Source organism: Bactrocera tryoni, chromosome 5, assembly GCF_016617805.1.
Source record: "Bactrocera tryoni isolate S06 chromosome 5, CSIRO_BtryS06_freeze2, whole genome shotgun sequence".
Taxonomy (NCBI): Eukaryota; Metazoa; Arthropoda; class Insecta; order Diptera; family Tephritidae; genus Bactrocera; species Bactrocera tryoni.
The window spans coordinates 68,140,720-68,201,667 of NC_052503.1; the positions used below are offsets into that span (position 1 = coordinate 68,140,720).

Here is a 60,948-nt window from a genome sequence, read left to right on the forward strand (position 1 = left end):
TTGACTGGTTACAAACGGATCTAACACCAGAAAAAATGAAGTTCACTGTAGTTTGAAGTCTGAAACGACTTAGTTAAGATGAGAGATAAGACGTAAATTCTTCTTTTTTTCGTTCCATTGACTGATTTATTCGCCGTTGTCAATGCGGAAAGGGCCATAAATCCTCCACAGAACCTTTCTCTCAAAAACTCGTAACGCCGACTCATCAGATGTTGTCATCACTCATGCCTCTACACCACATAACAGGACGTAGGTGATGAGTTACTTGTATAATTTGGCCTTTGTTCGTCGAAAGAGGAGTTTACTTCTCAATTGCCTACTCAGTCCAAAGACAAGATTGAGTCTGAATTGGATTAGTGGGCTGACATTGTTATTGGTGTTAGTGCTGCGCTTTTAAGATAGACAAAATTATCTACGATTTCGAAGTTATGACTGTCCACAGTGACATGGGGAGTAGAGATCGGAGTGGATCGTGGCTGCCCGCTGATTGGGGTCTTGGACGTCTTGCTGTTCGCACCATATATCGTGTCTTGTTCGTGGCCTGTGCCCCTTATGGATCCGTTCTATGGTGGGAAGCAACCACGGCAGTCTTGGGGTGCCAAAAACTCTTCTCATTACAGCATTGTAAGATGCTGACATATTTGTCTGTATGCCGAACCGTCTCAACGAATGATATGCAGGTTTTGTTAGGTGCACCCCCTTTTGATCTGATTGTCATACAGCGTGCTATTGCTTTCAGGTTAAGAAGGGCTTGAGTGTGTCATTGTTGCAGAATGACTGGGTCAGGTGCAGGTCGCAAGACCATTGAGACAATAGTCTTCTGAACTTATAAGCACATTCGAGACGTTGGGTTTGATGGTAACCCAGACTTCAGGTTTTGTCTGAGTCTGGGTTTTCTACATGGGCCTCTGAATGCATGTTTTAGTAGGCGGGGGTAGAAAGCTGGGTGCATGTAATTGCAGAATAGCCGATGTACCCGGGCATTATGGATCTGGGTGGTAAGTTGGTGTCGTTTGCGCGTGAATTGTTTAGGCGGTGAAGGCTTTTAATTGAGAATTAGGGTTAGACACTTGTGTGACTGCTGTGTGCGTGTAATTTGGACTGGTCCAGTCCAAAGGTCACCAGTCCAGAGCAGTATAGAAGCTCAACTCGTAATAGTTTCGGAGGTCTGACCGGAAACTTAATTCTAATACCGCGGGGAGCAGGAGGCCTTGGAGTTCGCTCCAACCTACTCATGCTAACTGACTTCTTAGAGAGTATCGTGGTGGTTGTGGTTAAAACCCTAATGCAGAAAGAGACTTTGTCAGTTGAATATGTTGTGTTGCAACCTCGAAGCCTCGAAGCCTAACAGTTAGTTAGTATGTCCATTCCACACTGCCAATTGGTACTGATAATTCGCTGTGCTTTTAAACTAAATTTAAAATTGGCCAAAGAAGTGGTGTGCGTCAATCCTCTTTTCATCGGTCATTTTCACGATTTGGCGCGTGGTGAAGATCTTGTCAGTGGTTGCTTTTCCAGGACCGAAGCCACATTGATAAGGTTCAATCAGTTTGTTGACGGCGGGCTTTAATCGTTCGCATAGAACCTTATATGCAATGTTAATGAGGCTTATCCCGCGGTAATTGGCGTAGATTGTGGGTTCTTCATTTTCGTGGATTAGGCAGAGCACACTTAAATTCCAATCGTCGGGCATGCTTTCGTCAGATCATATTCTGCAAAGAAGCTGATGCATGCTTCTCATCCTTATTTCGCCGCCGTGTTTGCCGGGCCGGCAATCCATCGGCCCGCGTCGCTTTGTTGTGCTTCAGTGGAGTAATTGTTATTCGAACTTCTTCATAGTCGGGCAATGGAACGTCTGTTCCATCGTCATCGATTGTGGAATCGGGTTCACCATCTCCTGATGTTATGGTTTAACTGCCATGCAGCAGGCTGGAAAAGTATTCTCTCCATAGTATGCTCTGGACATCAGTCTCTAGTTCACCTCTAGTGGTTCTACCAGAGATTCCGCTACCATTACTGGTGCTTAATTTATGTACTGTAAGGTAAATCAATCAGGTGAAATATTCGTAATTATGTTGCATGGAAAGTAGGATCGAAGGAAATCCGATTTCGCTCCTTTTCACACTGTAAGATAAGAACATCACGCATTGAATTTGATTGAATAGTTTCCACCTAAAAGTGGACGGTGCCACCCTCATTGTCCTATTTTTAAACCAATCCCAAGCGAGCTTTTCTGTTTCATCTGTAGTGTAAAATAGTTTAATATCGCTGATAGGTGTTATAAACAACCGTTAGGTGAACAAACTATCGTAATGTGTGACAACATTTTTCGAGAGTATAAAAAGCAACAACAGACATACATATATGCACATTATATATAACAACATTTATGGCGAACAAAAAATTTGTGCTAAAAAACCTTCTGTCTAAATCAAAAGGCAATGACCTACAAATCTATGAAAATACAGTTCAAACCAGTTCTGCCAATTAAAACGCAATGAAGGCTATTACAATTACAATTTTCACTATGTATATGTGTTATGTATACTTGTATATATAAAGATATGTATATAATACAAAATTAATTTTTGCGCTAAATTCTAAAATGAGCGGCATATTTTAATTATTACTTTTATTTTTTTTTTAAAATTTTTTCTAATTTTTATTTTTACTTTTTAATTTTTTTTATTTTATATTTAATTTTGTTCATATTTTTTTACAAAAAAATTTATATATTTTTTATTTTTTTATCCAATCGATTTAAAACTCGTTATGATTACTAAGTAAATCACAATCACCGCAATTCAAAGCCACGGTCAAGGTTGTCGCTTATGCCCAATAACACAGAGACCCAAAAAAGTACAAATACCTACATTCAAATGGATTTTATATATGTATAAATATGTATCTCAGCACAGGTATTGATAAACATGTAAAAGCAGCTAAGCAATTATATTTATTTAAGCAGCTGATTTGAATATTAATCGTTTGCTTAGAAGTACTTGTTTTAAGCAGAAATCCAACGCGTTGAACTGAACAATTACGCAGTGATTTTGTGATTGTCAAGAAAGGGTGAGAAGTTCAGCGAGATGTTCGAAATGTTTTTAAGATATTTAATCTGTAATTTATGTAAAATGAAACTCACATGAATGAGAAGGTCATAAATGCAACACGGTAGCTATCAGCCAAAAAATTATAAAGCAAAAATTTCAGCTTTAAAAAAATATACAATATTAGAGTGAGTTTGAAAATGGGCAATTATTGGACCTTACATGACTCCTCTCTGATTTGCCACCATCAACACACTTATAAAGATTTGGAGATTTATCGTCTAATATCGCTCTGACACTGAATAGCCTCCAATGCGCGTAGTGTCTTCAATTGACTCAAAACGGTTTCCTCGGAGCGTTCGTTTCAGTTTGCTGAAAAGCCAGAAGTCACACGGAGCTAAATCATGTGAATACGGCGGTTGCGGCAGAATATTGGATGAAAATTTGGCGAAAAACTCACGAAGAATCAATGAAGTATGCGACGGTGCATTATCGTGGTGCAAAAACCAAGAGTTGTCGGCTCATAATTCCGGCCTCTTTTTGCGAATAGCATCACGCAAACGACCCATAGCACTCAAATGATATTCCTTAGGAAGGAATTTGGAGTGCACTACAGCTCTATAATCGAAGAAAACTGTTGACATAACCATGATTTTTGGATTGATTGATCACCTTGATCGATATTCGGCCAACTGATCGTATGTTTCCGGGTCGTAAACATAGATCAAGGACTCCACGCCAGTAATAACACGATTCATAACACCCACGTAGTCGGGAAGCATGGTTTTACATAGGTTAACGCGACGTTGTTTTTCAAAAAAATTAGCGATTTTGTAGCCAATCGTGCTTTACTTTTCTTAGGCCCAAATGATCTTTCAAAATGGTTTTCACTCATCCTGCTGATATTTCAATCATCCCGATACGAGCTCTGACTGTTAATCCTCGATTTTTAAGTCCCAGTTCATTTGAGCTGTTGATCATTAGTTGGTGTTGGTTTCATCGCTAATGCATTCCCGACCCTCTTTAAATAGTTTATACCAACCAAAAAGACTCTGAACGTTTCGGCACCAGAATTTGATTCCGCACACAAAATTTGATGGAAATTCTTTGTTGAATAATTTAACTCATCGTAAAAATCGCCGAATGCACTGTATGTACTTCAAACATTAAGCACAAATGTCACTGACAGTCATACCAACCTAGACAAAAAAATATTTCCACGAATGGGTTTTCGCACGAAATATAAATTAAAAAGTCTTTTGCCTATAGTATCAGTTGAAAATATTCGGAGATTCTAGCGTTATCTTGCGCTATGGCCAAATGCCTGAAGATATCTTGTAAAATAAAAAGTTTTCCAACAAGAACTTAATTTGTATCAGTCAGTTTGACCGGTATACTGTATGCTATAGGGGTCCAAACTGCACAATTTCTTCGAATGTGGTACTATTAGCTTGATACCTTAGACAATACCATACTAGGACTTAATTTTGTTCGATCAGTTTGTATGGCAACTGTATCCTACAGTAGTCTGATATCGGCGATTCTGATAAATTAGTAGGTTCTTGAAGAGAAAAAGAAGTGTCAGATCAATATCTCAAAAACCGAAGGACTATATATATATATACAGCCAAGGTATATTATTTCATGAATCTAACCATGTTTCGTTCGGAAGATAAAATATTAAACTAACTTTTGCTTTCGTACCCAAACATGCACCCATCTACTTGGAGCGAAACCACCTAATAGAAAGAGCAAGAGGCCTTCGTACAATATGTTGACGACATACGTCATTTCGGTGGAGTAAAACTTCAGAAGAGTAATGAACGCCATTCAATGTGGACCTATTAATGACACCTTCATTGACTTGATTATTAGGGAATGACATCTTTGCAATCGGAACACATCACAATCGCAGTCCACAAGTTCGAGTTAACACCTGTTTTCCTATGTTTCTTGAACCTTTCGTCAAATAATGACAATGACAGTAAATATTGCTATCTCCCCCAAATGGTATCTATATTCGCAACAGCAATAACAACAGCAGCAGAGTCTGACATCGGCTTGCTACCGTTCGAAACAAGACATCTGAAACTTTGGTTGGACTGAGGGGTCAAAATTTCTGACTAACAACTGTGTCTTATCATTTTTACCAGAACCCAAAACATGATCGCTTTCAACATCAGATTCAGCATAAGCAAATGTAGATCGCTTTTAGTTTATGTAGCACACACTTCTAAGATGTAATACATTTTATTGAAAGGCAAAGAAAGCTCAGTTTTGAGCAGCTTTATAAACAAAGGACCACTAAACTCCCTAAATAAATTTCGAAACGGAAACAAGTGACTAACCTTATACCGTTACTCAAATGTGGAGCGCAAAAAGTGTGGGAATCGATGACTAGAGTGAATAAGCTTAAGAATGATAGTGCGAGCGATTATCACATATAGAGCGGTGGCTTGGGCCTTGAAAGCATCGCAGACTTCGGTAGGACTTCAACCATCGAAGCTGCAACGACTCGCCTGCATCTGTTTGTCGGGTGCCATGCGGCACTTGAAGTCATTCTGGAACTCACACCGCTGCACCTAGTAATCAGTCAGTTAGCTAAATACACATTACTCCAAATGACAGCAGAAGGATTAGGCAGAGGTAAGATGATATCTTACCAGCGGCTCTTCTTCAAAGAGATAACATTACCAAAAGTGTAAACTTAATTAAGAAGTTCCGCTTTCAAGCTACTGCTTACAATCAAGTGGTACACCGAAAACGTCGGAGGGAATTGGTGCAGCAGTCGAAGGACCTCGCACCAAATTTTCTCTCCTATTTTAAGTTTTCCGAGCACATTCCAAGCAGAGGTCTTTACCATAAGTCGGTGCGTAGAAATGAAACTCCAAAGCAACTGTCGCAATGAACGCATTGTTATACTTAGCGAAAGTCAAGCGGCACTTAAAGCGACCTCTGCGTACGAGATTAAATCGCTTTTGTTACAGGAATGTATAGAACGGCTGTCTATCAGATCGCAACCAAGTGCACCTTATCGGGATGCTCGGTCAGAAAGGTATGTATAGCCGGAAATGAACTGTCAACTGAGTTCACCTGCAGCATCCACCAACATGATAGGGCCAGAACCTTTCATTGCGGTTGGTCCACATACCATAAAAGAACTGCTCCGCAAGGATGAAAAAGTGGCATGCGCCCTGCCAAGCTGCTATGGGTGGTTACAATCTTAAAAGGTTTAAATATGTAATCAACGTCCCAAGGGACAAACTCAAGCTACTTGTCGCTTTCTACATTGGCCATTGTAAGCTCAGAAGCACTTATATAACATGAGCTTAGCTTCTTGTGCAAATTGCCGGTTCTGCGACACGAAGCCTGAAATTTATGAATGCACGGCAGTCTGTAGGCGCAGGAGAAAGGCCCTTGAATTCGTGTTTTGAAATAAGAATCACATCGCCTCAATAGCACCTAGAAGTATATTGGAATTTATCAATATGCTGGAGCTAGGTGAGTCGTTTGTGACTTAAGAGAGAGCACAATAGACCTTAGGTCCTCAATCCTCTTTTATTTGTCTAATATAGTGACCTAACTATACTCTGCGCAATCTGGAAAAAGCGTTATTAGATATCGCGATCAATGAAGTAATGGAATCTTAGAACTAGGAAGCTCTGAGTTACTTGGAAACCTCTATGAGTCTTTTAGTACTAAATGAGATATTAGAAATATATAGAAAATGTATGTAATATCAAAGAAACTGCATGAAAGGGCACGAAATCGCTTATGGTTAAAACGCCGGGATGCTGAAGACCTCCGTGAAGCTGCTTGGGATGAAAGATACCAATATTTAAGGATCATTGCGCGTTGACTATGATGAATATTGCTTAGCAATGAACGATATAACTTCCAAATGACAGTGTAAAAATGAGAAATTGCTGATGGATCCCCTTTTGCTGGATCTCCTTAACTTGAGTGAGGATCTGCTTACCTTGACTGTACGCATCGGTGCCGACTTGCAAAACAACGAAACTACTGCAGCGCCATTTATTCTACAAATTTCTAATATTTCAGCGCTATCTAAGAGTTGTTTGCTTTATTAATTTATGAAAAATTTTATCAATTTGCATAAAACATTTATAGCTCTAGGCCTAAAGAGCAGCAATGCGAAAAGTTCAAAAAACTCCAAAACGAGTTTTCGAATTTTGTTTATATTTCATTTTTTGTTTTTTAACGCTGCGATTTTTAAATACAAGCAAATTGCTGATTTGCCTTTGTTTGGCGTTGTCTGCTTTTCTTTTTTGCTATTTCGACAATTTAATTTTTAATTTTTTTTCTTATTAGCACTTTTTTTTGTCTCGCAGCTTTCAAAAACTCGTTTCTCAATTTGTTTATTGATTCTGCTGTAAAATTTTTGATTAAAGCCATTCGCACTGTGCAAACGGCGGATCGATAGAACAAAGTGGGAATCGAATTAAAAAAAATTAAAAAAAAAAAAAATTAAAAAAAAAAATTAAAAAAATAATTAAAAAAACGTTAATAAAAAAATTAAACGCAAAATAAAAATGAAAAGAAAAAATTAACACAAATTTATATTTATATTGGCAAAGTCACAAGAGCGTGTAGAACAAGTTTTACACAATGTCTGCTGAATCCAGTCTGGTGGGATCTAAATCCGCCAGAATCGCTGACGCCATACAGTTGCTCACACATATGTATGTATGTAAATGCACACACACACACAGAACTTCTACATTTGACTATCTACTTGTGTATTAGATATTGTTGTTGTTGTTTGTTTGTGATTACTGCATTTAGCAAACTGCTATCGTTCGTTGTTGTTATTGTTATTTAAGAAAGGAGTCAATGACAAGGTAAAAAATTCAATCCGAATACGAATTAGAGATTTAGATGTCACGAACTAATTGGATTGAAATGCGTTCAAATGGAATAAAATAAAATCAAATAAAATAAATGAATAAAATTTGATATTCTGATGAAATTAGATGAAATGTATGCATTTAGAATTTCAAATGCAAAAGTGATTACAATGACCTTGAAAAGGGGGGGTTTTGCTGTTTGAATACCTTTTGGTTATATTTTGGTTATGTGAGTGCAATATAGCTGCATAAGGACTAAGTAGGTAGAATAGTAGATAATTTCGCCCGTCTTGGATGCAGCATTAATACCAACAACAACGTCAGCTTCGAAATCCAAGGCAGCATAACTCTTGCCAACAGGTACTACTTCGGACTGAGGCCAAATTCGACAAGTCACTCATCATTCCCGTTGTTGATGAAAAATCCGTCTGTTCTGGTTACGTAATCCATCATCATCCCCGTCCTGCTACATATATGTTGACGAGGCATAAACGATTTCAACAGCTGATGAGTCGGCGTTACGAGTTTTCGAGAGAAAGGTTCTGCGGAAGATTTAAGATCCATTACGCATTGGCAACGGCGAATACCGCAGTTGATGGAACCATGAGCTGTTGGAGTTATACGACGACATTGACATAGTTCAGCGAATTAAGAGGCAGCGGCTACGCAGGCTAGGTCATGTCGTCCGTGTGGTCGAAAACACTCCAGCTCTGTTAGTATTCGACGCAGTACCCGCCGGCAGAAGCAGGGACGAGGAAGGTCTTCCACTGTGTTGCAAAGAGCAAATGGAGAAGGACCTGCGTACACTTGGAATCTCCAATATATGCGGCGTAAGCGGTGTCTACGACAATAAAGAAAAAGAAGAAGAAGAAGGACTAAGTAGACCTTGACTTTCAGCCTTTATAATAAAGTAACCGAAACATGCCAAACTTGCATCGGACTAAGGATTATCAGGTCGACAGTATTCCTGAACTATTTGGGGACAGTTAGTAGTTAATTTCAAATTCCCACTGATACAAAATACTAGAATTTGTATTAGTAATGTATATATAGAGTCTACCGTCAAAACGACGTGATATTGAATTGAAATAAAATACCTAAATGTCGGCCAAATAGCCGCTACAGCTCGATTTGCATATCTCCACACGTTTAGGTGAATTTTTGAGGACCCTGTGCTGAACTTCAGCTGAAACATTGGCTATATTGCGCTGACTGTTGCCTTTCGAACTCATCAAGTGTTGCTATTTGATTGGCGTAAACGTTTTATTTTACATATTTCCACGGAAAATAATCTAGAGGCGTTAAATCGCATGATCTTGGCGGCACACCATCTTGTTGGAAAGAGAGATCGGCCGGGAAAAATGTGGTCAACATCGTGTTATAATGCTCATCATTAATGGTAACATCATTTACAGCCTGTTTGAATTTGAGTGATCAGTAGACGGAGTAACAAGTGTCGCAGTAGTGTGTTGCAGGATGGGGCCACGTAACTTGTGGTCCACTCCCTGTGTGTTTTAAGGCCTGAGCAGGTCTTAAGATGGATCCATTCTTTGCACATATTACACCTAACCGAAGTGGAGTTTGAAAGAAGAAGGGCAAATGCAGCAGAAAAATTCCTGCTTAATGACAGCACGGGTCTGGGGGGTCTTAAACTAAAATTCACCGATTCAAACGGGGTTAGATAGCCGAAAGAACAGTCCGTGGTCGGATTCAGTCGGGTCAGTTCTGGTAACGTAAAACCGGCTGTCAATTTTAACTAATTGACGTGTCAAAATCACGTCATTGGTAGGTGCTGTATAAATACATATAAGTTTTCGATAAAAAAAAACCCAGTGTTAAAAAAAGTCAATCGGTTTACACATCCGATGAACTTTGGTCTGTAACAAACAATGAATTGTAAATATTTAATGTTGTAAGAACAAAGATATTTCATTTAAAATTTAATGTCATTATTATTTTACTATCAATTCTCTAATTATTTCACTAAGTACATTTTCTAAAACAAATACTTCTTGCATCACTTAATTTACTTATAAACTATATAGTGTATTCGCTCACAACCAATCTCTAATAAGCACATCCGCCAGCAGCACTGCCTTATATATCTCGCCCCGATCATCGGCATTCGAAATGCCAAGCTGCTGCAAATCACCTTCGCTCAACGTACAAAATACTACATAATCCACTTCTTCCATTTGAAATATCGATCTGTATTTAATCATACCTACACGCCGCAATAAGTAACCCACCCGTGGACTTAGTGGTTTCGGCACAGCATACACTTCAAACGGTTTTGCATAGCGCCGTTGCAACTCCTTCAAACCTAATGGCCGGCAATGACGTCGAGCAGCTAAATTTTTAACTGTCGAATTATTTTTAGCGCAACAACCACCATTCGCTGCAGCAAGATTGTGCTGCGTTGGCACCTCGAGACGTGTCGGGAAAGCACCAAGGCCGTTGGATGTATGCGGTGAACGCAAACGGCGAAAGCCAACCAATGGTGAACCACGGCGTTGTGGCGATTTGCTATAGTGTTGTTGCAATTGTGGTGGCGCAAGTCGACCATTAATAACTGTTGGTGTTCTGGCTGGTGATTTTGCTGCAGCTCGTAGTAGTGATTTTGGCGTTAATATATTTTGTACGGTATTTAAGCGACGAAGCAATGGTGTAAGCGTGGTGTTATCGTCAGGATCAGCAACACCATCAAAATCAAAACTACAATCCCTTATAGTGATCGGTGTGAAGGGAATAATAGGTGAGGCGGGGTCTAGTTATATAAATTGTTGACAAAGTTGCTTTAATAATGCATGAGACCTTTTTAATTTAAATAATACCTTCAAGATCCATTTATCAGTGTTATTAACAAATATGTATATAAATATAACAGATGTATGAAAAAAATTTAGGATTGATATGCAATGCTGAAAATAAACTTATTCCAGTAGAAGGCATTTACCGTTAATTGGGTTACCACGAATAGCAAGGAGATCAATTGTTTAGAAGAAGGAGAAACTCTATATTAAATTTTATTTCCCCTTTTTATTTGAATTTTAAATAATTTTTGCGAAAACGCATAACGAATTTGCACTATAAAATACTAACCAGAGATATTCCTGCACTGACTATTGTATTGTTGACATTTATTTTCTTTTGCATTTCCGGTACACTGCAAGTTTATAAATATGTAGAAAAAAGTTATTCTCAATCACAAAATATTGTAGTAGCGGCAACATATCATATTTTTAATTTAATTGGAATTTTTCTGTTTCCAAAACAATCAGACATAAAAAATTATACTGGAAAATTTAATTAATTTTATAACAGCGTTCTTTCCAGATAACTATTGCAAGGCAAAACTCTATTAGTAACAACCCTGTGCTTAACAACGAAACTGCCATCAAAACAAAAATAGCAAACACTTCTCCTACATTTCTCCTTATCTATGTTAAGTAAACATCTGACATTTAGCTACGAACAGTAAACCCAAAGTAAAATTCGCCAAAAGGGGAAGGCTGAAAGTGTGGAACCGCAATGACAGCTGTTCAGCAAGCAGTTGACAGCTGCAGCCACTTACAACAAGAAAAAGTGGTTGCCAATGAATATATGTAAGTTTTATACGTCGTTATGATATATTTACTTACAGCTCTTTTTAGCTAATATTGCAGCGCCATAATTTCACTTTGCACAATATAAAAAATTATGCTCCCTATAACATTACGAATTTCAATAAATTGACATCACTTTATATATGTGTGCTGCTGAAAAACTTTTTTTGTGGTCTAAAATATTATGGCAACACTCGTTTTTCTATGTGCTGCGCGTTCACTTTTCATAGTAGATATTTCCAATTTGTTTCATTCAATAAAAATGTAAAAATATGTTATAAAGGCGATTTCTTTGAGTTAAAAAGGTAAGCATTTGGGAACTAAATGTTTGCCGCTTACTAATTTAGTGCATATGCAACAAAAATGTGTTACGTGTATGTATAATACGAAAAAATTATTGGCAGCTGTAATTTGAGCGGCTCCGTAGCAGTCTGAAAAATTGTGTGTGTAAAAGAATAAGGTGCCGAAAGCAAACGCATTACATTTACAATGTGTAGACAACAGTTTTACTGTGTTGAAGTTATAAAATATATTGAAAATTCTTAATAGAAAATATTAGTTAATGGTATATTTGAAGCATTTCATACACAATTCGTTTCGCCATAAATAAACGTTTCGATGAAAGTACAATAAAAAGAAATGTCTGAAGGAGGAGAATGATTCTCCGGTTTGCAACGATTGCCATTTCGCACAATTTATTTAACTTTGTCTATGCTCCATATTCTTCGGTATCAAAGAGAGGTACCAGATGTTCAGATTACTTATAGCGTAGAATTGTCCAAAGAGAAAGTCAAATTAAAAATGGTATGTTTACACATCACTCTAAATCTTCAATTATGAAATTGAATACATGAAAGCAACTGCTCACTATTGCTCATTCCTTCAGTACAGAATTTTCAGTTCAGAATAGTCCAAGTTCATTGATAATTGAGTGTTTTGCACCTTTTAGTAATTACTCTGCAAAGCTTAACATATCATTGCATTTATTTCGAGATGTTTAAAAAATCAAAAAGAAACTAGAGTATATCAGTTGAAAAATTATTACTTGTATCACGTATTTTGAAGATTTAATTAATATATCGATAACGGACCTAAAATCCTATTCTATTTCCTAACTTTTCCGCTCATCTGGTAGCATTCTGTTTCGCACACGACACCGAACGACTGCTACGAATTTATCCAATCATAGAAGACGGTACGGTATAATTTTTAATTATTTGCTTAAAAAATATGTTATATATCCTCAAAAACGTAATGAAATTATAATATAAAATGTGTTACGTATAATGAATGAAAAATGTGACAAAAAAAACAAAATTTTGATGAAGTAGTGAAAATAAGGTCGCCTTGCAGAAGTGTACGAGAAAAAATGTTCAGACGAAAAAAGAGCTGCGAAATACTACCGTAAGCTGATGAGAGCCGTATGCGGCAAGTGTGTGAGCAGGAGGGCAAAAACGAGAAATGGAGAAATCGTCTGGATGGAAAAGAAAAACAAAAAAGGCAAATCAACAAATATATAAAAGAAGAATTCAATTAAAAAAAAAACAATAACCACAACGAATGCCACAACAAAGTGAAATAAAAATGATGGTTGAGCTAAATTCATGCTATGAAATAGACAAATTGTGTAAAACATGTAAAAGTTGAATGTGTTCTAAGAATATAATACCACTCTGTGTACATAATACAATTAATCATTCCGATAAGTCCTGAAATTAAACTCTTACCATTGCATGGTTTTTGAGTTAGAAGATACATATAATTAGAAGTTAAATAAGCTTAAGCACAAAGTGATAAGTGTGATAAATTATTCGTGTAGTTTAATATGAATAAGAAAAACGTGAAATTTTTTTGGTTGAAAGAGTGTGTCAAATGAACCACGGCATGGACACCAGCTGAGTGGGCGCAAATTAGTGCGTATTTCACCATTAAACGTCGAGTCTTTGCCCACCGCTATATTGAAAATTAACACGGCCATCACTGCGCCGGCCTGAGTAAAGTTGTTGCTATGAAGCAGCAAAAATACATTTTACCGTCAAAAATGTGCCTTGAAGTTTTCAATGACTATGAGTAAACATGTTGCATAAAAAAGGACAAATGGTGATGCTAGGAAGAAATAAAATATTTTACGCTTTTTAAAAATTATAGCAGTCCTCCCTGAAATTATTTACTGAAATTGCATTTTTGTTTCTTTTCTTTGCAGTTTAAATATAAGCATTTCAAGATGTCGTAATTAATTAAGAAATGGATGCAGCACCAGTAATTAATTAATCCGACAACAATTAGTTTAACAACTTTGTAAAATAGATTTGTATAATAATCAACGCATCAGTTACACCCATATTAATCTTAATATCCAACATTGCACAATAAGAATTACACTACCAAAAACAAACCACAAAACAAAACAAAAAAAATCTAATTATAATTACTATAAAAAGTACGATAAGCAAAATAAGAAAAGATGACCGAAAAAGAAATGCAAGCACACGATATGGTGAGGCGGCGCAACTGGTCGCGTGCCGTTACGCTCTACGACCAAATCCTAGAGCAAATCACTGCAGCTGTTACCGCCACCGCTATTGTCTCCGCCAACAGTAACAACACGGCCAATTGTAATACAGCATTGGCGCGTTCGCAAAAAGATCGACAAATCGCTTGCCTTTTGGGCCGTTGCGAATGCATGCTGGAGCTGAGCCGCTATGAGCAGTGCCTCGCCGATGCGCGTAAAGTATTGGCGTTGCTAGCCGATCAGTCGGCGGATTGTTTGGCAAGTGTATCACGTGCGCGCCGTTGGCTCGTGCATGCGTTATGCAAGCTGAAAAAATATACCGTAAGTAAAAATTCAATTTGCGCAATAAATATGAACTTAAATAAATTTATATATTATTTATTCATTGGCATTAACAGGAAGCTGAGCAGCTGCTGCGTGAGTGGATTGGCGAACTGAATGGTCATCAAAGTTTTTTAGACATTTCCAAAACATTGGAACGCTACAAATCCATTATACAAATGATAAACGGACATAAGTCCACACAGAAGATCTCACAGTCACGGCTTGAAGACGAAATGTCCATATTGGACACCAAACTCGACCATTGGGCTACCAATAACCTGCCGTTGGACAAATACAGCAAATTGCTGAGCAACAAGGGACTGAAGAAAACACGTGAAGGCGTTAGCGAACGCGGTGGTGGTGACGGACGTGGTAATAGCAACAATAGCGCTTGCAATAATGTTGGCCCCGGGCAACATAATGGCTCTATTGGTAGCGGTGGTGGCAGCAGTAGTATAAGTAGTAGTAGCAGTAGTGGAAGTGGTAGTTCCACAACAATATTGCAAAAGACAACCGATTTGTTGGCCGCGATAAAGGTGACGGGCGGCAAGCATGGCATGTCAAGTGCTGTTGGTGCCATCGAAGACAATGACAATGCCACCTACTGTTCCTACTGTGCGATTAGTTTTGAGACGCGTAATGAGTTGCGACAACATTGCCAGACTGAAAGTCATCAAAATGTTATTATGTCGTATGAGGGTAATTTTTCATTTTTATTTTCAATCTAAAAAAATGTATTCTATTATTAAATTTGTACTTTTTTGGCAGGGCGCGACTGGAAGTGGCGTCCACCACCCCGCGGCTTCACTTTGGACTCATATACCTTGTGTGAGGCATACCAAGAATCACAGACATGCCACTATGGTAATCAATGCGTTGAGGCACACGGACAAGACGAGCTAAACGAGTGGAAGGAACGTTTCGAATATCGACGTATGCGCCTGCAAAAGGCCAGCGAAAAAGAGCTCTACGGCAAATCATACACCGAACAAATATTAGATCGTTGGATACAAGCGACAGCGCCCGAACGCATTATGTGCGAAAAAGTGGACGGCGTTGAGGTGCGTTGCGAGCAAGAGCTAGTGACGAGCATCAGTTCAAAGAGCTCTAAACGTGAGTGGATTTTCGTGCTGAAGTCGTCGCGTGTGTTACGTGCCGTTGCGCTCTTGCAAGATGCGCACCGCAATCATTATGCCATAACCGGCATTAAAGTGGACGGCAATGCGCCGATATACGATCTTAAATCCAATCAAGAATGGGTCTCAAACACTTACAAGGCGTCATCAATTGAGAAAGACACCACGAAGTCAACAAGTGAGTTCAACGATACAACGCTGTCATCGGCGCTTGCTAACTTGTCAACGGACGCACAAGCGCCAATTTTGGAGCATAAAGTGACGATCGAATTTCACACAGACATTTATGGCACATTTCGCCAAACAGTATGCTTTGATTTGGGCGCCGAACCATTGCTGGTGCAACAGCTTTGTGTCGATGTAGTGCCGGTTGGTGATGCTGAGCGCATTGAGGAGATCAAACGCGACATTATTAATAGTTCGGTGACGCGTTGGGATGTTTCCAATACGAATTTAGTAAAATTCGAGACCACCATTGGTACACACCTGAAGACTGAAGCCTATCTGAACGATCTGAAGCATGAGAAAGAGATGCTTGAACGCTATCCTTGCCCGCGTGCGCAAACCTTCACACTAACGCAATCGACAATTGTCGAGAAACGTCTGACGCAACATAATTACCGTTCGCGCATACACGAACTGCTGTATGTGGAGGAGATAGCACGTTACGAGCAAATCGCACGCTATAATGTGCGCACCAAATTGACTGTAACATCTAACTATATACTGACACCGGCTGGTATGGCCACCAGTACGGCGAAATTCTCGTTGACGGGCGAATTATTCGCCTTAATGCGTCTCGGCAAAGACATTTCCGAGGACACTTCAGCTGGACGTTTAATACTTTCAAATTGCTCTAGCGTTTACATCAGCGCACCGGAGGAGTTGCACGCCTTAAAGGAACGCAAACGTAATGTCTACGAGGCGACCATTGAGGATAAGGGTAAAAATGTAATCTATCTCAAATTATCTGCGAAATGTGTGGAAGGCATGAATTTGAAGGCTGATACCGAAATCGAAGTCGACATACAATTCCAATTGAATCGTTTGCCATATTGTGAATGGCATAATGCAGTTGATAAAATAACCGATTTCAAAATCATATTTCCTGCCACCGAAATCGAACCGAATATCCCGTGGACGCCGAAAAAACAATGGTCCGACGCGTGTGAACCGAAGCTAAATGCGAAACAACGCGAGGCGGTGAATGCTATCACCACATCGTTGGGCATTAAATTGCCGCCCATTTTGTTGATTGGTCCATTCGGGACGGGTAAAACATATACGCTGGCGCAAGCAATCAAACAACTCTTAACACAGCCTGAAGCGAAGATTTTAATTTGTACACATTCGAATTCAGCCGCCGATTTGTATATTAAAGAGTATCTACATCCGTGGATTGAGCAGGGTTTGGAGGAGGCAACGCCATTGCGTGTATACTACCACAAACGTTGGGTGGCCACGGTGAACAGCGTGGTGCAGAAGGTGAGTTTGATTGCCTCAAGGATGTACCAGTATACCTAAAAATTGGAAAAATATTAGGTCAGCCGATGTCAAGCTCGAAATATTCAATTTGCTATCCAAGTTAACTAGTTGTCCTATGTCTTTGCAAGAAGTGTGTGTAGAAGCTCACGCAAATGAGGAAATTTCTCTGAGTGTCATTCTCTGGAGTGTGGCTAGAAACGATTCTTTTACATATGGCTCAGGCAGCTCACGACTTCCGGTCTTAGACCAAGTATACTCTGGGTAGCCAAAGAACATCCGTTTGAAGGCGAGTTAAAGTGTGAGGCAAACCATCCTTTTGCCTAGGGTTGTAAGTTGGGTTTGAGACCCGCCACGTAAAAACGCCCCCAATGAAAAGCAAACATCAGCCTCGGACGAGAGACCCCAAATAGCGGCAAAAACATCCCTGAAGTAATGATACCAAGTTGACAGTCCTAAACCGTCTAAAAATCCGAGTCCGTTTCGGTTACGTAAAACCAACCGTCGTAACGTTGGAACGAGTTATCAATGGTCTATTTGTGAGGTTTTCTTTAATAAGCTTCTAAGTTAGATATTGTAGCAGTAGTCTTATTTATTCAGACTGGACCATTTTATATCAAAAAATATGTTTTGCATGTTAAAGTTCTCGGTTTAATATCAACAATCTCTTTGGATGCCCTCTCAAGCATACTCATCTGACATACCTTTCCCTAATGATCCGAAATAGCTTCTATCCGTTAGTACAATAACAATTAAACAATGAAACGGTTTTACAACAATAATGATTGGTAGAATTCAAGAAAGAACATTTCAACTTCTTGCATCAAAAAATAAATGAAGCTGAAGAAATAAAAAGTGTTCATGAAGCCTTCGAACTTGTTAGAGTTAAAATTTTTCTTCCTTAAATACAGAATCTTCCTTGAAAACAGAGATACAAAAGAGTCAGAGAAGTCGATTGAAAGTTTTAGTCTGTTTCACTTTAATGGACCCACCTTTTCCTGGATATAGAATCTTTAGGTTTTAACCAAGATTTAATCCGATTTTGTCAGTACATTCATAATTGTTTTATCCCATAAAATCGTTATCAATGATAAAGTAAAACTGCTTTTTGTGTAAATTTTGGGCTTGTCGGCAACTCCTGCTAGATTTTTCTACGCGTATAAAATCCAACCAGATTTATTTATTAAGATTTTGCATTTTCTTCCCTCCCCTTGCAGTACTGCATAACGGACGGCGCTGGAAATTTCCGTCGACCCACCGTCGAGGACATCAAAAAGCATCGAATTGTTGTGGTAACACTAAGTATATCGATGGAATTGGCCAATCTCGGCCTACCCAAAGGATACTTCACTCACATATTTCTTGACGAAGCCGCACAGGCTATGGAATGTGAGGCAATAATGCCGCTGGCGCTCGCTAATGACAGCACGCGCATTGTACTGGCCGGTGATCACATGCAAATGAGTCCCGAACTCTTCTCCGTCTTTGCAAAAGAACGCAAATTGCACATTTCGTTGCTCGAACGCTTGTACGATCATTATCCTTCGAATTTCCCGTGTAAAATATTACTTTGCGAAAACTATCGCGCACATGAGGCGATCATAAAATTCACATCAGAATTATTTTATGAGCAAAAATTAATTGCTTCCGGCAAGCAACCGCGTCACGAACGTTTCTATCCGCTCACATTTTTCACCACGCGTGGTGAAGATGTGCAGGATAAGAATTCAACAGCATTTTACAACAACGCCGAAGTGTACGAGGTGGTGGAACGAGTTTCCGAGTTGCGCCGTAAGTGGCCCGTTGCTTGGGGCAAGGTAAATGATGCCAGTATCGGCATAATGACACCCTATGCCGATCAAGTGTTTCGCATACGTTCGGAGTTGCGCAAGCGCCGCATGGGTGGGATCTCAGTGGAACGTGTGTTGAATGTGCAGGGCAAACAATTTCGCGCTGTCTTCCTCTCCACCGTACGCACGCGCGCCACATGCTTGCCACAAATGATAAACGCAATGATGGGACAGGGTGGCATGCTTCCAGGAATGGGTGGTATGGGCGCATTGCCCGCGGAGGATGCCGATTACGGTTTCTTGAGTAACTCCAAGCTGCTGAACACGGCGATTACACGCGCGCAAAGTTTGGTCGCCGTTGTTGGTGATCCAGTGGCGCTCTGTTCAATCGGTCGCTGTCGCAAGGTGTGGGAGCGCTTCATCGAAATATGTGACGAGAACAAATCCTTATTCGGCATAACATGGTCATATATGCGTTCGCAATTGGATGTCGTGGAGCTAAAACGTGGCTATGTGTTAAATCCATTGGCGCCCGAATTCATACCGCGCGCCATGCAACCGGAAGCGTATTTGCGCGATCAAACAGCCATGTACTTGATGAGCGCTGCAGGCGCCAATGTCGGTAATCATCACGGTGGGCCTCATCCCGGCGCTGGACCACATCATACCGGCGGACCATTGCCGCCACACGCAGCCGGCATGTTGGCCGCTGCTGCCGCAGTAGGAGGAGGCGGCGGACCAGGCGGTGCGCAAATGCAGCCACATCATGCTGCGATGGCGGCCGCTGCCAATCACCAACAACAAATGCAAATGCAAATGTACGCGCAGCATCCAGCTGCTGCAGCCGCTTACAACGCAGCCGCCGCAGCTGCGGCAATGATGAATCAGAATATGGTATCTGGCAAAGGCGGCGCCGGTGGGCATCACTTCCCTGGACCAACACATGGACCAAATCACATGAATATGCGCGCTTTGGGACCACATCAGCCGGGCGGACCGCAACAGCAGCCAGGACCACCACCGCCAGGACCGCTGGGGCAACAGTATAACATGCGTGGACCGCCGCCACCACCTTCCGCTGTACATTTGAATCAGCCGCCACCACCAGGCACTGGGGGCGCGCCATCACAATTCGCCGCGCAGTACATGCCATGGCAGCAAGCGCAGCAGCAAATGCGCGGTGGGCCACCAGGTGGTGGTGGTGCTGGTGGCAACTATCCACCACCAGGCGCACAGGGACCACAATCGCAGAATCCGAACGCCAGTCTTTGGGGTCCACCACCGCAGTCGAATCCTTGGAGCGCGCTGCCGAACAAGCAACAGCAAATGCCACCGCAACCGCCACCGAACAGTGTGAGCGGTGGCGGTGGCGTTAGGCAAATGGGTCCACCGCCACCAAACGCGCAACAACAGCAATCGGCGGTGGGTATGCGCGGCGGTAGTGTACCGCTGCAGCCACCGCCGCCAAATACGCAGCAGCTGCGCGCCAACTCGAATGATATGGGCTACTTAGCGAAAAAGGCTTACGGGCCACATGCCGCGCCAGGCGGACCACAACAACAACCGCCACTGCCGCATGGCACTTTTGGCGCGTACGTGGGCAATAATGCACCACCGCCACCGCCCAGTCAATTGCAATTGTTGAACCAACGCAATATGGGTGGTGGCATGCCGAACGGACCCATCAGTCCACTGGATCCCTATATGCAGCGTGCGCAGGGCGGCACTGGTCAGGCGGGAACGCCGCAATCAGCAAACAACTTCTTTGGCGGTGGCGGCGGTGTAAATAATATCTCAGCGCTGAGTAAGGATAGCAAGGACTTCCAGTTTCTCAATAATGTGCATATGCCGCCGCTGAATTTAGGTGGCAGCGGTGGAGGAGGCGCCAATGGTGGCGCGAATAATCTTTTCCAACCACCTGGCGCGTTGCAGCCGCCTGCACCAGGCAACAACAAACAGCAGTCACCGTCAGCGCAACGTTTTCCACAGCCGCAAGAGTATGCCGCACTACTGCCACCCAATATGAGCATCTACGACATGGCCTTCGAGCCGAAGGACTCGCAGTACAAGTGGTGTCTGAAGCTGCTCGAAACACATGGCCAAGAAGCGGTAAACAAATTCACCGAAGGTCTCGGACAAGTGCTTAATATGCTGAACCAACAACAACAGCACCAGCAACAACATGCCCAGCAGATGAACGCGCGTGGTCCGCAAATGCAACCGCCACCACCACCGCCGCATCTCAATATCAATCAGTTACTGCCGCGAGATCTGATGCAGCAATATATGCTGCCCGCTTTGATGGGAGGCGGCAACGCCGGTGTGGGACCACAACCACCAATGCAGCAGCAACAACAACAACAGCAGCAGCAGCGCAACAGTCTGATAGGCGGCGGCATGCATCACTCATACCCGATGAACCCCTTGGCTGCCTTGGGTAATCAACAAGGACCTCAGCAGCCGCCACCACCACCATCCCTATTGCCACCACCCACAGACGAGACGCCGCCATTAGATGGCATCAACTTTAACCAACAAATCGATTTAGCCTTCAATACTTTGTTGAATGGCAGCAATGCGCAGCCAATATTGCGCAATCTCTTCAGCAACACGGGCAATCGCGGCGCAAATAGCAACAGTTTAATGAATGGCGGCGATTTTCTGCTTGCGTCCAGTACATCGGCATCGTCTTTGGTCAGCACGAGTACTTCGGCGTCTGGTGGTTTGGGCGGTCATGAGTCAATGCCACCGCAACAGCAAATGAAGTTGTTCCCGGGCTTAGGTGGGGGTGGTGGCGCAGGCGGAGGCGCTGGTGATTTAGGTGGTGGAAATATTTTAGTTTCAGCCTTGCAACAGCCGCTATTGAATAACATGCAGAAAGGACCGATGTTTGCGCCAATGCAACATCAACAACAGCAGCCACAACATATGCTCGGTCAACCGCCGTCACAGCAGCAGCAGCCACCGGTTGGTGGTAGTTTCTTAGGAGGAAGTGAGTAACGCTAATTTAATTTTAATTTAGATAAAGGATTTTCGAAAACACTCTCGGAATTTATAATTTCGATAAAAATAAAAATTGAAATTTTTTATATAACTTCGAAATTCGAACTTGCATATATTAATTTCGTATGGTATGATTTAAAAAAAATTAACCCTCTCGAAATTCTTATTTTCGATATATTGTATAAATAAATATTTTATATATCACGAAATCCGAACTTGCATATATTAAATTTGCGTCTTATCTTTGATAAAAAAAAATTAACTTTTTTAGTTATAAATTAAGGTATACATTCGTTTATTACAATTCGATTTTATTTCGAATTTTCGAAGATTGTATAAATACATTTTTTGAAAGATTTTTGAAAATTTATGTTTTCTAAAAAAAAATTATTTCCAACATGACATCGATTTTATTTCGAATTTTCGAAGATTGTTTAAATACATGTTTTGAAAGATTTAGAAAATTTATGTTTTATGCTTTACAAAAAATATATTAATTTCGAAATTCATATTCTTTTGAAAATGCTTTATTTCGACATTGTTTACGAATGTTAGGTTTTTAGTAAATTGCTCTGAAATTCAATATTAATACATATATATGTATGTACATATGTATATGTAAATTCAATTCTAATTTTTTGATTATTTTATATTCGAATTTTATAATTTTTTATAGTATTTAAATATAATCAAAATTCTAGCTGAAACAAATTTTTTCAATTGCAATAATTAAAAATTTATTAATTTCGAAACACATTTTCGAGATATAATAATTTATTAAATTCCATAATTGAAAAATTATTAACTTCGAAACATCAAAATTTCGAAATTTTTACTTTGAAGTGAAATAAAAACCAAAATTGTTGTTTTGAATGATTCAAATACAATTTTACAAAGTTTTAAAATGTTTAATATGAATTTCGAAATTATTCGAATTTTCGAAGATCATTTTTTTTTTACATTTCATTGAAATGCAAATGTGGTTGAAATTTTACAAAGTTTTCAGAACATGTAAACTAAGTTTCGAACCTATTCGAATTTTCAAAATTATTTTTGTTTCTTTACATTTTATTGAAATGCAAGCGTATTTGAAATAACTAGAACATTTGTTATGAATTTCGAAGTTATTCGAATTTTCGAAGAGTATATATATACATATGTATGTATGTATTTTTGTGAAGGTCAAAGCGTTTGAATGATACAAAAACAATTTTCCAGAACATTTTATATGAATTTCGAAATTTCTCTATTCGCAATATGTATAATATAAGTTGCTAATATATTCCTCATTTTTTAGATTCCTTATTGAATAGCAAAGATTACTTGCTAGGCGGCGATGACAGCATACTCAGTGGCGGCTCGAGCGTACCACTCTACCGACGTCAAGCGATGGGAAACGGCAGTTTGAGCAACAGCATCAACTCCAGCGGTCAAAACCACAGCCACAACAGCGGTCACAATAACAGCTACAATAATTTGGGCGCACATACGGCGACAGGCGCCGGTGGCAGTAATAACAGCGGACATTTATTGCCACCACCCGACAACATACTCACAGGTGGCACCACTGACATACTAGCCGGACTGAATACGAGCGCAAGCAACCTGATTGAAGCGCTGTTCCAGACGAACGCGACAACAAGCTCGGCGCCCACCACCTCAATGCCGAATAATACAATAACAACAAGTACCGGTTTGGAGCAGCAACATCAACCACAACCGACGCAACAGCAAACTGCCGGCGGCAATAAAAACACCAGTTCGTTTCAGAAGATGTTTAACAGCTATGACATTTACGGCTCGTCTGCAGCGACAGCGAAGAAATACGAATTGGATTTGTTTATGCGCGACCATCCGCTGGGTGGCGGCGGTGGTGCTGGCGGTATGGGTAGTGTTGGCGCTGGTGCTGGCAATGTGGCTGGCGGTAATAGTGGCGCTAATGATGCACCGCTTACGAATAATCATCAGGCGCATTATCACAACAACAACGCTGATAGTCGCAACAACACCACTTATGCGGCAGTGCTTAGTCAAGGACAACATCATCAACAACAGCAGCAGCAACAACAACAACATCAGCAGCAGCAACACCACCAACAGCAGCAACAGCATCATCACCAACAACAACAGCAACATCACGCCATACAGCAACAGCAACAACATAACAATTTCCATCATCATCATCCAAGCGGTCATCACGTCGAACCGCCCACAAGCGCTGCACCAGGTAGCGGCCTTGGCGGCGCTGGTGCTGGCAGTGGTAATACTAGTAGTGGTGGTGGTGTTGAAGTGGAGAAGGACCTCTTTGCCGCCATACGTGAACTGGGTCAAGGCACAAATGGATTCTATAATTATTTCCAATAAGTTTTGCTGCAGTCAAAGTTTTACCTTTCTTTGGTATGTGTTGGCGGTGTGGTGAATTTCTCATTTTGAATTGTTTTGTGTGGCTTGTTGGTGTGAATGTTGTAAACGCCGTAAGCGTTATTCGTTGCACAGCATAGACGACGACGTAATGATGTAATAGTGTTGTGGGCGCATTGTGCTAAAAATATTCGCCGGCAGTCAGTGCGTACATTGGTGGGTTAAAAATAAACAATCGCCGTGCTCTAGTGCGTGGTGGTGACAATTACCAACAGTGCATGTGCAGTTATATTTAACGTTAATGAGGTATTGTGCTCATTTTGCTTTTGGTACACACAAAAACTGTCATCTTAGCTGAGATTCAGCAGCTAGCGTTGATTATATGTGCATGTGGAATTTAAAAAAAACAACAAATAGTGGTGAATTTTTAAGCAAAACAAAAGTGACTTTGGTGTTCTAATGTAAATATGCTTGGAGAATTTGGTTTAAAGAAATTGGCATATATTTAAAATTCGAAATGACTATTTAGGTTGTACCTAACCTCAATATTTTTGTTTTTTGCTGAAATATAATGCTATTCCTACCTTTCCTGTAATTGTAGAACAATATTTTAGACACATTTAGATTTTATTTTTGCCAAATTAGTACTTTATTGGCACTTAACCTCAAAAAATTTTGCTCAACGACAAATATAATGTTCTTAGCACCTTCCCCATAAATTTTCAACATTATTTATTACTCATAATGTAAATTTCAATTTTAATTTTGTCAAATTAGTATTTCACTATCGCCTAACCTCAATAACTTTTAGTTGGCTACAAATGTAAAGTTCTAGCCAACTTTTTAAAATCACAATATTTAATACACATTTCAAACTTAATTTTTGGTCAAATTAAGCATTTTACTGGCACCTAACCTCAAAATATTTCGGTGTATTGCATAGGTAAAATTCTATATGACTTCCCTATATACGCACAATAACCTTTTTTACGCATATTGCCAATTTCCACTTCCATTTTTGCCAAATTAGCATTTTACTGGCACCTAACCTCAAAAAAATGTCTGCTAACCCAAGCCAATTTGTTAGCATAAAAGTGTTTTTTCTGGTTATTGCAACTCGAATACCATTATAATTGGTCGAAATCGTTTTTTTTTTGTTGTTCTCAAATTTTGCTTAAAGAACTGTTTTGTCGTAGTTGCTTTTTGTTTTTGAAGATTTCAACTTCTCTTTATTTGCTTTAGGCCACTTGCAGCATATCAACCTGATTCATAACCTTTCTAAGCAAAAAAAAATCATTGCTTCACTTGCATTCATCTTTGTTTTTTTTACCTCACCCACTCAAGTGTCCGCCACCTCACCGGCTTCAAAGTCCTTGATTTTTGCACAAGCACTTGTCTTCCTCCTTTTCACACCAATTTTGCTGTAATCATTGTATATGTAATTTTTTTTATTATTATTATTAATTTTAAGTTTAGTTTGTCGCTTTTTAAAGAACGCGAGTATTAAGTTATTCCTTAATTTAATTGTAAAGAAAGCAAATATTAGCGTAGAAAGCGTGAAAATTGTTCGGAAGACACATTTCTGTAAATGTGTGCTTGTAAAAAAATTTTTTTTTTTAAACTTCGCTAAACGATTTTTTGAACGATTGAGTTTTCAAGCACATTTCGAGATTGACTGTACGCACAGACACATATGTACATAGCACTGTTAACTCCGTGGCGCACAGCGTCTGACAGGCCACCACTTGGCGCTACGCACTGACGCTTTCGGGATTTTACGAACACACGCCTCGTACGCGCCCAAATGATTTACATATAAATATATAAATAATAACGCCTAGTTTTTAGTTTAAAATATTACATATAAATATATACATTAAATATGTACATTATATACTTGAATGAATATTAATAATAATAACAACAAAGAAAATAATTAAAAAAAGTGAAAACATTGAAAAATCTAAATTTTAGTAAAAGCATGCAAATTGTTTCGGAGCTGAGCGCTGCGACTTGCAGCGAAGAAAGTTAGTCAGAGGCTCTGTAGCCTTTTGCGCCGCTCTTCTTCGCCACGCGCTCCAATGCATGTTGACTTTTATATATATAAACAGATATGTGTGTATATATACGTGCATATATATATATTGATGTATTTATAACTTTATAATTAATCTGATATATTCAGAGTATATATAATAGCGTATATATGTATATGTATTATATGTGCGATAATTAAGTAAATATTTACTTTAATTTAATGCGTTGCGTGCATGCAAACACTTGTGCTTACATACATCATATACGTATATATTTGTTGTAAGTACAGTAGGCGTTGTTGGCTGGTTAGCTGAAGGTAGTGCAAGGCTGATAAGGTTCACACATAAGGTTATTAGTGACTATAATTGATGGGTATATATTTTTTTTTAGAAAGGAGAGGAATTTGTAAAATATTAGAGCGTGTTTTCAACTCGAAAATTTTAAGTTTTTTTTTTGTTTTTTCTTAATAATAATAATTTTTTTTTTCGTAATAATAATAATTTTTTTTCATAATAATATTTTTTTTTATAGTAAAAATTGATTTGCTCAACTTTTTTGTAAAATGATGCGCCGAAAGAACAAAAACTTTTTATTTAAATGAAAAAATATTAAGAAAAATATTCGAAAAGTTATAATTAAATTAAAAAAACAATAGCAACAAAAAAGCATTTAAATAAAAAAGAATCATTCTTAAAAAAATATATGTATGTATGTACATACATACATATGTATGTATATGCAATTCTTAAATGAAATTCAATTAACTTTTATGAATTAAATAAATTTTTATAATTAATTTTTATGAATTAAATTAATTTTTATAATTAACTTTTATGATTTAAATTAATTTTTTGAAGAAAATTTACTTTTGAATTAAATATTTTTTTTTTACTAAATAAATTTATTGCATTGTATTAATTATTTCAATCAAAATGTATTTTTATTTTATTTTTAAACTAATTATTTAAATCAAAATAAATTTGTTTATTATTAAACACAATATGCAATTCTTCAATTAAATGAAATTTTTAAATTAATTAATTTTGAAAATTCAATCAACAATTTAAATTAATTAATTTTTTAATTAAATTAAATTCAATAATTTTCTAAATTAAATAATATTTTAATTATGTTAATTTTTTAATTATAATATGCAATTCTTCAATTAAATGAAATTTTGAAATTAATTAATTTTGAAAATTCAATAATTTAAATTAATTAATTTTTTAATTAAATTAAATTCTAAAAATTAAATGAGTATTTTTAATTATGTTAATTTTTTTATTATAATATGCAATTCTTAAATGAAATGAAATTTTTAAATTAAATTACATTGCTATTACAATAAATACCCAGTGTTTCAAAGAAATAACATTATTATACCATTATCATTAGCAAATTTCTTACTTGCTTTAAGTAAAATTAACCAAATTTTTATTGTTTAAAATATGAAAAAAGCGTTCTTTCTCTAAGCCGCTATTGTAATATAATATAATTTTTTATTTGAATATTGATAGAAAATTTGGTTATAAGTTATCATAATATATATAATATATCTTTATTTTTACAGTAATGTATATTTTTCTTAAATAGTTTTTTTTTCTTCAAATAAAAACACTTTCTTAATTAATATTTAACTTTTTTTCAAAATTAATAGTTTTTTTTAAATAAATAGTTCTTTTTCACATTTAACAACTTTAATCCAAAAGGTTTTTGTTTTTAGTTACAATAATGTTTTTTTTTTTCAAAACTAAATTTTTTTCCACAAATAGTTATTAATATTTTTCCCCCAAAAATAAGTAATCAGTAAATTAATATTTTTTTTTCCAAAATTCATATTTTGAATTGAATTTTTTCCCAAAAATTTATTGTTATTTTTTGCCAAAAATAAATTATTAATTTAATATTTTTTCCACATTATTTTTAAAGTATTTGAATACTTTTTTTAAATTATGCATTTTTTAATTAAATTATGTTTTTTAATAAATTATTTTTTATTAATTTTTTTTTTAATATTTTTTAATTATTCTTTCTTTAATAATTTTTTTTTAATTATTATTTTTTAAATTATTTTTTTGTAATTATTTTTTGCCAAAAATAAATTATTAATTTAATATTTTTTCCACATTATTTTTAAATTATTTGAATACTTTTTTTAAATTATGCATTTTTTAATTAAATTGTGTTTTTTAACTAATTATTTTTATTAATTCTTTTTTTAATATTTTTTTTAATTATTTTTTCTTTAATAATTTTTTAAATTATTATTTTTTTATTATTTTTTTTTTAATTATTTTTTTTTTATATTTTTTTAACTATTTTTTTAATTTTCTTTTGTTTTTTAAAATTAAATTTTTTTTTACAATATTCTTTTTAATTTTTTTTATTAATATCTTTTTGTTCAAAAATTTTCAAATTCAAATATTGATACGTTTACTTTCAAAATTAAAATCCCATTTTAAATTTTTCAATTCAGGTTTTTTTCTCAAAATTAATGTGTTTTTCAACAAAAATTAAATTACTTTTAATAATTAATATCTTTTGTTTCAAATGAATTTTTCAAAAAATGATACTTCTTCCAAAAATTGATACTTCCAAAAATTACTTTTCTTCAGAAATCAATAAAAAAATATTTTTTCAAAACTACTGCTTTATATTTTTTTTTATAATTTCCCATACTACAGTTAGTTTTCTGTTGACATCAATTATAATAATTTTTGCGCCTGTAAAATAATTTTTTCTTTCCAATATTTTAGTTTTACCATAGTTATTTATTTTTATTCTGTATTTAATTTTTTAATTTCAAGTTTAATATATTAATTTATGATCTCAAGCATATGCATATTTTTGGACTCATTTAAGTTAAATCTTATCCATCAACTAACCTCAAATGAACCTAATTTTCTAAAATAAAATTATAAAGCAACAAATAGTTTCATAACCTTAAAAATCGTGAACTTCCTTCCTTCAGCAACCGGTCAAGTGCTTGCCGCCCTAACGCTACGCATGCCTTATCTACAGCTCTACGCGTGTAATGAAAGGAAAACACTAATTTAGTAAAGAAATTGCAAAGATCGCCCGATTGTGAATAAAAACTGCAGAATATATATTTAATTTATAATTAATTTATTTTTTTTAACCAAAACATAATTTAGTATTTATTTTCAATTAACTTCTCAGCAATTTAAAAAAATATCTATGTATATGGCATAAAAATTAATTTCATAAAAAAATAATTTTATAAAAAATAGCAAAATCCAAAAAAAATCAAAAAAAAAATGTAAAAAGTGGTGAAATTTCTTAGTTGTAGCGCAAACAATTTCAAATATTGCATAACTGAAAACAAAAACAAAAAAAACTTTGCATAATATGTATGTATGTAGCAAATAATTTACAAATGCTAAGTGTGTAATATAAAAAACAATTAATATTTAAAGTAAAATAATTGATAAGCCTACAAATAGGAGCAACAAAAATATGAATATGTATGTACGCGTACAACCAACACTATTTCAAGTACATTAAAATTAATTAAACACAACAATTGAGAATATTTACGTTTTACGTGAAAAATATATGCAAATATATATATAAATAAATACATACATATATGTAAGTTTTTAACGTGTCGTCACTTGAATATATAAAGGTAGTTTTAATGAAAAAACAGAAAATTTCTGAAAACAAAAAAATGTAAAAGAAAACAAAAAATTAAAACACAGAAAAAAACTGCAAAAACTTATAAATTTAACACTTAAACACAAAAAAAAAAACAAAACAAAAACATAAAACTGCTGTAAAATTTATACATACATATATGATTAAAACTAGCTTAGCATAAATTTTCATAAACATTTTCAAGCAAGAAAAACAAAAACAAACAAAAAGTGAAGAAAAACATAATTGCGTAAAAAAATTGTATTGAATTATATTAAAAAAAAAAATAATTAAATTGCATTGCAAATTATTGTTTTATTTAAATTTGTAAAAGAAAAATGTGTTAGCTACTAACTAGTTACAACAAAAAAAATTAATAAATAATTACTGAAGACGAAAAGCAAGGTTTTTGTATGCTGCAGCGCATGGGCGAAAATTTATATATTTAAATATGAAATTACAACTACTTTTATTGCAAAAAAAACCAAAAAAAGCAAAAAAAACTATGTTCTATATAAATATAATTATAAATGTAATATTTAATTCGTAATTTTTTAATTTTAAATGTGCAGCGTAAATCGGCCGCACGCGCTGAACTCAACGTTTTAAGCGTGTAACACACAAGCACACACACACATACACACTAGACATACATGTGCACAGTTTAATTCTTATATAAATATTATATTTACGTATACACACACATGCATACACACACATACACTTACATATAATATATATTTGTAGCAACAACACCAACACATGCATTGATTATAATTAATTAAAAATATATGTATATTATATAATTAATTAAAATACACATACAAATACGATTTATTATTTTTTACATGTTTATTGCATATTATTACTATTATTCTTGCTATTTCTTACATTAATTCTTAATTCATTAATTAATTATAAATAAAAAGAACTCTTATTATTAAAAAGTAAAAATACAGCAACAATTTAAACCGTTTTTTAAAATTATTGTCATTTGCTTCAAGTAAAAACTAATTAAAAAACATAAATTATAAATAGTAAACGAAAAAATGCATAAAAATAAAAAACAAAAAATTTTAAAACAAAAAAAAATATGGCTAATGCAAAAAATGCGTTTGCGTAGGGCAGGAGCTTGGTAGTCTTGGTTTGCTGAAAGCATTTTGCAGTGTGCAGTTTTTAGGTGAAAAAAATTATAAAAAAGAAACAAACTGGTTTGAAAAAATCATTTTCTGGATTTTATGATTAATTGAGGATGACGGCTGAGTTTGATTATAAAAAAGTATTTAAAAAAAATTTTGATTTTAGAAAAAATATAATTTTGATTTTAAAATTCTAAACACAACATTTTCAATAAAAATGTGCGATGCAATATTTTTCAAACTTGTTTAAGCACACAAAAAGAAGAAGAATTCGAATATATTAGTTTTTAAACTTTATTGAAGAATTCGAGTACAATATTTTTTAAACTTTAATGTAGAATGCCCGATTCAATATTTTCAAACTTTTGTGCTTAAAAAAGAATTCGGACATATTATTTTTTAAACTTTAAGGAAAAATCCGAATATAATATTTTTCAAAATTTAATGAAGAATTCGAATATATTTTTTACGAAGAAAATCTTGGAACATTCACCTAATTTATTATTTGTTTTTAATTAATGACAGTAAATTATTGTTTTTCAATCACATTATTTTTTCAAAGTCCATAATAATTGATAGCAAGTAAATTCAATATTTTTTATGAACTATTTTTTTTTTAATTTTTTTTTATTCCTTATTTTTTTAATTAACGGCAGTAAATTATTACTTTTTTATTAAGAATTTTTTATTACTTATTTTTTTAATAATTATTTTTATTAGTTTTATTTTTTTCAATCATTTATTTTTTCAAAGTCGATAATAATTGATAGCAAATAAATTCAATATTTTTTATGAACTATTTTTTAATGTTTCATTTGTTTTTATTTTTTTTATTCCTTATTTTTTTAATTAACGGCAGTAAATTATTACTTTTTTATTAAGAATTTTTTTGTTACTTATTTTTTTAATACTTATTTTTAATTTATTAAATTTTTTATTATTTTTTTTTTATTAATTTTTTTTTATTAATTATTAATTTTTTATTAATTAATTTTTTTTTATTAATTTTTTTTATTAACTTTTTTTTCAAAACCCCTTTGCTACACCTAATTACAGTTAACAATCGAATTTTTTTAATAATAAAATATTACAAATATTTTACATAAAATATTCAAAAAAAAATATTAATTTTTGCAAAAACAATCAAATATTTCTGAAATAAACTAATTTTAAAAAAAAATTCAGATTATTTTATGTAAGGTAAATAAATTATTATTTTTTGTTTTAATAATAATTGATGGCGAATAAACTAACTTTATTTTACTAAAGAACATTTGAGCCACCTATTACAATTTTTAAACAATCGTATATTTTAAATCAGAAAATGTAACCAACATTTTACAAAATTTATTTTAAAAAAATTACAAAATTGAAAAATCTGAATTTCCAAAAAATTTCGGAAATAATTCTTTTGAAAAGAAATATAATTTTCAAAAACATATCTAATTTAAAGAAAAGTTCAAGTTTCTCAAAATAATTCAAATTTAGAAAAAAATTAAAATTAAAAAAAAATCAAGTTTAAAAAACGTAAAATTAAAAAAAAAAAAATTAAGTTAAAAAAAATTAAAATAAAAAAAAATAAGTTTAAAGGAAATTTAAGTTTTTCAAAAAGAAATCAAGTTTAAAAAAATCAAAGTTTTCCAAGAATAATACTAATAATTTTTTCTAAAAAAAAGCAAGTGTTTTCATTAAACAATATTCGATGTTATATGTTTTAGACATTTTTTGATTTTTTTTCCTGATAGAGTTTAGTAAAAAAAACAAATATTACTCTGCTGTCGAAATAATTATATTTTCTAACTCTAATTCAAACCAGAAGCAGTTTTCAAAAAAAAAAAAAATAAAAAATAAGGAAAGAAGTTATATAAATAATATATTTTATGGAATCTTAAAATGTGGTAATAAAAATTTAGCAAACGCTGCGCGTCTTTTTTGTGTAAGAACAACTCTCTCGGTCGTAAGAAAGGCTTTTGGCATGCGAATCTTTTAAAGAAAGAATGCTATAGAAAAAAAAAATTTTGAATAAAAATAAAAGCTAATGCAAATAAATAATAAAAAATAGAAAAAACAGTGTATATGCAAAAATGTTAGAGCAAGTAAAAATATGAATATATATAAAATGAAAATGTGTATTGTAAAACCATGAAAATAAGAATTAATTATAATATAAAGTATTTACTTAAAAGTAACAAAAACAAAAAAAGAATTAAGTATAGCTACAAAATACTATTTATATGGATTTCTGTAATTTTAGTAAAAAATATAATTATAAAAAAATTTAAGCAAAAGGTAAAAAAAAACAGCGAATACGCAAATAAAAAAGATCCCACAGGGACAACCAAACACAGCATTTTATATTTTGGCGTTGACTACTAGCAGACATATGCTTCAAGTAATGAAAAGGCAATTTTTTTTTTGTATATTCTCTTATTTTTATTAAACTTATCATTATAAAGGCGTAAGAAATCTCTTAAACTACGTTTGCGCATCATTGAGAGGACAAAACAATGCACATTGCCTCTAAACGCTCAAACAGGTACATTTAAGCCAGAGAAGTCCTCCTTCAGCTCGTCGTACAAATCTTTGTAGTCTTGATGTTCGCGCACCAACAACGCCACTGTGCCACGTTTTACACCCATAGCAGCACCTAAATCGGCGCGACTGGGTGTATAAGCGTAAGGAATGCCCTTCTCTTCGCAGACGGCGGGCAAATGGCACATAATATCAATGGGTGTTACGTCGCCAGCAAAAATGCAGATGCTAAAAGAAATACAAGTTAAAATATTTGAGTTACTGAATGTAAAAAAAAACAAAATTCTTAACATATTTTGAATCAGTCTTCGCATGTTTGCGCAAATATTGGTTTTGGCAATGACTTACCCGGTTTCACCTTTACGCAAACGTGTTTGTACATCTTTTAGGCCATTACGTAGGAAGGTTTTATGTTTCATCGCCTTTTTAATGAGTTTATAGCACTTTTTGGCCATTTTACGTGAGGCCATTGGCTGTGAAATACTGTTCACATATTTCAGTTTATCGTCATAACTATCCTCCTCTTTAACCGACACATTTGCTACGGAAACCACAGAGGCATCCTGATCAATCGGTTCACTCTTGACTTTTACCATTTTTATATTATTTAATTAAAATGTGTTAAAGAAATGCAGATAAATATATTAAATTCTGGTCGTAGCCGTAAACACGTGAAAATTGACAGTTTAATGTCAGTGCGATTTGACAAGTTGTTAGTTAGAATAAACGCCCGACGTGTTGAAAAATGAACGGCGCTAAATAATTGTGCGTCACAGGGTTGCACTAATTTTATCAATACAACACAATAACAAATGGTTATTTTGGAAATGCAAAAGTTTTGAACGCTCTTTAACCACAATGCGCATGCATGTGTAGTGTTTTCAAAAATTTATAAATAACAAAGGAAATAACGTCTTAATGCTTTGATTCTGCATATATTTTCCGTTTGCTTAAATTTCCTCAACAGTTTTTGGATGTAGTTGCGGCAACTCTTTTATCCCTTGTGTCAATAACCGTTCGGTCTGGTTACACTCTTGTCAAACGCAGGGCGCAGGCGAACATCAAAAGTAGAGTCACTCGCAGCCAGCCATAAGTGCAGAAAATATACAAAAGAATTTGAATTCAGATCGAAAATTCGCGAGAATCAACATTATACTATAAAAGTGAACCCGATTAAAACGTGGACTAAATATTAAACAATACGAATTGTTTAATAATAGTGTTTTACAAGTTTTCACGAAAGCAAGAAATTAACTACAGAACAAAATGAGTGCTGGTGGCATGGGAGAGAAAAGAAAATTGTCGTAAGTAGAGAAATTGGAAGTAAAAGCCATTGGCAGCGACCGTGGCCGCGGCAGCAAGTTAAGAACAATGTGTTGGGGAAAAAGTGATTCTTTTCATAAATAAGAATATGACGTTGGTGGGCGGCGACGGCAAAGCAGCTGCAATTTTTTTTTAAAGCTTGAACAACGTTAAAAGAGAATTGAAAATAAATACATGCATATGTTTCGAAGTAGCAGCTGCGTACCGCAGTTACAGCGGCGTCGACATAAAAGAAAAGGCGAAAAGAGAGCAGCGCGCTGCTGATGCGAACTTTCTTGGCATCGGCGTTGACGCCGACTTTAATTGATTTTCCATACGATTGTGCGGTTCTACATGGTGGCAGAAGTTGATTGCTGGCAAGCTGGCGCTGGGTTAACTGGGTGGTCGGGTGGGTGGGTTAACAGTTTGGTTGTTGATGATGGCGCAGATGCGTGTTGCAAATAAAAAATGAGAAAAACAAAGTGGATAAGGGAATTCCGAAGGATGCTTTTCAAAATATGAATTACAACAAAAAGCAAGGGTCATGTGAAGTTCTGTTTGTTTTAGGTAAAGAATATGTTCGTAAATTTAAAGCCAAAAATGTGTACTTAATAAGTAAGTAGCATGAGAAAAATTGTATGCGCCGTATGACACGACTGCTAACTGCAGTAGCAATGGGCAACCTTGGCATTTATAGAAATCGTCATAAATTGTGGCAATTGGGTGGTAGGAAGCAATTACCAAGTTGTGGTACTAAAAGTCTCTTGAAAAAACCTAGGCATTTACACACATAATTGCAGTTATCATATCCGCTTATGTTTCCAATTTTGTAGAAAAACTAACGAAATGTCGACATATGTTAAGTATTTGGCTATTTGTTATACATTTTTATAATCGCTATTTTGTACCTACATCCATAATTGTACTGCACATAGCAAACGAATTGTTAAAATTTGAAACAGATTTTGGCGTCTGGTTTCTTATCATATTCTATACCTAATCGTTTTGCCGTGGTTTAGTCATTTCTCAGCTATTTGTTTTATTACTTGTTGCTAATATTCGTGTCAAGACTATCACTGTTACAGTGGCTTGTTCGTTTGTGTAAAAATATAAAACAAAAATAAAAGCATTCACGAAAAGATTAGCGTCTAAACAATTGTTGTACTGTTTCGCCTTATCGCTGTTACAGTGTGCGCATCAAATTGCAGATAGTGTGGTGAAAAACGTCAAAAACATGCAGCAAAATTGTGTTTCTAGCAAACACTTGTCCGTCCAGCCTATATTTGTCTGTGTCATATCGCTATAATGGTTCTAAACAAGCGCAAATATGGATATGCTACATATTTACTTCATATATGGTTGAAAAACCCTTGTGCGCTGTGTGGTTCGAATGTAAATTCGTAATTATTTTATTTATTAGTGAAAGAATTCTTTGCATACACACCAACATATAGACAGCAAATGTGTGCTTTTTATGTCAGGTGGTTTGCCAATAACCTTGAACAGTACTTTGGTACTCAAAATCCGCACAGCCTTACGACCTTTGATAAAGTGCGATTAGTTAAAGGATGGCATGCATAAATCTACTTTTCAACATTTTAGTGTTTTGTTACTTGTAGCTGAATTGAAGTGCACTTTATCTTGTTCTGGTTGGTGCATATCATTAATTTTGTTGACGTAAGTTCAGTGTGTCCACCTGTTGGTTGCTAACTGATTGGGTTAAGTTTTTATGCAATTCTAACTCCTAAAATACAAGTAGCAAATACTGAAATGATTTGGACATATGTATTTACCCGCAGATATTTAAATATGTGATACAGTACCACATTAAGTTCCAAAAATTACTCGGTGCACCCCAATATATATACATACATATGTATATGTACTTTTATGTGTATGCTTATTTACCAAAAAATCCACATATCGTGCATTAGCAACGCGGCAACCTCTGCAACCATCGACCGCGCTCGTTTCAGTGTCAATGCTACACAACAAGGTCGTGGGCTAGAGGATTAGAGTACGGTAAAAAGGGCGGTACCAGTCATCAATGCCGTCACCAAGGGCTACACATATCATGCTTGGCACTCGGAGAAAAAAAAGAAAATTGCAATAGGCGCTGCTGCTGTCGTCGCTTTTGCTGCTACTGCAGCCGTTATTTCAACTCTTCCGCTGCCGCATTCCTTGAATACAACAGCGGGCAGCGCGAAGCGTCCAATCTGCGCAATGCAATAATTTTCTATGGCGTATATGCACATAATTTTAATATATTTATTGTAATAGGCAAGCACGCTGTTGTGGAACCCCCTCCCAGCTCAACGATAAGCAAATTTGCTTCGTATAGTTTGCTTTCTATTTAAGTACAATCTTTTTATTTCTATGCAAACACGTACAAAAAACATTGCATTTAAATGTGTATATATGTACATATATAAATGTATGTTTGTGCTGCGGTGAGTCATCGGGGGACTTCACGAAAGTCTATTTGGCAGCAAACAGACATTTGTGTTACATACACTATGGTGATATGTGCATTATAGTTAAAATTGATGTAAGAATGTATAATTTATTAATTAATATGTTAAATTGTGCAATTTATGTAAAAATTTTCGAAAACAAGAAAAAACGTGAACTTCAGTTGATCGTTCAGTTAGTAGGCTTTGTGGCAAAATGAATATACCCTACAACAAAGTTTAGTCCAATTTAATGATAACAAATAATCAAATTGTTTTTGGTATGTAAGTGAAGGTAAATGAAGTACCTATGTGCCTTTTTCCAAAATATCACTTTGACAGCTGCACTGCAATGCAATCAATTAAAATTACAAATGTTCCGCATTTTATAATCAAATGGCGCTGTGCATAAAGATAACGTACTCAAGCCTTTTCCACCTGGTGTATATTCGTTTTATATTAAATAAGTTGTTACTGCCGTGTGGCTAACTAACTGTGTACCTAAGAATTGAACTATTCTGTGTAAAAGCCGTCCATAAATATGTATGTGTATGTTTGTATGATTGCTTTGTGTGGTTTGACGCTATAATTAGCCAATATATCAAATATTTAGCACTGATAAGCGTTGCTAATTAAAGCTTTTGCTATAAATTAAAAGAAATTGCACGTTATCGGAACGATGACCTAAGTGTAGTTTCTGAAAATAAGGTATTTACGTACATAAAAGCTGTTTCCCTATAAAATAGTTGCACAAGATTATTTATAAATTGAAACAAATGCATTTGTTAGCATTTTTCTACACTTTTTAGATTTCTTGTGGCTATTGCGGTTAGCAAAGGCCGGTCTACCCCTTAACTAGCGTCTCAATATCAGCAATCACATCTGATGCTCATTCGCTGCTTACAATTTTCCATGTGATTTTTTTTCTGCCATGCATATTTTGCAATTCTTTATTTTACACTTTGTTTACATTGCATTGTATTTTGATCTATGTTTATATATAAATGTATAGATGCATATGCAGAAATGTGTATACATGTGCTCTTAGCTATGCTTGCCGTGTTTGAGGCATTGTGGGCCAACAAAGCCAGCGTTATGCTGAAAGTCAAGTGCATGTCGTGTACTAGGCTTTAGTTAGTTGTTTGTAGGTGTGTGTGTGTTGCTTCGTGTATGCAAATATTTGTTTTAATTGATTTTATGAATAAACTGTAACGTTGGCAAGTTATTGCCGCGCAGTGGTTAGGGCGTTTTATTGTCTTCAATAAAAAGTACCATAAAATCGTTAATTTATATTGCCGGGATTTCCGTTTCAAAGTCAGAAGATCTTGTTGACATGCAGTATGCTTGGAATTTACATGCGACATATGTTTTTTTCTTTCCTTTTTTTCAGATATATATTTACTTTGCAATTTTTTGTTTAAATGCAAATTTATTCAAATTCGCTTTCCATTTCCAGTACATCGGGCGATTCTCTATATCAAATATTGGGACTTCCTAAAACAGCTACGGCTGATGATATTAAGAAGACTTACAGAAAATTAGCACTTAAATACCATCCAGATAAAAATCCAAATAATACCGATGCCGCCGAAAAAGTAAGTTTTATATAGGATTTGTAGTTGAAAATAATTATCCCATAATGTTTATTTTTGGTTAATTATCTAGATGTAGATTTCGAAATTTTTTAAAATCACGTAAAATTCTTATTTTCCTAAATATATGTACATACATATGTATGTATATAGTATTTATATTTAGCTTAATATTATAACTGTTACATATCAGCAATATAATAACTTATCAGCAATTTTTTTAAGCTGTATTGGTTATATTATTGTATATTGCCAGTGTATTGCTATATTGTTGTTCAGGTTCACTATACTTAAATAAAAATTATTGCGCTGAATTGTTAGCAATTATCTTTTTATTGCGCTGAATAAAATTTAAGTTCCTCCGATAGTGTTACTGTTAATGATTTGTAAAATAAAAATACTAATTTCTAAAAATTATGCTCTTAATTGTTGAAATCGTATATAAATGATTAGCTGAATTGCTGCTAAAAATTCAAAATTTTATTTCAAATAGCAGTAAAGTTAGAGATGAAAAATAAAATTATTTTTCTTAGCTGAATTGGTTATTTTATTGTATATAACCAGTGTCCCGCTATACTTGTTGTTCACTACAAATACAAATTATTGCGCTGAATAAAATTTAAATTCCTCCAATAGTGTTACTGTTTATGATTTGTAAAACAAAAACAATAATTTCTTAAAAGTATGATCTTAATTGTTGGAATCGTTTATAAAAGATGAGCTGAATTGCTTTAAAAACGCTGAATTGCTGCTGAAAACTTTAAATTCTATTACAAATAGTTATAAAGTTAAAAAATGGAAACAAAATATTATTTTGTATGCTGAATTAAATTTATAAAAAAATATTAAATTTTGTTGTATTGGCTTAAAAACAGCAATTGTTATAATTTTTGGTATTAAATGGCAATAAGAATGCTGTTAGTGACTTTGTTAGCAATACATCAAAAATGAATTAAATGTAACAAAAACGAGTTGAAAAACATTAGTTCCGCTGCGCTGAATAAATGTCAAGTTATTAATTTGCATATAATAAAATAACCGCGTAAGCCAATAGAGAAAAATAAATTTACAAAGAATGCAATAGAAGCTACTTCTAATTAATTTCAAACTAATGCAATTAGTTGCTGAATGATTACATAGTCTGTACATATGCATGTATGCATGTATGTATGTATGTGTATTGAAATTTGAGGTTTTTAAATAGCGCTGAATGAAATTTTTGCTTGCAAATACTAGTGTTGATTCTGAAAAAGTTGTTATGCATTTTTTTTAAACATCTTTATTCAAATTATAATGCGCTGAATACAAATTTGATGCGCTGAATTAGCAAATAATAGTGTTAAATCTGAATAAGTTCCTATGCGGTTCTTTAAAACAAAACAATTTAATTCTTTTCTTTCTTTTAAACATAGTTAAACAAATTACAATGCGCTGAATATAAATTTTGAGCGCTGAATTTGAATAGAAGTCTCTCATAATGGTTGATACTGAATAGTAAAGTCGACACTACATATTAAATAATTGAAAGCCATTTCTTATTTATTCTGCATGTATGAATGTTGAAATTTGAAGTTTGTAAACAGCGCTGAATAGAATTTTCTGTTTGCATTTCTAGTGTTTGATCTTAATAAGTTGTTATACGTTTCTTTTAAACATAGTTAAACAAATTACAATGCGCTGAATATAAGTTTTGTGCGCTGAATTTGAGAAAAGTGTCTCATAATGGTTGATACTGAATAGTAAAGTCGACACTAAATATTAATTCATTGAAAGCCGTTTCTTATTAATTATGCATGTATGAATGTTGAAATTTGAAGTTTGCAAACAGCGCTGAATAGAATTTTCTGTTTGCATTTCTAGTGTTTGATCTTAATAAGTTGTTATACGTTTCTCTTAAACATAGTTAATCAAATTGTAAAGCGCTGAATATAAATTTTGTGCGCTGAATTTGAGACAAGTGTTAAATAATGGTTGATAATGAATAGTAAATTGAAATTAAGAACAAAATATTGTGAATGTGATTAATATGAATACAATAATATGTATATGAAATAATAGTTTCGCATTATTAACACATTTTTGCATTGACTTTGGCTGATAACTGCCCTACTAATTTACATGCACTTGCGAAATAAATTTCCCTAAGCTAGAATTAAATTATGAGGCAATAGAAGTTAATGCGCTGATTAGTAATTGTTTATATGTATATGTACATGTGTATGTGTTAATCAAAGCTGTGTACCTTTTTAAAATCAGTTATTTTTTTGTCGGTTATCCGTTTCTATAGTTTTTCATTTGTATTGTATAAATATAAATTTCACTTTTCTACGTTTTATTTACAGTTCAAGGAAGTGAATCGCGCTCATTCTATATTGAGCGATCAGACGAAACGTAATATTTACGATAATTATGGTTCATTGGGTCTTTACATTGCCGAACAATTCGGTGAGGAGAATGTGAACGCCTACTTTGTGGTGACATCGCCGGCGGTGAAGGTGCGACAAAATAAAAAAACGAGGATTACTCATAAGAAAAAAATATATAAAATAATGACTGGCAGTGCTGATTGTATACTTTTTTGTAATTTAAATTACGGAAAAAATGTTTGTTGTTGTTTTCTTTTTAAACTTTTTTTTATTATTTTGTATATTTTTTAATTAATATTTTTTTATTTATTTTTATATAGTTTATTTTTTATTTTTTAATATTTGTTGTTTTTTAGTTTTTTTTTAATGTTGAATATTTTTGTTTTAAATATTTGTTGTTTAATTTAATTTTTTTTAAATCGTTTATTTTTTTTAAATTTTGTGTATTTTTTTTAATACATTTTTTTTTAATATTTGTTTTTTTATTTTGATTTTAATAGTTTAGTTTTACCTTTTTTTAACATTTAAAATTTATTTATTTTAGTTTATTTTTTATGTTTTTAATATTTTGTATATTTTTTTTAATATTTTTATTTTTTTAAATCGATTATTTTTTAATATTTTTTTAAATACATATTTCTTTGTTCTTTTATTATTATTTTTTTTTTAATTTTAGTATATATTTTTATTTTATTTTTAAAGTTTGGAGTTTTCTTTTATATTTTTTAATACTTATTTTTTAATTTTAGTATACATATATTTATATTTTATTATATTTTTTAATTTTTAATTTTTATTAACTTTGTTTTTATTTTTCATCAATTTTGTTTTTTTTTTTTTATTTTGTTCTTAATTATTTTCTTATTGTATTTTTTTTTTTATTTTTTTTATGTTCTTTTTTTATTTTTATTTTTTTTTATTTTTTTTTTGCTACAATATCATTACATTTCCATGCAAAAATATATTTCTTTTACACTGCCAGTAATTTTATTTATTTTTTAAATATGCTGACAATAACTATATTACTATTACTCCCTTCATACTTAACTAAATATTCGGTCTCTTGCAGGCACTTGTTATTTGCTGCACTATTTTGACTGGCTGTTGCTGCTGCTGCTGCTGTTGTTGTTGCTGCAACTTCTGTTGTGGCAAATTCAAGCCACCAGCGAACGAGTCACACGATCAGTATGCACATTTGAATGTAAGTACCGAAAACTAAATGTAGTCTGTAAAATTGTATATTTTTTATGTTAGTGCTTCCTTTACGCATTCATCACACTTATACTTTGCTCTAATACGGCTGGTGTTTTGTGAAAAAGTGTGTTAGAAATGAAAGGAAATAAAGAAAAAAAACTAAATTTATGTGTACACCAAAAAAAAAAAAAAATACTAAAAAAATGACAAAATGTGTTAGTAATTACTGCAGACACAAAGGTTTTTCTCTCACTCGCTCGCAATGCAGAACTCTCCCATTTTTGGCGTGTCGCCACTAACGCACAAGACGCTCATAAAACAACTTTTGCACGTTTTGTTCTTGTACCGGTTAAACTCATAACGCATCTGCATGCCACGTGCATATACTAACCTCAATTTTTATTAGCTATTTCATATACATTTCATACCTATACTGTGTATTTTTTGTGATTACAAATGTGCCCAGAGACTTTGGTCACAGTATAATTGCAGCTTAACAGGCACTATTTTCTGCTGCTTGGTATAAATTGTTGTCTATCCCCCCAACTCCATTTCTTCACTGCTTTTGCTGATACCAATTGCTGATAGTTTCGCCGCAACCATGTGCACACCTAAACTTTTGATGATTTTTGTGGTGCTTCTGCGCTCTTCACCACCTCTCTCATGCCATTGAATTGTAATTACTTTTACCTCCGTTTTATTTTTTACTTTAAAAAGTTAATGGAAATTAATTTCATACAATTTTCATGATTTGCTGATTTTGTTTTGAAGATTACGCTATGAGTTTGCATGCACTTTTATAAAAAACAAAAGCAAATGTAGTTGTGTAGCTGTTTCGCAAGCAATTAATTTGTACACTAAACCACACTTCAACTCGCGTGTTTGTACGCCTTATATCCCCCCCACACTCGACGCTTATTGCTCCTAAGGCCTTAAAATACCGCTGCAGCAGGTAAGTACCAACCGAATTCCTGTGTTAATTTTTTTTGAACTTTCACTCGGTAGTGTAAATATATACATGCATATTTTGCGTTCACTGGTAGGCTGTAGGTTTTTCAACGCTTTCTGGGTGCTGTCGCCACGTTTTGAAGGTAATCAGAGAATTCTACGATTATTTGAAATGAAATTTCTGAGTTTGAGTTTGAAATTTTCGTTTGTTGCTTATTTGTTCACATAAAAAGGGTTCGGAATGAACAAAAACGATGTAAAATTGATTAAAAATTAAAAAATATTTCAAAGTTGAGGTTTTTTTTTTCATTTTTCATCATTCGTAGTTTATATTTGATGGATTAATGGAGCCATGGCAGCTTTATGGCGCCTAAAACTATACTATAATATTTTATTAAAGCATATTTTCTGGAAATATTTATTTTTTTTGTCTATTTTTTAATAATTTGTGTCGTTTTTTTAAATTTATTTTAAATTTTTTTAATATTTTTTTTTAAATTATTTTTTAATTTTTTTTTAAGTTTTTTTTATTTAAATATTTTTTAAATTTTTTTTATTTTTTAATTTTTTAAAATATTTATTAATTAAAATTTTATTTTTTTTTTTTAATTATTAATTTTTTTTTTAATTTTAATAATTTTCTAAAGGAAATTTTCTCGAAATCTTTTGAAAAAAATTTGTCATTTTCGAAATTAATAAAAAAAGGCTTTTGAATAAAGATATAAATAATTCCATATGCTTACATTAATATCTATACTGTAAAATAGTTACAAAATATAATTTGCACCACATAATAATAAGCAGCAATAATAATTTTTATTTCATTAAATTTTTTATTTAAAATTGGTAAGGAAACTATTAGCACAGACCATTATTAGCCTTAATTACCATAAATTATATGCTTAAATATGCACTTAACCAACTTATTTATAGCTTACATTACACGCTTCGAAATTCGAATATTTATTTTCAATTCTAAATAGTTAAATTGTTTTCGTTGTTGTATAAGCAAGTTGCTAAAATTCATTAGAATTAATTTTCGAAACATTTTTCATGAAAATTTATATTAAAGTTGACTAATTAAATATGAAAATGTTGCAAGCAATGCGTCGAGCATACCATACAATTCAGCTCAACTTTTTTTATCGGAATAAATAATAATTTATTGAATTTGTAAAAAACTAAAATTTAAAATTTTCTGTTTGTTCTCCGACTTAAAATAGGTTTTCGAGCTTTTTTCGAAGTAAAATTTTTCGAACATAACTTTTTTTCCGCTAAATGTGAATCCCTCATATGATTTTTAAAAGAAATATATATAACGCAATTTCGAAATTCACTAAACTTCTAAAAAAATCGAAATGAAAAATGTCTTTTTTTGAGATTTTTTCGGAAGTTACTTTTTTCGAACATAACTCCTTTGCTATTAAATTTGAATGAATCGCATTTTTAAATTAAATTTCGAAATTCATTAAACTTCTGAAACACTGCATTAAAAAATGGGTTTCCAAATTTTTTCGTTAATTTTGCTTTAATATAAAAACTCCACAAAAAATTTTCGAACATACCACATACCAAAAAATCGAAATGAAAAATGGTTTTTGAAATATCTTTTTGTTTTTTGAGACTCTTTCGAAGGTTCATTTGAAAACATATCTTCTCAAGTATTAAATTTGAATTAATTGTATTTTTAAACTATATTTAGAAATTCATTAAACTTCTACTCGTTTTTCCGAATATAAATTTTGTGAATAGGTAATCCTTTTTTGCTTTTTGAATTCGTCAAAGAAATTAAAATAAAATATACATACATATGTGTATATAACGCAATTTCAAAACCCGTCTAAAAATTTTATATAAAAGACTATTTTGAAAGAAATTTCAAGAGCAATTCTTTTTCATTACTGTTTATTTTCTTTTTATTGTTTTTTTATTAGATGTGTGGATTTCTTTTTATTTTTTATTTCGACTTTTGTTTTAATTTTTATTTACTTTATATTTAGAAATTGTTAGTTTATCATTTTTTTTACATTTCATTTGATTATTCACATATTTAAAAAATTTTAAACATCAATATTTAAATTAGTAAAAAATTATTTCAAAATTTAGTATTTTTAATGCATTCCGAATTCTTTTTTTTATTAAATCTTGCATAATTATTATCAAAAACCACGCACGTCTCACAAAATAATAGACAAGTTGCAGAAAGTCACATATTCATAAATAAAAAAAAATTATTCCATAAAATATTTTCGAAAAATTTATGATTAAAAATTATCATTTATTATTAAACACTTTTTAATATATTTTATTTTAAATTTTCATTTTTTTTATTATTTGAAGCCAACTTAAAAAAATAAACAAATATTGCGAAAAATAAAAATTTTTTGTATTAATATATACATATATACATATATTTATTTTTGCTAAAGTTTTTCTTAATAACAAAAAATAAATAAATAATAAATTCATAGAAATTATTATTTTCAATTTTTTTTTAAATTTTGCTAAAATTTTCTTTTAATATTAAAATCTAAACATATTACCATCAATCCTTTGCCCTAAAATATTAAAAAAAAAACGTAAAATATTACCTAAAAAAAATAATTGTTATAAATTCATAAAATAATACATAAAAATTATAGTTATGAATTTTTATTAAATTTTGCTAAATTTTTTTTATTTTGCTAATTTTTTTTTATTTTGCTAATTTTTTTTTAATTTATAGTTTTAATATAGAAAAAGTTTTTTTTTAATATAAAATTGCATTGCCACAAAAAATTAAAAAAAAATCTATAAAATATTACCTAAAAAATATAGTTTCTTTCTAATATAGGATTTTTTTTAATATTATTCATTACCTCCAAAAAAATAAATTTATGAATATTAAATTCCATTACCACAAAAAAATTAAAAAAAAATCCTTATGTTAATTATATTTTTAAATGTGTTTTTTTTTTGTTAATATTTATTATTATAAATTCAGTTGCCTCAAAAAAATTAAAAAAAATAATAATAATAATAATTCCATACATCTAAAATATAATATAATGTAATTTGCACTGCGAAAAATTCTACACTTTCGAAAATGCGAGAACACACAGCACTTCACGAAAATCATCAACTCCCTTTTGCTTTGCGTTACTATCATCGCATATATGAAATCGAAAAGCCCCCCAAAAAAGACAAAATTAGCAAATGCAAAGCACTGGAACTTGCTTTTCTTGCACTCAATAAAAGCAAAAGCAATATAATTCAACCACTTCAAGTATTGCTAAATTTCGCAAAATTTAATATTCTGCTGCCAAAAATTGCTCATCAATACAACCCTCTTCACTTTTATCAACAATTTTCACTTTGCCATCCATCGTTCGGAGCATTTAATTTTTTTCTTGTGTTTAATTTGTTTCAATTAAATATTTCTCACTTTATAAATGAGTTGCTTTTAGCTGAGCTTCACTTCCCAACTCGATCTCAAGTCGCTATATTCATTCCTATTTTCTTTCATTCCTACTTTCTAACGCTTGACAACCTCACATCACTATTTCACTGCCACAAGACCTAACCTCTACACCCAGTTACCGGTCATTCACACTACTCCTGTGCACTCACTGCTACTACTTTTCCTCAAAATACTTAGTTTTCTCTATGAACTGGTGTTCACTTCTTATATTAATATGGTTTTTATTTATTGTATAATTATTATTAGTATTCTTGTATTATTATTATTATTCGTTTACCCTCGTTCGTTTATTTTATTGTTTTTTTTTTGGCTCATACTCAACTTACTCGTAAAAAATACGTTCGATTTGATTTGAAAACTCATGTTGTAGCGTGGCGAAGGGGATAGAGAGCCTAGTGATAATTCAACAAATAGGATACAGTCCACAGCGCATAATGTAAGTAACCCAAATTAAGAACAAAAAATCAAATTCTTCACAAGTTTTGTAAAAAACACATTTTGTAGTTATTTGTTTTTCAATCCTCTAATTGCCTAATAATGAAATATTTTTCTCTCTATTTTTTGTTGTTGTTTTCTGTTTTGGCTGCGCATTAGCTTTTGCCAAATTTTTAATTTTCGCCTTTTTGCTTTTAATTTGATATTCTTTTCAATTTTTTTGAGGCTTTGTTTGGTGTTGGGCTGCATTTGTATGGTGTATTCCTAAGCTATTTCTTTCTCATTACACAATTACACAACACTATACTATGTACATATATACTATTTACACCTGTAGTATTATTTATTACACATTATTTATTGTCGTGACACTGTTATCAGTAACTATCTGTATTACTCATTTACAAACCAATATTATTTTTTTTTGTAAACATCTATGACATTATACTAACAAAATGTTATTCGAGACAATGGGTCGTAAAGTAGATAGACTTCAATGATTCCATAACGGTTTTATTGCACGTATTTCATGCAATAAATTCTGACTTGCGTGTTGAAAAGTCTAAACTTTTTTTTTCAAAAAATACTTAGAATACAAGTTGCTAGTTAATTTTGAAAATCTTTTCAAATATATTAATATGGTAACTTTTTCTTATAAAATTTTCAGCCCAAAGTAGCTTAGAAAAGTAAATATTACCGAATAGTTTGGTTAGAAGATCTTAAAAAATAGTTTACAATCATTCCTTTAAACAAATTTTTACCGAAAAGTTGGTTACAAAATTCAAAATTCGGTTCTAACGGTGCCAGTGAAAGTTAGGTTAGAAGATGCCTTACTTCAAAAAAGATTGGTTAGAAAATTCTTAAGATATTTCGCTTTCAGTTTCAGCAACAAATAAAAAAGTTAAAAAAAAAATTTTTTTTATTAAAAAAACGTTAAAAAAAATAGAAATACAAGTTTTTTTTAATAAAAAAAAATACAATTTTTTTATAAAAAAAATACATAAATTTTTTTTTAATTAAAAAAAAAAAAAATAAAAAATTAAAAAAGAATAAAAAAACGAAAAAATGGAAAAACGTCTTTAAGAAAAATGTTACACCGTTTCTTTATACAAATTTTCAGCAACTTATAAATTTTAATAATGGCTAATTATAAAAAAAATCGGTAAAAGTTAGGCTAGAAGTGGACTTTCTTCAAAAATGTTTGGTTAGAAAAGTCCTAAAATATTTTGCCATCCATTTTTTTGAATAAACATTTTAAACAAAGTGGTGTTACAAAAGGTAACTATTTCAGAAAACTTAGGTTAAGGAACTTTTAAAAATATTTTAGTATTATTTTAAAAAAGTTTGGTTAGAAAATTCTTTAAAAATTTTACACTGGTTTTTTATAAAAATTTCAGCAACTTATTAATTTTATTTATGGTTATTTATAAAAAATTCTGCAAAAGTTTGATTAGAAGCTTTTTTTAAAAAAAGTTTTGTTAAAAAAAAAACTAATAAAATTCCTCGTACCAAGTAATTTCAGCAAAACTTAGGTGGTCAGACTACGCATTTTTACCGAAAAGTTAGTTTGGATTTTTGTTTTCTAAATATAATAATGATTCGTTATGAACATGTCAGTAAAAGTTAGATTAAAAGATGCTATTCTTTAAAAAAGTTTTGTTAGAAAATTCTTTAAATATTTTGCTAACGATTTTTTTTTAATCTTAAACAAAGTGATTTACGAAAAGTAAATCTATTTCAGAAAAATTAGATTAAGGCATTTTTAAAAATATTTTTTAATATTATTTTAGAAAAGTTTGGTTCGAAAATTCTTTAAACATTTTTTTTTGTGCGTTTTTATAAAAATTTTAGCAACATATAAATTTTATTAATGGTTATTTATTAAAAGTTCAGTAAAAGTTTTGTTAGAAGTTACCTTTCTCCAAAAAAAACTTGGTTAGAAAATCTTAAAATACTTTATTAAGGATTTTTTAATAAAAATTTAAATTTTTTACAGATTTATCTGATAAAAATAGAAAACGGAAAGTAATTTTTTTAAAAAAGTTAGGTTAGGACATTTTTCCAAATATTTTATTAACGGTTTCATAAGATTTCAATGGCAAAAAATAGTTATTTCTAAAAAGTTAGGTTAGAAGATTACTTTTACGAAAAAGTTTGGTTAAACTATTTTGCTAACAACGGTTTTTTTTATATGTAGATATTTATAACAAAGTTGGTTTACGAATAATGATTTCGTCAGATATCTTTTTTTTTATATATATTTCCGACAAAGTGGGATTATGAAAAGTATTTTCTTCAGAAAAATTTGATAAATATATTTTAAAATTGTTTTATTAACTGTTTCATAATAATTAGATGGCAAAAACTATTTTTTTCAAAAACTTAGGTTAGAAAAATCTTAAAATATTTTAATAATGGTTATTCATAGAAATTTCAGACATATTAGGTTACAAAAAGTGTTTCTTAAAAAAACGCGTAAACATATTTTAATAATTGTTTCATAAGACCTAGATTAAAAAATAGATATAAATTTGATATTTTAGAACAGTTAGCTTAAAAAACTATTAAAATATTGTAATAACGGTTCTTCACAAAAATTAGAAATTCAACAAACTACATTATTCGATATTTTTAGTATTTTTTATTTTATATCCACTAATCATTATAAATATTATTAAGTTGTTGTTGTAACAGTAACAGAATTTTCTGGTTGCGTGAGTGTGATCCTCTAAGACTATAAATCATATCCATACATCTCCGTCTTTTATATAAATTTTTTAATACAAGTAATTATGCCTTAAGAGATCATACCAAACAAAAAAATAAAAACCAAAAAATCGGTAAATAAATAAATTTCGACAATTGAGCATAAAGTAAGCGAAAATTGTTTTCGTGACGTCAAACTAGCAATGATTTAAGAAAGAATAAAGTAAAAATTTTCAAAATTTTTTTCAGACAACCCCTTTTTAACCAGTAAATTGCACAAGTCAACCAAAAAGAAAAATTAAAAAAAATAGAACAAATATTAAAAATAAAAAAAATATTGGAAAAAATGTAACAAAAAAAAAAAAATTTTTAAAAAAAATAATGTTTAGTTAAAAATAAAATAAAAAAAAATTAATTTAAAAAAATATAACAAATATTTAAAAAAATAATATCTTTTGAATATGATTATTCTTCAATTTCATATTTCTTTTATTAAAAAATTCTTATTCCATATTTCTTTCAAATTCGAAAACTTCCCATTAGTTACAGGCAGACATCTAAAAAAGATATAAAAAAATCACAAACATATACATACATACAACAGAACATAAACAGTTATGTATCAGCTATGTACCTGTTTTGCTTTAAATATTGTCCTTTCTTTTCTAATATCCCTTATTTCTTTGTCTTCTCACTTCTCAATTATATTGCTCGTTTAGTTTTTGTCATTCTGTTTTAAAAATTTCAAATTATATTTTGGTGTAAACTAAATTTATGTTTTATACTTTGTTTTTTTGATTACACTTAGCCAAATCAACAACCGTAATGGACCCAAAAATGCGGGATTTTAATTTATAAAATATTGTATTTGTGCCAAGAAAATTATAAATAAAATATAAATTCCATTATGAATAAAAAATATGTACTTAAGTATATTTAATTCAGCAAAACGAAATTAGTTATCGGCAATTTGCATTTATATCAAACATTATAAAGGTGAGATGCGGCTTGTAGGTACTTGTAGTAATTATATATTTATATATAAGCGAGTGATATACATTTTAGTAAATATAAAAAATTTACCAATCAAAAGTCAGCAAACATTTTTGGTAGTGTTGAGAGGTTAATTTTGTTTTTTCTTTTGTAAAAATAAATAAATTCTTGCATTAAAAATAACAAAACGAAGTCCATTTATACTAAATATTAAAATTTTATTGAAATATTATTTTGCATAATATATTTATTTTAATTTTTTGTTATTGATTTTTAAACTTTAGTTTTTATACTACTAAAGTTTTTGCTAAATAAAATTTTATTAAAATATTATTTTGCATAATTTTTTTTAATTTTTCCTTTTTGATTTTTAAAAATTTAATTTTTATGTTTTACCAAATAAAATTTTATTAAAACATATTACATATATTATTAGTTTATTTTTTTTATTTTTAAACATTTAATTTGTATGTTTTTCTAAATAAAATGTTAAAAAAATATTAATATTTTGCTTAATTTTTTTTTTAATTTTTTGTTTTTGATTTTTAAAAATTTAATTTTTACGTTTTACCAAATAAAATTTCATTAAAATATATTACATATATTATTAATTTATTTTTTTATTTTTAAAAATTTAGTTTGTATGTTTTTCTAAAAAAAATGTTAAAAAAATATTAATATTTTGCTTAATTTTTTTTTAAATTTTTTGTTTTTGATTTTTAAAAATTTAATTGTTACGTTTTAACAAATAAAATTTTATTAAAATAATATTTTTATGGTTTTGTTTTTAATTTTTTTATTTAAAAATATATAATTTTTGTCTTATCAATTTTCGTATTTCTGTTTGAAGTTCTTAAATATAAAAATATGAAGGTAATTCATTATTTTTTGCAATCATTAAAAACTTCTAATCTTTTAATTTTTATACTCTTGCAACATGTTGCGACAGAATATAGTAGCATTGTTTACCTGAAAATAATCGAGTTAGCTATTACTGATCAATTGAAAAATTCCAGGGCTAGCATAGTAAAGCACATTTTAGTGGCAATTTTGAAAAGTCCCCTGCCTACCATAGTAAATCTCTGTTTTGTTGCAAAATTCGTGCCCCTCAAAGGCGTTACACTGATTATAGCGACCCTCCAACTGTTCAACATCAACTTTTTGGTACGATTAGTCCTTTGCTTCAAAATAAGCCTTAGTTTCGGCGAAAAATTTTGAAAAAAAATTGAGAACAGCAAATATTCGCTGAGAGCCAGATCTGCAGAATACGGTGTATGCCGAAGCAATTCCAAGCTCATTTCATGGATTTTTGCCAACATTTTCACTGACTTGTGACACGGTGCATTGTCTTGGCGAAACAGCACTTTGTTCTTATTCAAATGCGGCTGTTTTTCATCGATTTAGTTCTTCAATTAGTCCAGTAACGCTATGTAATAATCGCTACTGATGGTTTTTTCTTTTCCAAAGCAGTCAATAAAAATTACTCCATGCGCATGCCAAAATACAGACGCCATAACCTTGCAACCTTGTTGCGTATTTCCATGCTTTGGAGCGGATTAATCACGTGCAGTCTACTCGGATGACTGTCGATCGGACTTGATAGTGAAATGATGGAGCTATCGGACTACAACGCCGCCTACTTCGCATATAACATAATTTTAAGTTCCATCTGATACTTTCACTTTCACATATGCAATTCAAGCACCAATAAATGTAGCAGAATAAAACTTTGCCCGAAAAGTACGCTTAAAGTAGGCCACCTTATGACCAAAATATTAGCGAATATGTGAACCAAAGTTCCAGTTGCGAACTTTTTACAAATTTATCAATCAAACTGTGAGATATATTATAGAAATTCGAAGAATTAAAAGGATTTTCGAAGTTCCAGTTGACGCATGTATCAGGAAAAATCGGGTGAAAACTTGCCCTGGACGTCATATAGCTTATAAACCTTTGGTCCTGACAAGTTGCAAGAGTATAAAATGTTCGGTTGCACCCGAACTTAGCTCCTCCTTACTTGTTATTAAAATATTTTTGTCAATTATTTCTTTTATTTTTATTTATGTTTTATTTTTATTTTCAATTTCAGATTCATAATTGAGAAATTCTTTAAATCAGATTTCTTTTGTAGTTTTACCATATTATGGCATAAAAATTTTAACAACACATTTTTAAACAGATATTTTTTTGCTTTTATTTTTTTTCATTAATTTTTTATTACTTTAAAATTAAATTTTTTTTATATATTGTTTTGTAGTTTTAGTCCGAAATACCTTTTAGGTAAGGGGCTTCTTTGGAAATGCAGTAAATAATTTTGAGAAGTCTGCTAGCTTTTCATATCTGCCACGATTCTCATATTATATTGACTGTCAAAGAGCTTAGTGTTATTAACGGCTGTCGTTTAATCTAAAAGTACAATCTAAGTATTGTTAAGATTAGTATTTTTTGAGCAATCTGCCATCAGTCCGTTAAACCCTTTAAAATAGATAAGGTCTTTAATATAGATGTTTTGAGCGCCTAAAAGTATGCTACATTTTCCAAAAATGTATCTGCTATTAAATAGCTTAATGATATTAATGGATAACGTTTAATCCAGAACTGAATTATAACTGTATTTTCTTGATAATGTCTGGATTTGTTGGATTCTATCAATATTTTGTCTTGATAATGTCCAAGGATAGACTTGAGAAATTTTAAAACTGTCTTCTACAAGTATATTTAGAAACTTTCGATTTTTTCGATATCGAAATTAATTGAGTTTTCATACTTATAGTTCTAAATTTGTTTTAGTAAGGATTTGTATATTTTAAGAACTAAAGAATCAGAAGTTGCTATACCTTTTTTATACCGTTTTGAAGTTGAAAATAAGCCATCACGAAATTTTTTTTGACTACGATAAATTTGAAAATTTTGTTAGTAACTTTGAATAGTAATGTTATTTCTCATGAAAGTTTTTTTCGGTTCCGAAAAATTTGTTCGAGCTGACAGCGCATACCTCAAAATATTCTAAATTTGAAATAAGATATGAGCGAAAATTTGTTTTTTTTCGATTTCGAAAAATTTATTCGAAAAAATTTTTTTTTTTCGATTTCGAAAAATTTATTTTTTGTTCTGCAGTGCGAATTTTTTTCCAGATTTCGAAAAATTATAAAATTTTGCTAGAAATTCGGCATAGAATATAAGCCAGCAAGAATTTTTTCGGTTTCGAAAAATTTGTTCGAGCTGACAGCGCATACCTGAAAATATTCTAAATTTGAAGTAAGATATGAGCGAAAATTACTTTTTTCGATATCGAAAAGTTTGTTGGAATTCGAAAAATTATAAAGTCTCGTTAGATATTTGTTAGGGTTCAAAAAATACGTTCGAGCTGAATCGCAGCGCGTAAATCTAAATGTTTTAAATTTGATTATATATTACTTGAAATTTAGAACATTTTGAGGTACGCGCTGCTACTGAGATCGCACGAATTTTTCGAATTTCGAAATTATTTTTTCGATATCGAAATATTTTTTTCGAATTCAATAAAAGGGTGTACATACCTCTCGAACAATTTTTTCGAATTTCGAAATTATTTTTTCGTTATCGAAACTTTTTTTCGAATTCAATAACAGTGTACCTCTAACATTTAGAAATCTTTTGATTTTTGGTTACAATGTAAAATAAATGTATCTATTAATTATTTTAAAAAAATAAAATACTAATATTTTTCATTAAATTGGAGCTTAATTTATTTAGAAAGTATTTCAGTGAATTTAATTTTTTTATCTGAAATTTTTTGTTGTTAAAATAAATAAAATACTGATATTTCTGCCAAAATTTTGGCAGATAGTTTATTTAGAATGTGTCACTGTGAATTTTATTTCGGATTCTTTTCAATATTTTTGTTAATATTTCTTCGAAAATTTTCAAAAATTATTATTGTGTAGAAAGTGTGTAATTTGTTTTTGTACTCTATTCAATATTTTTGATTATTTGGATTTTTTCAATATTTTTGTTAATATTCCAAAATTTGCGAAAATAATTATTCTGTAGAAAATGTGTTTACTTTTTAGGCTTTATTCAATATTTTTGTTTAACTGTCTGTATACATAACTACATAAATTCATTGAAACATACATACATTCATTCTAACTTCAAATCTTACGCAGTATTTCCCTACATTTGTTCTCTACTCATTAGTTCTAATATTAATTTCCGAAATTCTTCATTACCATTCACCAATATAAATAATAATAAATGTACTTTATATTTTTTAGTAGAGCAAACGACTAATCAACTTCGTTTTCTTCATTATTTTTCGTACATTCCAGGAGGACGCCGATTTGGATGATGTAAATTTGGGCGGCGGTTCCAATAATCAACCAACCGGCTTGGGCAGCAGCGGTATACCGTTCGCGATGCCACCGCCACCACAAGCCGCCGGCGCCACTGGCGTGAATCCATTCACGGGCGCACCAGTTGCTGCTGCAACAGAGAATACATCGCTCAACGCTACAGAACAGCCGACATATACGCCAGGTATATAAGACAAATAAGAAACAAAACTATTTTAGTGTTTAAAATTACTAAGAAGAATAATTAAATACAACAAACAACAACAAAAAATTACAAAATAACTATCATGAAGATTTGAAACGAAAGAAATGTGCAGAAAACATATACATAAATAAATATATGGTATATACATATATATAAATAACAATGATGCTGCTACTTCGAATATGTTGAAGATGTTGCTAATTTATAACGTTAATATGGTAAATAATTACGTTAACTACAAAGCTACACACTTACTTGCATATATTTGCGAACATTGATGTTGTTGTAATTTGTTTGTTGGCAATAGAGTGGAGTACGCGTGAAAGCGAAGCAGAAAAAGTGTAATACGCCTGCGCAGCAAAGAGGGAAATCAGTCAGTATGCAAAGAAAAATATATATACAATAACAACAACAAATATGAAAATGTGTAATTCACTGCTCCGCCGTTTCCTTTTTGCTCCTTTTGTAACAGTCGCACTCACACTCATACACACACATCCACACAAACATCTACACACTAATATGCATTACAACAAATTATATTAATAACTGTACTTGTTTATACATATATTTAAATACAAATAGGTAAATACATATGTACTTAATTACCTTCCTATAACATATATGTACATATGTACATGAGTAGGTATATAATATGCTATGGCTGCTTAAACAAAAAAAAGAAAATTGTATTCATATTTGTTCTAGTTTAAGATTATTAAATAAATTGAAAATAAATTAAATTCCATTGATAAAAAAAAACAACAATAATTATTGGTGTGGTGGCTTTTTGTTTTGTTTTTGCATAAAATTCATGTTCATCTGCAAGGGGCACATAAACTACAAGCCTTAAGGATCAACGAACTAAAAAGTGTTTCAACTTAGCAAACGCGAAATCCAACTAACACACACAAACATAATGCATACACACACGTACACACACATTTATATATAACTGTTTCATCGTTACGCTTAAAATTACTTAAATTTAGCTTGTTCATTGTTTGTGCGTGTGTTCCTTTAGTAAATTTGTAGCGTTTCGAAAGTTATTATGCATAGTCTAACTGTATTTTAGTCTAGTCTTATTGGAATTTTCATAAAATTTCGCATACTCAACTCGAAACATAATATTTTGCAGCTCATGTATGTATATAGAACACACATTACTGTATTTAAATAAACTTAAAATAAAGCAAATTTTCTTGAAAAACTTTTTTTTTGAGTTGTGCACCTAACCTAAAAATAAAAATTATGTGTATGAAGTATACAAAAATTGTTTATTCAGCGTCAAAATTTAATACTTACAATAAATAATCAAGAATATTATTGCTCTCAATTCACTTTGTTTGATTTTCGAAAATAAAATATTGTACCCAAACACTCTCTGTACCAAACCCGAATTTAAGCGACATAATTCCTTTTTTAAAAGCGGATAACACTTGAGATTTTATTTACATGATCTTCCATGCATTTGTTTGCTTTGAAATTGAAAATCGCAATATTCGAAAATTTTTAAAATTCAAGTAAATTTTATGAATCCTTCAAGTTGAAAGTCATAATGCTGAAAATTTTGCAATAATCAAATAAACTGTTTTTATTTTTTTTGAAATGAACTTTATGGACCATTAAATTTGAAAATCAAACGTTGGAAAACTTGAAAATCGAAACGTTCGAAATTTTTTTAAATTTAAACTATGTGTGCTATGTGGTTTAAAGTTGGTACTCATAATGTTCTAAATTCAAAATAAACTATTTGGAACTTCAAAATTTATATTCATAATGTTCGAAAAATTTTAAACATAGAAATTCTTAAAGTTCGAAAGTTTAGAAAATCACAGTATTCGAAACATTTTTAAACTCAAATTTTAAGTCATATTACTTATACGATCGTCCACACATTCGTTTGCTTTGAAATTCAAATTCACAATCTGAAAACTTTTCAAATTCAAGTAAATTGTATGAGCTCTTAAAATTGAAAATCTCAATGTTCAAACTATTGGCAATATTCAAATAAACTGCATGGACCATTAAATTTGAAAATCAGAATGTTCGAAAACGTTTTTAAAATTCACAATAAACTATGTGGTTTGAAATTAATATTTATAATGATCGAAATTTAAAACAAAAAAATAAATACTTAATGTTCGAAATTTTTTGTAATTCAAATAAACTGTATTCATCCATTCATTCCATTTGAAAATCATGATGTTCGAAAGGTTTTAAAATTAAAATAAACTATTTGGAACTTAAAAACTTATATTCATAATGTTCGAAATGTTTAAAAATAGAAATTCTTAAAGCTTGAAAGTTTTTTTAATTTAAATTAAGTTTTAAATTAGAAAATCTTAATGTTCGAAAACATTTTAAACTCATATTTTAAGTTTTAAGTTACGTCTACGGAAGCATTGTATATTACAAAAGAAAAGATTTAAAATAAATTGTCAAATTTTCTAAACATTTTAAATATTTTCACGCTTTTACAGGTTGTAGCAATTTTTTCACCCTTTTATTGGTTATCATTTAAAATATATAATTCAAGTAGCATTTATCAATAACGATATACATACATATAAAATATTTAAAAATTAATCACATTACTCCACACATCAGTAGTAACATTATTCATATGTAAAAATTATTTGTCAATTTATGGCGTTGCCATCGTACAATAAATATTTAGATATTAATCATGATATTTTTTTATGGTAAATCATGTTAGTTCGAGAATATATATATATGTATGTATGTAGTTTTTAATTGTATGTTTCATAAAATCTACAATATTTTATTTCACGTATAAATTATTTGTAAAATGTTGCGTATATTTTCAAAAACATCATAAATTTACAACATTTTTAATAAAGTATGCTCGCATTTCATATTAAAGTGGCGTTTTATCATTCGTTATTCATTTCTTATTAAAGGAGCATTGCAGCAGTACGACTTACAATAGTGCTTTTATCCGAAATTTAATAGAAAATTGTTAAAAGGGTTCGAAATGAATTTCGAAATCTCATGAAATCAATTTTTTAGCAAAATCTCGTTTGTTTTACTTTTAAGTCTTTACTGGTGATTACTTCTGCTGAAATGTAATGTTCGAAATTTTTCGAACTTTAAAAAATTTAGAATTTTACTTTCGACTAAAAATCTAAACAAAAATATGTAGGAATTATGCTCCAAAATATATATTTTTTTTAATTATAGAAATTCGAAAATGAAATCATCTGCTGTTTCAGAAATAAAGGTTTGAATTCGAAGGTCATGCAAATAGCTTTTGTATCTTTGGCATACAATTTTAGAGGTTTTTCGGTTTTGCGTAGTACTTTTATCTAAAATTTAACAAAACTTGTTAAGTGTGTTCGAAATAAATTTCGAAATCATAGAAAACAAATTTTTCGTACTTATTTATTATTATCTAGCTACTGATGCTTAATATTTTATTTTCGAAAAAATTCGAAGTTTAAAAAGTTTGGTATTTTGCTTTCGAAAAATAATCTAAATATACAAATGTAGGAATTACGCACTGAAATATACTTGATTCCACAATTATCGAAATTCTAAAGTGAATTTACAAAAAAAAGTGTGAATTTGAAGACTATTCTTGTATCTTTGACATAAAGTTTTAGTATTCTTAATATTTTTTTTTTTGTACTTTTCTGTTTGAAATAAATTTCGAAAGTACACAAAGCCAGTTTTAACAATTTTTCGTCGTTTGTTTTATTCTTATATCTTTACTGATGCTTCTTTTTGCCGTAATTAAATGTTCGAAAACTTTCGAAGCTTAAACAGTTTTCAATTTTGCTTCCGAAAAATAATCCAAGCGTACAAACCTCGGAATTAAGCGCTAAAAAATTGTCAATTCGAAGATAATGCGAATATTTTTTTTTTATCTTTGACATAAAATTGGACTTTCAAAAGCATCTGGGCAGATACAATTTTTAAATACTTAAAACTTTTCATTATCCACTTAACTCGAATATAATCCGAACGTAAAGATTTCTGTTGGTGATTTTAAACAATTTTGGATTTTAAAAAGTTGTAAAGATTTAGAATTAATAAATTTTAGAAATTTGATAAAACGTTAATTCTTGACGTCTTCTTGACTTTTGTCTTATTTAAATTATATACAATTATGTACATACATTCGTATATATGAATATACATGTGTACGTTTTAGCATTAATATTTATTTATCTATATTTTTAATATACATATATATGTATATGAAATATACAAATTATTAATTATTATAGAAAGGTGTAATTTCTTAAATCTGCTAATTCGGCGTGGCTACCCTACATTTTTCTTTCGCCGCTTAATTATTTCAAAACATATTTATGCAGTTCATCTAATTTATATTTTTCTTTTAGATATGGTACACCAAAAATATTAGACGCATTCAGCAACAAAAACAAAACAATCAGTTATCAGAAATAATTTGCGCAAATCAAGCTTCATAACAGCTGACGTCCATCAACTTTACACATTCAATTAGAAAAAAAACATTTATTTTGCCAAATGCATATAAATACCGCAAAGCTATAAGAACACACAAAATAATTTCTTATTATTAATAAAGCACATTTTACACTTCATTTTACATATAAATGTACATGTGTGTAAATTACCTTAAAATGTATTGTGATTTTCGAACTACATAATTTTCCTTTTATTTTTGCTATTTTAATTACTTATATTTTTAAAATATGAAAAATGTTTAGTTTGTAAAAAATCAAATATTTAATGGACATGCTTTAGCAAACATTGAGGCAATTAAGTGATTAGGTTACAGAAATGCGTAGAAGCATGCGTAAGTGGTGTTCGAAAAGTAAAAATTGTATGAAAAGAAGTTTGTAACACATAATTATTTGATTGCATAGCAGTTATCACATATTTAGAACTTTAATTTTCCATAATATCTATTCGTTGTAGTACAGCTTTGTTTAATTATTTCAAATCAGTTGCGGACATAGTTGTAGACACATAGTTTTACTCCTAAGTGTATTTTGTAATTTATTTCGAAAAATTTTTAAAAGCCATAGTTAAATAACATATTTCGAATTTTCGAACTCCAAATATACACAATGTATTTTATTTACATATTATTATGTTTTTGCAAATTAATCTGATGAAACAAAAACCACCAAAACTATATAACACTTTTCGAAATTTCGTACATCGTTTTAAAATTTTCGAACTAAAATGTTTGTATTTTCTTTATATAATCTTATGTCTTTACAATTTAATCTGAAAATCTTAAAAGCCATAGTCAAATAACATGTTTCGAAGTTTCGAACTTCAACATTTCGAAAAGCGAATTCTGAAATTTTTTTTCAAATTAAACTGAAAAATTAAAAAAAACATAACTATATAACACTTTTCGAAATTTCGTACATCGATTTAAAATTTTCGAACTAAAATGTTTGTATTTTCTTTATATATTCTTATGTCTTTACAATTTAATCCG

General features: G+C 31.6%; 4 protein-coding genes across 7 annotated transcripts; 2 read left to right on the forward strand and 2 right to left on the reverse strand.

Annotated features, from left to right (window-relative positions):
- Positions 1 to 9,850: 9,850 nt before the first annotated feature.
- On the reverse strand, positions 9,851 to 10,819 carry LOC120777898. Its single transcript, XM_040109469.1, has 2 exons — positions 10,753 to 10,819; positions 9,851 to 10,685 (listed from the first exon to the last, which is right to left on the reverse strand). The coding sequence occupies exons 1-2, from the start codon at positions 10,763 to 10,765 to the stop codon at positions 9,973 to 9,975; spliced, it is 726 nt and encodes a 241-aa protein (XP_039965403.1). The 5' UTR covers positions 10,766 to 10,819; the 3' UTR covers positions 9,851 to 9,972.
- Positions 10,820 to 11,795: 976 nt separating this feature from the next.
- LOC120777284 (probable helicase with zinc finger domain) lies at positions 11,796 to 25,988 on the forward strand. 3 transcript variants are annotated; one of them, XM_040108495.1, is made up of 6 exons: positions 11,796 to 11,828; positions 13,727 to 14,356; positions 14,434 to 15,058; positions 15,128 to 16,980; positions 18,195 to 21,759; positions 23,068 to 25,988. In XM_040108495.1, the coding sequence occupies exons 2-6, from the start codon at positions 13,988 to 13,990 to the stop codon at positions 24,132 to 24,134; spliced, it is 7,479 nt and encodes a 2,492-aa protein (XP_039964429.1). In that variant the 5' UTR covers positions 11,796 to 11,828; positions 13,727 to 13,987; the 3' UTR covers positions 24,135 to 25,988. The 3 variants fall into 3 exon arrangements, with proteins under 3 accessions (XP_039964429.1, XP_039964428.1, XP_039964430.1); XM_040108494.1 differs by lacking the exon at positions 11,796 to 11,828 and adding an exon at positions 12,675 to 12,718; XM_040108496.1 differs by lacking the exon at positions 11,796 to 11,828 and adding an exon at positions 13,590 to 13,623.
- Positions 25,989 to 33,375: 7,387 nt separating this feature from the next.
- Positions 33,376 to 34,186, reverse strand: LOC120777396 (H/ACA ribonucleoprotein complex subunit 2-like protein). The gene is made up of 2 exons (XM_040108692.1): positions 33,845 to 34,186; positions 33,376 to 33,724 (listed from the first exon to the last, which is right to left on the reverse strand). The coding sequence occupies exons 1-2, from the start codon at positions 34,090 to 34,092 to the stop codon at positions 33,493 to 33,495; spliced, it is 480 nt and encodes a 159-aa protein (XP_039964626.1). The 5' UTR covers positions 34,093 to 34,186; the 3' UTR covers positions 33,376 to 33,492.
- A 356-nt stretch (positions 34,187 to 34,542) lies between these two features.
- Positions 34,543 to 60,000, forward strand: LOC120777579 (dnaJ homolog subfamily C member 5 homolog). Of its 2 annotated transcripts, XM_040108989.1 has the most exons (7): positions 34,543 to 34,800; positions 38,705 to 38,843; positions 41,183 to 41,335; positions 42,276 to 42,407; positions 47,179 to 47,244; positions 55,253 to 55,460; positions 59,852 to 60,000. In XM_040108989.1, the coding sequence occupies exons 1-7, from the start codon at positions 34,763 to 34,765 to the stop codon at positions 59,872 to 59,874; spliced, it is 759 nt and encodes a 252-aa protein (XP_039964923.1). In that variant the 5' UTR covers positions 34,543 to 34,762; the 3' UTR covers positions 59,875 to 60,000. The 2 variants fall into 2 exon arrangements, with proteins under 2 accessions (XP_039964923.1, XP_039964924.1); XM_040108990.1 differs by lacking the exon at positions 47,179 to 47,244.
- Positions 60,001 to 60,948: the final 948 nt, after the last annotated feature.

Bases quoted from the DNA above. Each gene is read 5' to 3' on its own strand.
- LOC120777579 (XM_040108989.1), top strand. From the start codon at position 34,763: ATGAGTGCTGGTGGCATGGGAGAGAAAAGAAAATTGTC. The intron at 42,408-47,178 runs GTAAGTACCGAA...CTCATGTTGTAG, and splicing joins ATCAGTATGCACATTTGAAT to CGTGGCGAAGGGGATAGAGA. The intron at 47,245-55,252 runs GTAAGTAACCCA...CGTACATTCCAG, and splicing joins TACAGTCCACAGCGCATAAT to GAGGACGCCGATTTGGATGA.
- LOC120777396 (XM_040108692.1), bottom strand. From the start codon at position 34,092: ATGGTAAAAGTCAAGAGTGAACCGATTGATCAGGATGCCTCTGTGGTT. The intron at 33,725-33,844 runs GTAAGTCATTGC...TATTTCTTTTAG, and splicing joins TTGCGTAAAGGTGAAACCGG to CATCTGCATTTTTGCTGGCG.
- LOC120777284 (XM_040108495.1), top strand. From the start codon at position 13,988: ATGACCGAAAAAGAAATGCAAGCACACGATATGGTGAGGCGGCGCAAC. The intron at 14,357-14,433 runs GTAAGTAAAAAT...TGGCATTAACAG, and splicing joins GCAAGCTGAAAAAATATACC to GAAGCTGAGCAGCTGCTGCG. The intron at 15,059-15,127 runs GTAATTTTTCAT...CTTTTTTGGCAG, and splicing joins TGTTATTATGTCGTATGAGG to GGCGCGACTGGAAGTGGCGT.